This window comes from Rhincodon typus, chromosome 47, assembly GCF_021869965.1.
Source record: "Rhincodon typus isolate 14 chromosome 47, sRhiTyp1.1, whole genome shotgun sequence".
Classification (NCBI taxonomy): Eukaryota; Metazoa; Chordata; class Chondrichthyes; order Orectolobiformes; family Rhincodontidae; genus Rhincodon; species Rhincodon typus.
The window spans coordinates 4,244,469-4,316,557 of record NC_063378.1 but is presented as its reverse complement, the minus strand read 5'-3'; positions in this window follow the sequence as shown (position 1 = coordinate 4,316,557).

Genomic DNA, 72,089 nt, shown 5'->3' with positions numbered 1-72,089 from the left:
ACGAGCAGGCTGAAGAAACTAGCCTTGTACATGTGGCACTGCATTTTTTTCTCTTTTTTTGAATAGTGGAGTCCAACACTAGAGGGCATATGTTTAGAGTGAGAGGCGAAAGATTTCAAAAGGATCTGAGAGGCAACATTTTTCACACACAGGCTGGTGTCTGTATGGAATGACATGCCATAGGAATTGATGGAAGCTGGTACAATTATCACATGTAAAAAATATCTGGATGTATACATGAATAGGAAGGATTTCGAGGGATGTTGGCCAAATTCTGACAAATGCAACAAGATTAATTTAGGATATCTGGTTGACATGGACGATTTGAACTGAAAGGTCAGTTTCCATGCTGTTCCGCTCAATGATTTTATGGCATCACCAAACAACGCTGTGATCTAAATATGACATATTTTGTTTTAAGTGAAGACGAAGGAAGTGGCATTATGGTATTATTGCTGGATTATTAATTCAGCCTTCCGTCTGACATTCTGCATACAGAAATACATATTGAACTATGATGTTGAGCAATAGTCGTTCTTTTATTTAATGGAATAAAATGAACATCCAACGGTAAAGTTCTACTGATGGTTGTTAACAAAGAAAAACTGGTTCAGCAATTTCCTTTAGGAAACAATGTGTGACTTACTGTGAATTATAATATACAGAAGTGTAACACAGACTTGTGGAGTTATGGAATGGACTCTAAATGACGGCGGAGCCAACGCCACCCATGTCACACTACGATTTTAATTTTTGTTTAATGGTAATTACTCTTCTCCTAACTTTAGAAAAATGGACAATTTTCTGTCATTAACGTAAGGCATTTTTACCCCAGCTTCGCACCCTCGCTCATAAACTTGATGGGCTGTACTTTCTATCATATTTAGTTTCACATGATCAATTCTGCCCAGATATTTGCGAGAACACTTTGGAATTGTGTCTTACAACAAAACTTCTATGTGACAGTTAACATAACAAACAAGAAAGTCTGTTCCTTCTTCCACGCACAAGTCAAGTTTATAATGAAACTACAAAGCTTATCTAATTTCAGATATTTATCTATTGCACAATCAGGAGATATATCATATAAACTAACAAGATTTTACACTACCAAGGATTCAGACTGGTGCTGCCCGATAAAGCAAGGATTTGTTATTTCATTGCATTTTAGTATTTTTGCTTATTCTCATGTTACGAAATTAATACAGAACAAATGCTGTAAATATAATGCACTTCTTTACAAAAAAAAGACTCCGAATTTTGTAAAATTTATGATACTACTTCTGATTTGCAAACTCAATCTGATCTTGTTTTGGATTCAGTTCCACTGTTGTAAAAAAAAAATCAATTGCATATCATGAACCTTCCGTGCTCCATTTTGTGATGCTTGCTTATATGCGATGCTGACTGACTGATATAGACGTGCGATGCATAAACTGAAGTCGTTCAGAAAGCACTGCACTAAATTGTCGCAAATGTAATATTATTAAGCCCAATTATTAACCTACAACTAACAATAAACATTATTACATTTGAAATTTATTTCATTTTTTTCTAAATCAGTATAACCCATGAATTTTTACATGAGTGAATAAGAATCTAAGGCCTTACAAATATAGAGATCAATATATATAAGCGCATTCTGACTTATATGAAGACAGTTACTCATCAGTTCCATACAATATGTGTATAGAGTACTTAATCGCTGAAATGCTTACTCTTTTGTTATCTTCCTCCAGCATTTGGATATTATATTTGCAAATTGCTTATCGATCAGCTAAACATCTCGTTTTTTTTTTCTTAAAGCAATATGAGGAAACAAAGATAAATCGCTGGGAAAAAACCATCAGATCTTAGCTCAGGACAGAAATTCAATGTTAACGTTTACAGCCTGAAGGCTGCAGCACCTCCAAGCAGAAGATAAGCTGCAGATCCTGTTTTTATTTCAGATGTCCAACATCAATAGTTTTTTTTTGTTGAACTTCCAAGTCAATATTCTATGTCGCCAAATGCAGAATATTTGTGCTAGGTGAGAGGATTAAGAGATTGCGTGATTTAAAAAAAATAATATATATAATATCTTAAATAACCAACTTTGGCGTTCCAAAAAAGTAAATCTTTAAAGAAATGAGATTTTTAAAAGATCATGAAAGAAACTTAGCAAGGCATTTGAAAACCATAAAGGAAATTTTATGTAAGTATATTAAGTGAGCAGGAGAGCATCATGCCAGACAGTGAGAGGCAAAAAGATTATCGAGATAGACAGATATTACCGAGGTAACCTCTGAATTACTATATGCAGGTATGGTTTTCCACATTCAAGGAGCTATGAACAAGTGCTATGCACAACTAGGAGATAGATTACTCAGCTGAGAATTCACTTTGCGAATTGTAACATGAGGAACGTCCAAATAAGCCAGCGTTGTATTCTCTGGAGTGTGGAGGAGAAAGAGGAGATATTTATGAACAATATAACCGATTGACAGAGCTTGATATATCGGATATCGTCCCGATATTTTGCCTTCGGGCAATATGAAAGGAGAGAATAACAAAAAAACTGCAGGTGCTGGAAGTCAGAGTCGATGCAGTGTAAATTGTATCAGAGGAGCAGAAAAGTAGACATTTCGGTTTGGGACCCTTAAGCAGGACAGAACACCTTTTCACCCAAAGATTCACCGAAGTGCATCAGAGGCGAGTTGATTTGCATTTCATTCAGAATGTCGGATACTATTAACCCTGTTTCGCTCAGAAGACATGGACACAGAATATATAATCATTTGTTTTCTGTTATGGATAATTTATGGAAGCTTCTTAGTTGTACATCAGAAAGCAGAGTACAGAATATTATCAAATCAGCTTTAATCTTAATAAACGGGAATTCAGTGATGAGGCGGCATTTTCTTGTCGATAACTGATATGTCAAAATATTTAAAACATATCGGTGGAAACAGAGAGACTTGAAATAATTACTTGGTATCAGAGGTGGTCATGGGCATAATTAGTCAGTAGGATAAACAACAAATGATATCTAATGTGAGAATGGCTTTAATGCTGTTTGTAATAGGCTAGAAAAAGCATGGCACAAAAGCCAGTTGTGACGGGGGTGGCGGCGGGGGCGTGGTGGGGAATTCGGGATCAGATCTCAGAATGTCTTTGCAATATGTGACAGTATTTGTTTGTTTATGTCTCATTAGGCATGAGATCATGCTTCGCCGCATAAAGTCGTACACCAACTGACGTGAGGAAGTAAGAGAATTAGCAGGAAATGCATTCTGCCCTGGGACATTAGTCGGCAAAATTTGAATATGACTTTGCAGTGCCATTCAAAATGAATGCTGAAGTTTCTTTGGAAATATGTGAAGTACGATTCATGCATGTTTTCCACCTGTATTTCATTGAAGATTGTATCAATTGTAAACCTGGCAAAAAGAACCGCAGCAAGTGCATCAGGAGGATCTGTATCAGTGTGCAACAATATAAATATCCAAATAACAGATAAAAGAGAACGAAGTGAAGATGTATATTTTAAGACCACTGGATATAGACACAGATGCTTCCCAACATTCAGTGTTGCAAAGGTGGCATTCTGTGACACTGAGCATACTGAAAGACTTTGATTGACACATCATCAAAAAAAAAACACACATTTTGCGCCAGATTAATTTATGTCTTCTTCGATTGGCTAGCTGAATAGCAAACATATGCAGCACACATTAATATTAGCAATTACAATGACAGTTTAGTGAAGTAATTTTATTTTTTTTTTACAATCTACCAGGAAGATTCAAATTCTGTTCAGTTGTCATCCTATTTCAAAATCATCTTGCTCATGTTCTTGTCGAAGTTTTTCTTCAAACATTTCATTCTCTCTCTTCTCATTAATTCCATAGGAGGAATTCTGAATAATTTCCATATTATTCCATGCAGCAGCAAATAAATCAAAACATATTCGTAATTGGCATTATCTCAAAGTGCCTCAGTTTTGTGTACCACCCTCCTGCGTCCTATTCAGAACCAGGTCGCTAATCTAAAACAAAGTGTACCATATTCTACATTTCTAAAATCATTCTGGAAATTGAGCTTGTTTTTTTTTATCAAATATCATTGTACTTACGAGATCATTTTGAACACATAAGACCATAAGAAATGGGAAGAGGAGCAAACCAGACGAACCGTAGAGATTGGTCCACCATTCAATAGGATCATTGTTGATCTCACTGTCTTCACCTTCACAATTATGCCATTTTCTTATAATCATTGCCTTCCCTGTTGATCAGCTTTAATTATGTAAAAAGTCTCTGCCTCACGTCTCTTCGTGCCAATGAGTTCCAAAGTCCCATCACAGTCTCAGAGAAGAAACCCCTTGTCTCAGTCTCAAATTGGCACACCTTCATTCTGAAGCTATACTCTTTGATCCGAAAACATCCTGTCAGCACTGACCATTCTAAGTGGTAGAATAATCTAATATGTTTCCATGAGAGAACCTCTTACTCCCGCAAATTCCGAAGGAATAAATTCCCAAACTGACAACCTTTGCTCATCAGAAAATTTCTCCACGCTGGGGGTCATCCTAGTGAACATTCCCTGAACTGCCTCAAAATTTTCAAGATGAAACAAAGACCTTGCTGAGAATATAGGACTTAAGTTACAAGGACATGCTGAATAGGCTGGGAAGATTTTTTTTTACTGAAGCGTAGGAAGTTGACGTGGTGACCTTATAATGTTTTATCAAATTACGAGGTGTACAGATATTGTGAATGTCAGCTGATTTTACTCAGCGAGACTTCAAGAATAAGGGGAATATTTTTTATAGTGAGGGGATAAATATTAAAAAAAACACGAGGGGCTTTTTTCATTTGTTTATTGTCTGAGATTGATTAGTGTGTGGAATGAACTTCCAGAGGAATTGGTGGATGTGAATACAGTTACACAATTTTTAAAAAAGACTTATGGAAATGTACATGAATAAGAAAGGTATGGAGGAATATAGTGCAAGACCACTAAGGTAGGACTAGTTCAGTGTGGGATTATGGTCAGCATGGACTGGTTGCACCGAATGTTCAGTTTCCATATTGTGTGACTCATTGAAACTATGACTCTACGACAAAACTGTTCACATTACTCAAGATTTGTTCTCTACAGTCCCTTATACAGGTGAAGTAAAACCTCTCTACTTTTATAATCGAATACCAGAGCCAATTGCTTTTTTTTTTGGATACCTGTAGCAACTTTATGCCAACTTCCTGCATAATTATACACCAGGTCCGTTTGTGTTGCGGTTGTCTACATTTCATTCTCTAGTAATGAATAGTCTGTTCTTTTCTTCTCCATTCCAAAATGAACAACATCACGTTTTCCAACATTACACTGAATCTGCCAATGTTTTGTCCACTGACCTAAGTCACCAGTCTTTTTGTTTTTTTTTTGGCAAACTCTTCATACCCTTCGCTCACCTACGTTTCCACTACTTTTGTGCCATCTGCAATCTGGCTTAAAAAATACATTAATTTTATTCTTGCAAGGCATTTAAAAATCCGACTCAAGCAGAAAAAAAAAGAATATTTTTCCCCGATTGGCTATTTTCTGCATTTGGCAAGTTCTGTTCAGATGCAAAGGTACTATCTCCAACAGCGTGGGCTCTTATCTTCTGATGAAAAGATTTGTGAAATACGTTATCAAAGTCCTTCGGAAAGTCCAAATGCAACAGAACGACTGGTTTCTCTTTATAAAACCTAGTTACGACTTTCTTGTAAAACTCATAAATCAGTCACAAAGGACATCCCTTGCATGAATCTATGCAGACTTTACTTGATTACTTTCCGATTGCCCAAATGCTCTGCAATTAGTTTCTTTTTGTTTTTTTTTCCGTATTTACATACAATATTTTCCAACAATATACGCCAGATTAATTTGCATATTGTTACCCGCAATGGGCCTCCCTCGATATTTGGATTGCAATGGCACATTGCAATTTTTTTTTAACAATCGTCTGGTACTTCTTCAGAATCTGAGGTTTGGATTTTTTTTCTTTTTTTTCCGGTAATTTGAATAAATGTATCCATTATATCTGTCGCTACATTTAAAAAAAAAATTCAGGTTTTCGGGTTATGGTGACATATCAGCATGTAGCGCAATAAGTTCAATACTGCCTTTCCCGTGATGGTAATGACAGTTAATTCGTCCCTCGTATTTTTTCGTATGAATGGAATGTTCAAAGTGGTTTCACTGAAAAGAATGATGCAATATATCAGTTTGGCTCCTTTGCCTCTTTAATTGTTCCCCTTAGTCTGTCCAGGATAATTTTCGCAAATTCCATGTTCATTTTGACCTGGCTCTAACTTCATATATATTGTCAGTAAAATTCCTCGCCAGTTTGCCCTCATTGTTTTTTTTCTTCTTTGTCTGTTATACTGTACTCTTCCTTTTTCTAGATTTTGAAATGATTCAGAACTTCGAAGCTGTCGCTGTTCTTTGCCTTCTTACATGCTTTCTCCTTAAAATTTAATCTCATCTCAACTTCATTGGTTATCCATGATTTTGTTATCCTTCTTCTGAAATCCTTCCTCCTCAGTGGGATATATTTTGCTGATACTTAACTCTGTTTTTTTCTCGACGGATGCTACCAGGCATGCCGTGATTTTCCTGAAATTTCTGTTAATAGATCTATCGAATTAATTTTAGCTAATTCGATCTGTTGTCCGTTGTAACTCCCTTTACTTCGAGTTAAATGGGATTGTTCCTAATTGAGGTTTTTCACTTGTCAAATTGATTTTCTTTTTAAAATTTATGATCACTACTCACTTGGGATTTTTTATTTTTATTTTTTTCAGAGATGATTTATTGAAAAAAATCCTCTTTACCCATTATCACATGCAAAATTGACCCCGAAATACTGCTGTATTATTTTTACATGATTCTATTACTAGTTGATCTACAGATGTTGCTGAAGATTGGCTAATGTTGTGGCCGTCCAAACAATGACTTCGTTGCCTTACTATTTTCTTCATACGTTGTCCTGAAAAAAAAACTTACATCATCTGAAACAAAATCATGCCTCACATTTGTAGTCTATACCTGAATTACAGTGATGTCCATCATTGCATCCATTACACCTGGATTTCCAAAATTTGACATTTTCCTTTTACGTTCCCAGCTTTTATTGCTCTACAATCATAGTTTCGTTTTTTTTTCAGTCATGTCAAACAAGCTTCACTGGGTGATCAGCAGTCGTTGCTTGTCCCTCGCTCCACTTACTCTGAGTGGCTTGATACAGAATTGCAGAGGGCAGTTGAGAGTTAGTGATATTTCAATGGCTCAGAAGTTACTCTTTGGTCGGAAGGACATTTGTAGCCCAGATGTGTTTTTATTCCAACGATCAACAATGAGTTCTCATTTGTTTTAAAAGCTACTTGATTCCAGATTAAAGTAAATAAATAATATAATTTAAATAAACAAACAAACAAATACATACATACATACAAAAGTAGAACTCCACCACCTTTCGCAGTTGGATGCAAAACCGTGTGCCCATGTCTTCGGCTATTACTAAGGTATCGCCTCCCCTGAATGAAATCATATTCATTGACTTCGATTTATGCCATCAATTCATCCAATTTATTCTGAAAGTGTTGTGTATTCAGAAACATATGTCTGAATGTACTACACCTTATCTGCTTGATACATATATGCCTTTGGTAGAACAAGTAACTCTCAAATTCTTTTTGACAATAATATCACAAGAAATTGGAAAAGGAGCATTTATTTTGACTAAGTGAGCACACTCGGCTATTTAGCAAGTGAAAATTCAACGCTGCAGTTATCCAAATGCAAAATGTTGCAATGAAATTACCTCACTTTCGTACAAGCTTCAACGAGTGTTACCTCGAAATTTTAGCACTTGGTGATGGAATAGGTGACAAACATGGTGTCTGAAGTGTCAGCAGCTTTCCGTGACAGCTGAAGGGAGCCAGGTTCAATTCCCAGCCTCGGATGATTGTCTGTGTGGAGATTGCCTGTTGTCCCCACGTCTGTGTGGGTTTCTGTAGGCTGCTCTGTTCTCTTCCCACTGTCCAAAGATATGCAGGTGGATTGGCCATGCTAAATTGACCAATGATGTGCAGGCTATCTGGGCTGCCAATGGGGACACAGACAGTTGCAGGGATAGTGGAGTGGATCTGTGCGGGATACCCTTTTGCAGGGTCAATGTGGACTTGACCGTCTGAATGGCCTGGTTTCACACTGTAGGGGTCCTGTTTTTTCAAGAATAAAAATCAGCTGATCAATGCACTGCTTAGATTCGACAAGAATGCACCCTCCTGCATGCTGAAGCACAAAAACAATGTCCTTAAATCAAACCATCATCTCGATGATTGTGGCATCGAGGAAATCAGCACATCTGCACTTAATAGAAAGCAGTGTCCTGACCTGCAGAGATGACGTGATATGTAATAGAAAAACTGTTAATCAGATAGAGTTTACCCATCTCAGTCTCAGACGTAGATTCTTAATTTTCTGGGATGAACTTCATCCATAAATAAAATACCAATTTGAGTCCAATTCGGGAATTATCTTGACTCCAAGAAGTCAGTCAAACGTTGAGGTCTCGGTTGCTTGACATTCAAAAGGCCAATTCTGCAAGGAGTGGCAGAAGTAACCTGAAAGGGAACGCCGATTTTTTGGGGGGTGGTTATGGAGACCCATGACAGAAAAATATAACTCTTGATCACGATTCATTCTCGAATTAAGGGACAGCTACCAATCCAGTATCTACACGGCATAAATCATGAATGCAATGAGTTTTGCTGTGCTTTTTCTTACTTTTCTTTTTTTGTGAGGTATATCATTCGTTTTTCAAGGTCAGAAATGAAAACAGAAAGCCAGGAGCTTCCATTTTTGTTGTCTAATTGCATGGTAGAGGCTGGTTGTGGAAGGATTCAACTTAACCTCCGCTCAAACCGACTGTGCACATTGTTATTACCAGACGTTTGCTCCTTAATTTTCTTCTCTGTAGATGAAAATTAATATACAGCATTAAGCATTCAACATCCGCTAACAGACTGAAATATTGCTATCCAAATATATATTTATGTCAAATCCTAATGGGACAGAAAGAACAGTAAGTTTGCATTTACGGACAAAAAAGCTGAGTGAAAGTTTCGGATCCAGTGATCTTTGCTTACTTTTTAAGAGACTAATTTTAACCTGGAAAAGGTTAGTTAGCACGCTGAAAATGGGGTGTGGTTTGGGAGAGGAATAAACCATAGGCGGAAATAAAGCCGACAGGTAGCGATAAAATATTTAGGCAGACAAAAGCATTGGTAAAGATTGGCCTCGGACAATCAATAGCTGCTAATGACAACCAGAAGATGTTCAGATGTATTAAAATCTGTGTTGCCCCGTGGAAAACAAAAGGAGCACAAAACATCAATGTAGTATTTGTTCCATTCTACTGTGAAAGCATGCCGAGATTAACACTGGAACCTTAAGATTATAGTTTCGCATCGTGTATTTTTGTCTTACTAGCGTCCTTTAGTCCCACTAGCATTCGGAGGATTTCTGGCAAAAAAAAAAAAACAACAAAAAAGACAATATCCAATATTATGAAATGAATGAAACTATAAAACACAAGTTTTTTTTCTAGATTTTATGGTTGATCGCACAACAGTTATGTCTCAGAAAAGAAATTCAGGGCAATTTGTAACTGTAGCATTCACAACAAAGCAGAAGTGAAGAGAAAAACAAAATCGAATTACGGTGGGCTGGGTCGTTTCATTCCGAAGTCAGCCTCACTTGAGACATTCAATTGCTTGGCTACTCTGCAATTTTCGTGGAATATTATCGTAATGAAATTGATTTCCTGTGCCATGAAACATTGCATCCCTTTTCATTGTCTGGTACAATTTTAGCAGAAATGTTGACAAATTCCTCGTTTGTTTGTAGAATATTGAGGAAGTTATCTATATTTGAAACCGTTTTCAATCGTCTGATTGTACTCATTACATGATTAAATAATGATGCAGATCATAAAGCTCTAATATAATTCTATAATGTCTTGCCACAAGCAAAAACGCGAAGATGGTCATTTCACTTCAATTTTGTGCTGGCTCAAAGATATGTTATTATTTATATCTCACCAGTTGGTATGCAATATTCCTTCTTCCGGATTGTTATTGCAAAATCGTGAAACTCCATCGTAACTGAATTCTAAGTCTATCTGCAAGCAATTTAGTTCAGATTTACCACTGCTTTTCAGGGGCTAAAAGGAATGAACAACAAATGGCGGGGCAATCAGCGGCGGCTAGATCCCATAAATGAATGAATAATAACGAAATAAGTCAAAGGGAAACTTTCAATTCCTGTTTAAAATTGGAGGTAAACTCCTTGTTTTATATCATCGTAAATAAGCTGGAAGCAATTGAAATTCTGCAATTGATGTTCTCATCTAACATAAAACTAGATAGATTAGTTCCACTGAGACAAGGAAGGGATGGTAAGGTGAAGTAACCTTGGATAACAGGACATGTGGAACATCTAGTCAAGAGGAAGAAGAATGCTTACTTTTAGATTGAGGAAGCAAGGATCTGACAGGGTTCAAGAGGGCTACAAGATTGTCAGGAAGGAATTGAAGGATGGACTTAGGAGAGCTGGAACGGGGTATGAAAAAACCCTGGACGGTAGCATTAAAAAAAACCCAATGGCGTTCAGTACTTATGTGAGGAACAAGAGTATGACCAGAGTGAGGTTAGGGCCGATCAGCGATAGTGGAGGGATCTTGTTCACAGAGTCTGAGGAGGTAGGGAAGGTCCTTAATGAATACTTTGCTTCAGTATTCACCAGTGAGAGTTACTTGACGTTTGTGAGGGTAGCGTGAAACAGGCTGATATGCTCGAACAGGCTGATGTTAGGAAGGATGATGTGCTCGAAAATTTGAAAAAAAAAAGAAAATAGATATGTCCCCTGTTTCAGACAGGATATACCCAAGTTTGCTCCGGGGACCGAGGGAAGAGATTGTTGCGCCTGTGGCAATGATCTTTGCATCCTCACTGTCCACTGGAGTAGGACTAGATGATTGGACGGTGGCTAATGTTATTCCCCTGTTAAAGAAAGGGAATAGGGATAATCCTCGGATTTACAGACTGGTCAGTCTTCCTTTTGTTTTGGGCAAATTATTGGAGAGGAATCTTAGAGATAGTATTTACGATCAATTAGAAAAACGCAGTTTGATTGGAAATAGTCAGTATGATTTTGTGAGTGGAAGGTCATGCCTCACAAGACTTATTGAATTCTTTGAGAATATGGCAAAATATATTGATTGAGGTCGAGCAGTGGATGTGGTATGTATGGATTTTAACGAGGCATTTGACAAGGTTACCCATGGCAAGCTCATTCAGAAAGTAAGGAGACATGGTATTCGGGGAAATTTGGCTGTCTGGATACAGAATTGGCTGTCTAGTAGAGAACAGAGTGCTTTAGTGGATGGCAAGTATTTAGCCTGGAACACAGTGACCAGTGTTGTGCCGCAGGGATCTGTTCTGGGAATTCTGCTCTTTGTGATCTTCAAAAATGACTGGATGAGTTCATGGAAGGGTGGGTTCATAAGTTTGCCGATGACACGAAGGTTGATGGACTTGTGGATAGTGTGGAGGGCAGTTGTAGGCTGCAATGGGACATTGACAAGATGCAGAGCTGGGCAAAGATGTGGCGTATGGAATTCAATCAGGAAAAGTGAGAAGTGATTCATTTTGGAAGGTAGAACTTGAATGCAGAATACAGAGTTAATGGCGGGATTATTGGCAGTGTGGAGGAACAGAGGGATCTTGGGATCCACGTCCATAGATCCCTCAACGTGTCTAACCAAATTGAAAAGGATGTTTCGAAGGCATATGGTGCGTTGGCTTTCATTGGCAGGGGAATTGAGTTTAAGAGCCGCGAGGTTATGCTGCAGCTCTATAATACCCACGTTAGATGACACTTAGACTAATGTGTTCACTTCTGGCCACCTTATTATAGGGAGGATGTGGAAGATTTAGAGAAGGTGCAAAGGAGATCTACAGGATGCTGCCTGTAATGGAGGACAGCACTTCTGAGGAATGCTTTTTGGAACTCGAGTTTTTCTCATTGGAGCGAAGAAGGATGAGTGGTGACTTGATAGAGGTGTGCAAAGTGATGAGAGGCATACATAGAATGTATCCCCAGAGACTCTTTTTTTGCCCCAGTGCAGAAATGACTATTGCGAGGGGGCATAATTTTAAGGTGATTTGAGGAAGTAGACGGGAGATGTCAGAGAAAGATTCTTTACAGAGAGAGTGGTGGGTGCGTAGTATGCACTGCTGACAGTTGTAGTAGAGTCACAGACATTAGGGACATTTAAGCGACTCTTGGATAGGCACATGGATGAGAGAAAAATGTCGCCTATGTCGGGTAGTTCGATTTTACAGTCGGATAATAGGTCGGCACAACATTTTTGGCCGAAGGGCCTGTACTGTGTTGTATTGTTCTTTGTTCTATGTTCTTATCTTACAAGTCTGAGAAGTATACCCTATGCACAAATCCTTCCCTCTTTGATTCGTAAGGACAGAATCTAATATTTATTTAAGTGCCATGGTTAACTCTTAAACTTTTGTTATCAGGATGAAGGCCCTCACATTTATTCATTTACCATTTGACTTCCATAGGACAAATCTCAAGCTATACTTTCAATAAGTTATGTGCATAGTTCATTGGTTGAAGGGCAGCATGGAGATGCGTTTTGCATCAACAACAAATTTATCCTTCCAGTATAATTGAAAGCATGTCGAAAAAAACAAAAAACAAAGCAACCACCAAAACTATTACTATTTACCATTCTTGAAAACAACACAGGTACTGCTCTGCCCCAAACTACCGTTAGGTATTCAGCATTGTGCAATAATCATTTTTCTTAATATCTGGAAGATAATTGCAGACAAAGGGGATGTGACCTCTATTTGATTATAATATTGAAGTTTCTTCCGTGAAGCCTGTAGTAATATATTGTGAACTGAAGTTATTGGTTTGCTGAGCTGATTGGTTTTCATGCAAACGTTTCATTCCCTTCTCGATGACATCTTCAGTGCTGTCTAGCCTGCGTTGAAGCGCTGACGTTCTGTCCCTTTATGAAATTATGTGGTCTGGTCTGTCATGGAGGGTAGTACTGTTTCCCGTTTTGCTATGTAATGGTAATGTAGGTGGCTCTACTTCAACATTTTTTTATTGCACCAATGATTGAAAACCAGGCCTTCGGGAATTCTCGTGCTTATCTTTGTTTTGCTTGTTCTAGTACTGTTACACTGCTCCAGTTAAACTGATGTCCGTCTATGTTGGAATGTATTGAAACGAGGGATAGTTGGTCGTGCTAACACAGTGTGAAGCTGGAGGCACACAGCAGGGCATACAACATCAGAGGAGCAGGAAAGCTGACATTTCGGGTCGGGATCCTTCAATTTTTTTTTCTCTGACAGACGGGCAAGAAATTCGCCTCCAGGATATATGAACACCAACTTGCAGCAAAATAGAACAACCAACTCTCCCTTGTTTCAATACACTTCGACATAGAAGGATATTAGTTTAACTGGGAGAAAGCAACTTTATTCGAACAAGTGAAGCAAAGAGAAACACGAGAATTCCTGGAGGCCTAGTTTTCATTCACTGGTGTGATAAAGAAACATGTTGAAATAGACCCCATCTAGTTACAACTGCAATGCAAAACTGGAATCCAAAATACCCACCATGACAGACTTGGCCATATAAATTCAGAGCGGGAAACAACAACAGCGCTTCAACCGAGGCGAGCCAGCACTGAAGATGCCACCTAGAAGGGAAGTGAAACGTCTGCATAAAAACCAGTCGCCGAACCAACAAACAACTCCAATTGCAATCCGAGCTATAGATTTTTGATAAATTATTAAAAACTATGAACTGACTTTCAAAAGCTGTGTAAAAGAAACAAGCGATGGAAAAGACGAGTTTTACAATTGAATAAAATTTTAGAATAACACGGAATAACAACTAACTGCACGAGTAAGATGCAGAATCGTTATTTAAAACATATAACTCAGTATTAATGACCAAGAGTGAATAAATTTCAACATTGCTGCAATAAACTCAAAGTTCCGAGTGGAAACCAAGATAAGTTTATTAGTCAATGCGGTTTTCCAAAAGAAAAGAAAGTGAAATTAAAAAAAAACACGCCTCACCTTTCTCCAGATAAAGATTTTTTGCAACTAGAAGAAAAATAAAGTCTGAGAGTTAATAAAAAATTGATGAACGACTCCCAGAATTCTAATTTCAACAATTCGCAAGGATTTCTCCTCTAAAATCTGATATCTGGTTAGGACTCGTGTGCACAAAATGAGGCTTGAATATGAAGTGATTTCTCCTGTTTGTGGGATATACAGTTATAAATCCTCTGTCCCCAAAGCAACAGTATCACTGCTTCTCGAATGTCGCCTGGAAAAAAAAAGAACAATGACCTTGATTTTAAATATGTACTGACAGATGATAAAAGCAATCAGACAATATTGCAGTATTGGATGAAGTAATGGACTGAAATAAATATAAATGTATAGGTGTGATATTATATATGTATATATATACATATCGCGCATATACACATATATATATTTCAATCCATTACATCATGCAAGACTGTAATGATGTCTGATTACCTTTATCAACTCTGAGTACATACTTAAAAACAAGGTAATCTTTCTTTTATACATATATATATACAACAATAGTAGTTCCATGCGTAAACTATCACACAGAATATATAGCACTAACCAACGAAAAAAGACATTAAGTTCAATAGTAGGCTTGATAAGGTGGCAGAGGATACCTCAGATCTCAATGGATATTTAGTTGATTAGCCAGAGGAAATGACTAATAGATTAAATTCGAAGATGGTTCATTGTATCCGAAATAACATCTGTGAAATCATTCGACTCATTGAAATGAATCTCTGCTAACATTGAGATAGTCTGAGTTTATTAAAAGCAAAATATTGCGAATGTGGGAAAAAAAAACAACAAATGCGGAGAATCCTTGGAAACATGGGAGGTCGGACAGGATCTACCAAGAGAGAAATAGAGCATTTTCTCTTTTTGTTTTAGTCTGATTTTATGACCTAAATTCATTACAATATTTATGGTAGACTATGAAGTTTTTTTAAAATATAAAAATAATCTTGCATTGAACTTTAGATCATTACATGGTATATTCAGGTATATCTTCAAGTTCAGTCAGCAGAAATTAATCTCAATTTGACCCAGTCACAAAGCATCGAATATAGAACAGTCTATTGAGGGGTCTAAGTTGGCATAAGTGCTGATGTGTACAATATACAGTGAACCTAGAAATCATGGAAATTTGTTTATGAAGGCGCATTCTTTGAATTTTATGGCAGTGGGGCAGTCTCAGTATGTGGTACTGGGTCAATATTGGATGTGGTTATCGAGCGTGATTGATGAAATATGATTTATCTGGAATGTCAATCCTATACTGCTAATCGTTCCTGCTTTCAGTGCCTGACACTTTTGTGGACCAGACCAAACACGCTCAAAATAGATCAGGAAGCTAGTCCCAACCTTGCGGTTATCTTGAAAGGCATATATATATATATAAGTTAAGGACCACTGATTAGCTGTGCCAAGTTGTAAAATCCCATCCTCACCCCCTTGACAAAGGCAAATTGAGTAAAATAGATTGTCCCAAATGCAATGTTTCTCCAGCCCAGCAGGACAGAACATCAAGAGAAAATTTTAGGACAGAGGAAGAACTAGAGAATCATTTTCTGCCTCAGGGAGACATGTTTCACAGCTTCCGGATTATAAAAGCCACTGAACTTTGAACTAAAGTCTGGTTCTGTTGAAACTTGACTCCATCCATTCATGCCGATACTATTGTTCTAACTTTAAAGGAAAAGGTCCCGCAAGTTGTTTGCTTTATTGGCTGGGAACATACTGCTCTTCACTCTTTCCGGAACCACTCTACATTTCTTTTCAGAAAGCACATATGCACCGGTTAAAGCCATAGTGTCATTACCGAGAAACACAATGTTCCTTGGCCAACATTTATACCACAGGCCTGCTGAATGCTCCAGCATAGATCATTCTAAGTTGGAAAACAGCATTTTATTTTCTGGCACGTGGACTATGCAGCCTTCAGGACCGAATATCAAATTCAATATTTTGAGGTTATGATCATCTTCTCGCATGTTCTTCATTCATTCCCCCCAAAATAAATTCCTTTGCATTGCAGAAGGCGTGACCACTGTGCATTTACTTCCTTACTCGTCACTATCCCAGTCCCCAGACACATCTTCCAATGAAGATGATGATTTACGTCCACTTGACTCAATCAAGTCTAATGCAATCGCTGTTCACAATGTGCCCTGCTCGACAATGGAGACGACTTGTCTTATCTCCGCGAACAACAGACACATTTTCCTCTTTTCTGCCACTTCAACAAACCACTCAAATATACCCTGGCCAACATCTATGTCTCTTGTTAGAATTCTCCAGCGAATTTCAGGGGAATCTGTAAGAATATCGTCTAATTTCTTCACTTGGGAGACCTGCAGCCTTCAGTACTCGATATGGATTTCAATAACATTAGGATATGAGCAACATTTACCATGTCATCAGTTCAACAACCAAACACCAGGTAATGTTGCGCTGCCATAATCAAGCTATGGTCAGCTAACAATGGTTTACATTTGGAGCTATGAACTCCCAGAGGCTGCCATATTCTCAGTCTGCCAACATAAAGCTCTCTCTTTCTCTCTCCCTGGGTTCCAACGTCAACTAAGTTGAACCCCCGCTTCTACACCCGCATCTTTAGCACAGAGTCATAGAGTCATACAGCATGGAAACAGGCTCTTCAGCCCAAACTGTTCCACGCTGACTATGGTGCCCACTCAGCTAGTTCCAATTACCCCCATTTGGTGGGTGTCCCTCTAAACACTTCCCATCCATTTACATGTACAACTGTTTTTTAAAGATTTTCTATTTTGCCCGCCACACTCACATTCTCCGGCATTCCATTCCATAGACGCATCCCTCCCTGCGTGAAGAAGTTGCCCCTCAGGTCCTTCTTAATTTTATCAACCCTCACATGAAACCTATGCTCTCTAGTTCCCTATCCCAGGGAAAAGACTATATGCATTCATTCTATCTATGCCACTCATGATTTTATATATCTCAATAAAGTCATCCATCATTCTTATGTGTTCTAAAGAATAAAGTATTATCCTGGCCAAACTCTCCCTATAACTCAGGCCCACCAGTCCTGACAGCATCCTCATAATTCTTCATTTCACACTGTCCAGTTTAACTATGTCTTTACTATAACAGGTGACCAAAACTGTACAAAATACTCCAGGTTTGGCCTTACCAACGAGTTACACAATTGTAACATAACATCCAAACGCCTGTACTGAATGCATTAACTGATGACGGTCAGCATACTAAATACCTTCTTCATGACCCTGCTCACCAGTGACGCCACTTTCAACAAACTATGTAGTTGTCGTCCTTGGTCCCTCTGTTCCACAACACTCCTCAGGACCTTAACATTTACTGTATAAGTCCTACCTTGGTTTGAATTTCCAAATGCAATACCCCACACTTATCTCTATTGAATTTCATTTTCCAATCCTCAGCGCACTTCCCCATCTGATCAAGATCCTTCCGTAATTTTTGATAATCTCCTTAATTATCAACAATGCCTCCTAATTTTGTAATATCCACTAACTTTTTCATCATGCCTTGTACTTTCACATACAAATTATTTATGTAAATAATAAATAACAAAAGTCTCAACACTGATGCTTGTGGCACACCATTATTTACAGGCCTTCATTCCGAAAAACAAACTTGCACCATCATCATCTGTTTCCTACCATCGAGCCAATTTTGAATCTAATTAGTTAGCTTCCCCTGGATCACATGCGACCTAACTTTCATGTCTTGCCTGCCATGCGGGACCTTGCCAAATTTCTTACTAACATCCAATGCCCTACCCTCATCCATCCTGTTGGTTTCTTAAAGTTTTGTCAGACATAGCTTCCTGCACACAAATCCATGCTCACTATACCTAATCAAACCTTGATGATGGTTGATCCTATCCCTCAGTACCCTATCCAATAATTTGCCTGCCAGTGATATGAGGCTCACTGGCCGATAGTTCGCTGGCTTCTCTTTGGTAACTTTCTTAAACAACAGAAGAGCATGAGCCAACTTTCAGTCTTCAAGAGATTCACCAGTGGCTAACGATGTACCAAAAATCTGCAAGGGCCTCTGCAATTTCTTCTGTAGCCTTCCACAATGCCCGAGAGTGAACTTCATCAGGCCCAGGGTTTTTATCCAACTTAATGCACTTTAATGCTGCAAACATCTTCTCTCTGGTAATGTGTATGTGATCCAAAATATCCCCACTTGTTTGCCTTATTTCCTTAGCATCCATAATTCTCTCCTCAGTAAACAATGTGGACAAATATTAACTATAAATTTCCCTCATCTTCTGGGTCACCACACATAGACAGCATACTGATTTTTAAGGGAAACTTTTCTCCCCTAGCCACGCTTTTAATCTTGATACAGCTACAAAACCTTACCTGCCAGATCAATCCCATACCCTCTTTTTCCTCTTCTTATTTCCCTTTGAGTGTGCTCCTACACATTTTCTAGTCATCTAGGAATTCACCTGAGAAGGTTGCTTATACCTCATGTATGCATTCTTCTTTTTACTGAGTAGAGCCTAAATGTCCCTCGTCAGCAAGGGAGCCCTAAACCTGCCAGATTTTCCTTTCACCCTAAGAGAGACTACAGTCACTGGGCTCTTGGTAACACACTATTAAAAGCCTTTCATTTGCCAATCGTCCTCTTTCCTTCAAACAGACTCTCCCAATAGACCTCTGCTAGATCCTGTCTAATGGCTCAAAAATTGGCCCTGCTCCAGTTTAGTACCTGAACCTGTGAACCTGTCCTACCATTTCCATAACTATTTTAATCCTAAGAGAGTTATTATCACTGGACCCAAAGTCCTCTCCGACTGACATCATTTCCTAAGTGCAGGTCCAGTGTTGTATCCTCCCGAGTAGGGCTCTTTACATATAGATTTAGGAAACTTTCTTGGACACATTTGACAATTTCAACTCCGTCCAGGCCCTTTACACTCTGCGTGGCCCAGTCAATGCAGGGGAAATTAAAATCTCCAAACAATACGACTGTATTATTCCTAGAGGTATCTGCAATATCTCTAACCGTCTGCTTCTCTGGTACCCGATGTCTATTTGCTGTCTATTTGGGCGCCTGTAACACAGTCTCAACAGAGTGACCATTCTCTTCTTGTTTCGAAGTTCTAACCATAAGGCGTAATTTGATGACCCCTTAAGAATGCCCTGTCTTATCAAAAGTGCAACTCCCCCTTCGTCACTTACTTGTGCGTCTGTGTCGCCTGTAACTTCTGTATCCTGGAGCGTTGAGCTGCCAGTTCTGTCCTTCTCTCATCCTATATACTAACCTTTTCCGAGGCATAATCAGTTCAGAAGTAGCATCAGTGGACGCAACAAGTAAAGCCTGCATTCTCTCCACTGATGCTGTCAGACTACGTGAGGTTTATTGCTTTAAAGAAAATCTGTATTTGCCATCTATTTGATAGACGTGACATGGTCTCACTATTTTTTTCTGCTCTTTAGCATGATTGTGGTACATTCCAAACACGCAGGCATTCCCGGTCTGTCTTTTTAACAACTTTACACGTTTTTTTTTTTCCGTTAACATATACTGACAGTCATTCTGTTTAATAAACAATGTATGGATCTCGATGCCTAACCAGCTGATGACTTCTTCCTTAACTGAATTGACTGAGTTGAGTATTTTAATGAATCCCATTGTATATTTATAATCCTGAAAGTAAACCTAAGTATGCATTGCAAATTAGCCATTTCTTTTTTATCTTAGAGCTTTACCAATTACTGAAATGAAATTATCATTTTTGCTTGATTCATTAGCTAAAACCTAGAGCAGAATTAATTTGTATTAAACTCATAGTTTACCATCGATGTCTTAAGATGTGCTTTTCCATGTCAGTGCCGTAATGGGTACTATCAAATTTTGAAATAGTGTTCTGTCTATTCGCTCTCATAATAAGTAGTTCAGAGATAATACCTCAACAAAGAATTCTCTTAACATATTATTTGGCACAATACTTTCTAATTGCACTGTTTATTTTGATTTAGGAATCCAAGAGCTTACTAATCAATGTAAGTTTGATTCCAGAGAGGAAAAACAAATCTTACTTGTCATCTACAGTTTAGCCATACTTGCACATTTAACTATTGCAATTAACAAATCTAACTGGTAGTGATTATAACACGCAATCTTCTGAATCAGTAATCAATCAGAATACAACTATGATGCGAAATTTCTACAGATAATATACTACCGATATAATTTTCATAGATAGTAGGAACTGCAGATGCTGGAGAATCTGAGATAACAAGGTGTAGAGCTGGATGAACACAGCAGGCCAAGCAAAATCAGAGGAGCAGGAAGGCTGACGTTTCGGGTCTAGACTCTTCTTCAGAAAAAAAAATCATGATGACTTCCTTCCGTGTGCTTGAAATTGATCATATCTCTTTCCTAATCCTTTATCACTGTCATCTTCCAGTAACTTTCAGGGTAAATGAAACGTATTCTCACTGGAAATGCATGCAGCAGTTAGGGAAATCGACAGTCCTAAATTATGCATGCTATGTTTTACCTATTTCTAACTGAAGGTCCCTTGCTCCTGTTTGAGAGAAAAGGAGCAGGATTAATGTTATAAATACCAGTTATGCATTGAAGAGGCTGATGATTCATTGACAAACAACTTTGTTCTGCCAACTGCAACACCTCAAGCTCAAGATATATCAAAAATGGATCATAAATATATATATATATAAATGAGCTCAATGTGATTTTAGTTATTTCGTAATTGTCAGTAGGAACAAGATTGATTGAAAATAGAGTATATACAAATTCGACATTACATAGCTATTCACATATTTGTCGTCAGTTTAAAAAATCCCAAATATATTACAAGTTGTATTTTCAGATCTTACTGAATTTTTGTGTAGAAATTATATACAAAACAGGAGTAGGCTATCGAACCTCCTCCGCGATTCAATGAGATTCTGGTTGATCTTTTTTTTTTTGTGGATTCAGTTCCACTTAGCATTTTGCTCACCATTACACTTACTTTCTTCACTGTTCAAAAATCTATCTGTCTGTGACATAAAATCATTCAACGAGGTAGCCTCAACTGCTTCACTGGGCAGGGAATTCCACAGATGCACAACCGTTTCGGAGAAGAATTTCCTCCTCAACTCAGTCCTAAATCTGATTCTCCTTATTTTGAGGCTATTACCCCTGATTGAGTTTCACCCATCACTGGAAACAACCTTTCTGCTTCAATCGTATGTCTTCCCCTCATAATTTTTTATGTTGGCAAAAGACCACACGTCATTCCTCTAGATTTTGACGAGTAAATTCCCAGTCTACACAATCTCTCCTCTGAAGGCAACTCTCGTGATTCCAGAATCAACCTAGCGAATCTCCTCTGCACCTCCTCCGTTACATCCTTTCTCAAGTAAGGAGACGAAAGCTGTACAGAGTACTCCAGGTGTGTGTTCAGCATCATCCTACATATTTGTAGCAAAACGTCCCTATTTTATAAAATCCACCCTCTTGCAATGGAGGGCAATATTCCATTTCCCTTCTTAATTGCATACTGCAACTGCAATCTAACTTCCTATGATTCGTGGACAAGGATATCAAGGTCCCTCTGTTCAGCAGCATGCTACAATTATTCTCTTTTTGAATAATAGACTATTTGGTTTTAATTACTACCAAAATGGATGACCTCACTTTTACCAAAGTTGTCGTGCATCTGCTAGACCCTTGCCCATTGACTTAATCTATCCATATCCATCTACAGACTTGCAGTCTCTTCTGCACACTTTGCTTTACCACTCATTATGGTGTCATCTGCGAACTTTGACATAAATCACTTGATCCCCAACTGTAAGCCATCTGTGTACCTTGAAAACGATTGCGTGCCCAACACTGAGGCTCAACACTAGCCACTGATCGCCAAGCAGAAAAAAATGACACCCAAATAACCCACACTCTTTGCTTTCTGTTAGTTAACCAATCTTTTGCACATGCTGATAGATTTCGTAGAATTCCTGCAGTGTGTTGAAACAGGCCTTTCGAACCAACAAGTCTGCATCGACTCTTGGAGAACCACCCCCCACAACACCCGCACACCCCCACCCCAACCCCGCACCCCCAGACCCATTCCCCTATACTTCTCTTCCCTGAGCATTTGGGGCAAATTAGTCTGGCCAATCCACCCTAACCTGCACATTTTGGACTGTGGGAGGAAACTGGAGCAGCTTGGGGACACCAATGCAGACACCTACCATTCCCGCAATTCCTCCAAAGAATACCAGTAAATTAGTTAAACATGATCAAACATTCATCAAGCTGTGCTGTGGTTGCACCTCACGTAAAATTTTATTTGCTGGTGGTCGCTGGTCACTGGTTGTCAGGACTTTTGACAATGAATGTTTTTCAACAGTTATTTTCAAAATGTGGTTTGGAAAATTGTGGCAAATATGTAGTCACACTTAATGCAATAGCGTACGAGAATTAATGAAGGCAGATCTTGTGGTTTGGATTTCGTGAAATTGCAAGCTATTGCACTGGCTTGTGCAGTTCAGGAAATTATGCGTGTATTTTGTTGCTGTATTCTTCGAGGCAAATAAAATATCGCCCATCTCAAGCCTGATTTGTCTCTGATAATGTGTGATGAATTCTTTATTTTTGCAACTTGCATAATAGGTGATTGCCCCTTGTTGTGAAAGAAACAAAAACATCCGTGATTGTTTTCTGACTGTGGATTTTAGAATGACATATCATTAGCATTGAAGTGCCCTTCAGTGGATACCTATTGATTAAAAAAACAAGCGTTGGTAAGAAAAAGAAAAGTTTCCTTCTTTAAGGTTGCTCTGCCTTGTCGTTAAAGCTTTTTGAATTCATTCTATATATTGTGTGATGTAAAATACATGATCACTTTGAAACATATGTAGCAATCTTATCATATTCACTTCAGGCAAATACATTTCATAATCGTTGCCAAGCTCGCAGTAAAAGAAGCATTAGCGCTATTTTTGTGGTTGAACAAAGCCACCATTGATTTTAGGTACTTTTATTTTCAATTTATTCATTAGATTTGAATTATTTATTGCCCAACTTTATTGTGCAGAGGGAAATTAAGAATCTACCACATTGCTGTGAGTCGGCAGTCACATGTAGACCAGGGAAGTTAACGACGGCAGATTTCCATCCCTAATGGGAATGAATTAATAAACTGGATGTGTTTATGAAATTCACTCTTAATTCCACATTGTCATTGAATTCAAAGTCCACCATCTGCCGTGGTAGGACTTGAGTCTGTTCCCAGATCGTTAGCTAACTTTCCTGGACTAATATTCTGGTGATAATACCACTAGGCCATCATCGCCAAACAACGGCATGTGTATGTTTCACCTGTCACTATTTTCAATTCGACCTTGATTACCATTTTCAGTTGTACTTTGTGAAACACAGCTCGTGAATAATCTGAACAATTGCTTTGATCGGGAAGATCGGCAAAAGGAGAATGCGTTATTGTCATAACACAGTTCGAAGAATAATGTTCAGATGATGCTGAATTATGCATTCCTCGAATTAAATTGGACAATGAGGAAGTTATTTTTTAAAATGGTGAATTGTTGAGTTAACTTCCAGAGGGAAGTCGAAATGGCCTGAGAGAGTTATTACAAACTCACGTGTGTACATTTTTTTTAGAATAAGTGAATGGAGATCACAGACAGTAATGAATTGAATTAAACTAGCTTTATTGTCCATGCGCTCAGGTTATTTTTTCCCCTCACATGAGGAGTCCATGCCAGTGTGGTTAAGACATATCTAATCCAATTTGTTGCACTTCTGCTGTTACTGGTTCTCTTCCCTTTTTCAACAGCAATCTGGTCAAGCTGATTTTCACTCTCCATCCAACAAACACCCGCACCCAATTACTACAGACATTGGGATACCACCACCCGATAGGGACGCCCTTTTCCACATCTCCTCAACTCCCAATATCTCGCCACAGCCCGGGCACGTTCCCACGCAATGGCACGAAGTGTAACAACTGTCCCTTTTCTTCCATAGTTCTCACTAATGCTCGGACATACCTTCCAGATGAAGCCTGGATTTACTTGCAATTCTTTCACTTTAATTCATCGTATTTTCTGTTCACCATTTCATATCCTCTACACTGGGGAGATGAGCAGCACACTGGCGACCACATAGCAGAGCACTGCGATCTGCCTGCGAAAAAAAAATACCCTACATTCCAGTTGTCTGCCTCTTCGAAATACCATCGAGTTTCCTGGCCAACATTTTTTTTCTATCTTAGGCTTGCTCCGGTGCTCCAGCGAGACTGAGCACAAGCTGGATAACAGCAGCTCACTTATGCTGACGAACCCTACAGCCTTTCTATACCTTTATCGACCAAGGATTTCCTTTTCCATATTCTTTTCCCATCCCTATATCCTCGGGAGTGTTATCACATGCGTTCAGCACAGTCAAGTCACCTGCATCTACTTATATCATCATTAGCAGCTTTTCTTTCTCCCTGATCTAACTTTTTTGTTTGTGTGTGTTTCTAACTGTCTTTCACTCCTTCAGGGCTACATCTCCGTCTATTGCTTAATATTTCAATTTCTCAGTCAAATCCCTATATTGAGCAAATAAACCACACTTTCCGAGAGAAACGTTGTTCTGAAATTATGTTACTGGATCAGATTGTTTACCTCTTCCTTCCACAGATGCATGTTGACCCACTGAGTCTCTTCAGCAATTATGGCTTTTGTTCTTTGTCCCTATAGCTTTTTATGAGGTGGAAAATAACGATCGCAGCCATGTTACATGTGTGATATCCATAACTGCATCTAATTTCCAAGATGTTGCCTGAGCAGAAATTTCACATGTTTTGCCATTGTTTCCCTTAGTACATTTCCTGAAATATCATATCAGTGAATCTCAATTTTGCATGGAGTCTATCAATTCTTCTGTATGCACAGGATTTCTATTTATAGTTCTGAGGAAGGGTCACCGGACCCGAAACGTTAACTCTGTTTTCTCCTTCACAGATGCTGCCAGACCTGCTGAGCTTTTCCAGCAACTTTGTTTTGTTCCTATTTATAAAACTTTTGTTATTTTAATTTTTTTTATTACAGTGCATATGCATGGAAGTAACTATAGCACACATTTTGAGAAGGAAAATTAGCCAGGGAACTGGCTGGTGTGTTGAAGTTGCAAGCAAAGTGCAGAGTTCTGCGAAGCAGCCACCAGTCCATGTCTTGTCTGCCCATTGTTACTGCCCAAATATCAACATGGGGAGCATCCGAACATTTACTTTTTCTGCCACTTCCATGCTCTATTCAATATTGGCCAGTTCCATGATGTGCATATAAGTAAATGTTCATCTTTTACCTCAGTTGCCAAACTTCAGAATGTACCGTAGACTTGCACTTAACGTTATAAAGAAAACTAAAAATGGCATGTAATTAATGACAGAATCTTAACAGCTACACAATCAAAGTTATGTGTATTTTCTAAGAAATATAGTAATAAAGCGTGTAAATGCTGATATGTCAATTATGTTCAGCTGACATAATTTTAAGTAATCTTGCAATGCCATCTTGGATTGTATTCCGGTCAACATTACATAATATATATTGTATTTTGTTTTGCAGCCCTGTCCAAAATTTACGTTTTCGCAGTACTTTCAAAACTTATGTACATTTTATCTATAAGATGATGTATGGTTATCTCAAACAGTATATTGAGTAGACATAGGTTTCCATTTACGGAGATGCAGATCAGCAAAAAGCAAAGCACTAAATGCAATTAGATATGAACATGCTGATATGAATAAGTGCGCACCTGGCTTGTTTATAATGTACAAAAATCACCGAGAGTTGACAGAGGAAATTATAAACATTTATTTAGTGTTCATTCATTGGATTATTTTTTTAATAACTCGTCAGCAGATGACTCCTTTCCAATAAAACATTTGATATGTCAGTGTCTACCATAGATTTTCTAGCAGGTAATCTCAACTGTTGAGTCGATGATGAGATAATGTAACATTGCCAAAACTGACCGGGATCCGAGTCTTTCCATCTTTGAAATTCTGTGAAATAAATAGCAATTATAATTTAACTTTTTTTTTTGCATTTGTTTCTTTAAAAGATTTAATACAGCGACTTGACCTTTTTCTAGAAAATTTCAGGTCCATTTTTTTCGCTTGAGGTTCAGGTAAATTTTCAATTTAGAAAAGGCAAAAAGCGATTTTCAATACTTTTGATGAGGGAAACTGACAGTGAAAGTTGTTGATTTCGCTCATTAAACACTTTCAAGCAAGTCTTTTGTCCTGCAGTGTTTTCGTTGCATCGCTTGAGACTATGCTTCTCAAATTTCCTTGTAGATTTCTTTTTTTTCCCCTTACAATGACAGGCACGGAGTTTTATTTTAAATGCAGTTCCTTAACGGAAAGAAGATTTCTCTGGCTAGATCGGTACAAATTTCCCATTCTTAGCTCTCCCTGAGAGAGAGAGAGAGAGAGAGAGAGAGAGCATAATGATGTGATCTCTTATTTTCAGTCTGTCAGTCCATATGGTTTTAATAAACATGCAGAACTGCCCTGGAGCGCGTCTTAGGATTTTGAAACCAGCAAAACTGTCCAACTCACGATCGTAAGTGTCTTGGAGGAAAAGTTGCTTATTATGTTTTCTAAAGTATCAGACGTTCTTGAATATGTCAGGGATCTTAGGATCACCTGTCGGTCGCTCCATCATCAATTTCTCCTGACATTCATTTTTAACATGATACACATTTATGGCGTTGTGCGTTAATATCACTGTGTTCGACTGATTGATGATGTGGTGACATGTAAGTGGGCTGCATTCTAATGGATCTTATCAAGCTTCCTGATTGTCATTGCAACTGCAGTCATCCATGGAAAGGGGCAATATTCGAAATCGCACTTGATTTGCAGCTTCCATTTACGGAGGTGTACAGCCTTTCCAGATATGTTATTCACTCCAGAATTCCCAGCCTCTCCTATACGCAGTTAATCGTCAAATTTTAAATCCGGCTTTATTTGCATGCATCTGATAAATGCTAATCCCTCATACGTACAACATACTAACATTGAATGCTGTTATTGGCCAGACCACTCCCTTCAAAATGTATTAAGAAGATAGCCTAGTCCCAAAAAATGTTTATATATTATTTGTAAATGCAAGTGTAAGGCGTTGTGTTTCGAAAGCAGTTGGACAGCTGGTCAAACTACCAGCCTTGGAGCAAAACACACTTTGTTCTTATACTACAGCAGAAATACAAAGAAAACATAAAAGAATATGGCTTACTTAAGTTGACTTGAAAAAAAAAGTCAATGTAGTAACACACCGTAAACACATTTTTGGAAAATAAAACGAATACAGTATAATAGATTATTTCACTTATAATTCTAGAAGGAAAAGCGCAAGGTTTTAACTGGCTTAGAGAGAGGAATAACAACTTCCACATCCATTTTCAAGACCTCCAAAACCATTGGAAACTAAACTAAACCCTGGTCCTCTGGGAGTTTAATCTCACTCTTTAGTGTTGTTTCTATTGAATCAACAATACAAAAAAATCCTCACAAGCTGCTTACTTCAGTGGCTTGGAACAGGCAGTTCGCCACGTCTATCTCAAACACTCTACATAATAAGTAAAGGCAAAAATACACCATCTAATGCTGCATCATTGTCACATGTCCCGGTTAAAAAAAAAGAAAATCAACCATCAATACACAGTGAATTTAGGTGCATTTGGTGCATCCCTAATTGCGAAGAGTACAAATGGAATTCCTTTGTCCTGATCCGCTGGATAATCTTGCGTATAATCAATAAACATTTTCGCTAAAGTTTGATGCTATCGTTTTAATGCTCGCTGCTATGCTGAATGTCACGCAATGGGCTTGGATTATTTTATTCCGAACTCCCTTGAATAACATCAGTGTAAAATTTGATGTTTGATCCGATTGTATCTCTGCGTATCGTCTGTATCGAGTTAAAAACAAGTTACTTTTCTATATTCATTTTAGCCTTGATACTGCCGAATGGAATGGCCTCTTGAAATCTAGCAGACACAACAATTATTCTCCACAAGTTGTGATTCCCACTATTTTATTTTTATTTTGTTTTATTTAGGGGCCCTACACAATCAATTAAGACTGTTGCAAACGAATCCTCAAATACGAAGATGGATATTAAGGGTACATTTCTTTTATTGCTCCCTCAGTTTTTCCAATTACCTGATATCCCAATGCGATCCAGGCCAATTAAAGACAAAAAAAAAAGCTTGAGTCTTTTGACTTGACTTTTCCTTACTCCCAAACGACCCAATATTGGTAATTTATGTGCTATCTGCAACACCTCCTTTCTGTAACTGGACGGTAATGCAACTGCATAAACGTCTACTCATGTTGCATCTGCCTGAAGATGTGATGGTCTTCATTTTGTCCTAACAATACTTCATTTTTAAGATAGCAACATTGAGGGATACACTCAGCTTTTTTTCTTCTGTGGTTGCTGTTTTATAGAATTGCTTTAGTTTCTCATATTTCTTACCTAATTCATCTCTCTTCTCTGAACTAAAGGAGCATAAACTTTGTCCTTAACTTTTTCTTGTTTCCCCCCAACTGTTTGATCAAACATAGATTCTGTTAGCTGACTTTCAAGTTCACTATCTTTTATGCTTGATTTCTCCTCTAGTTTCAAGCTTTGACTTTGTGAACTTGTTACTACACTGGAAAATATCCCAGAATAAAGTTTCTTTAATACCTCAATTGTCCGATTTAGCACTGGCTTTTCAATCACAGTAAGCATTACTCCCATCTCTGATCCGATTATATCATTCCCAAGGATAAACTGCATTTCCAGCATAGGGAATTTCCTTATTACTCCAATCAACAATTCGCCACTTTTCACTGGACTTTCCAACTCACTTTATACAATGCAACATTGCTCTTCTCACCGTGATTTCCACAAAGTATAACGTTTTCATGATTTTTTTCTTGTGACTTATAAACGCCCATATCGCTCACCATTAAAAATTGACTTGCTCCCAGATACCTTAAATTTTAATTACTTCACCTGCTCCTCGTGGCATACATGGAAAAATCCTACCCACGCAAATAAATTATTAAAGAGTTCTGGCGCTTTCTTCTCAACCAATCCCTGATCAGGTTGTACATGCTTTTGTAGCTCACTGATTTCCACTGTACTTTCTTTTACCGGTTCAACGAAATTTACCGGGTTTTTCTGTTTTCTCACATTGATGTTCATTTTCTTTCTCGAAACCATCAACACATGCCTTTATTTATTAGTGAAAACAACTGAACATTTTAACTTATCTTTCTCCCTCATTTGTTTCTTTTCTACCCTGTTGGAAACGGTCTTTACTATTTCAAATTAGATCTCTTATCCCCTCATAACCTGAGGAATTCTCTTTTCCCCAATTTCTATTCCTTACAATTTGTAATTGATGTCGGGAGCTGAATTTCGTTTCATGACCTAATTCAGTGACATCTGCCATTTCCATTGTTTTTCTGCCAGTCTAAACACTGCATTGTTCCTCTCTGCGCTCACTACCACAAGAAGCGATTTTCTTTTCACTTCTACAAAATATTTGACTGTCCTGTAGCATCATATGTTTGATCTAATTTCAATGCTCATATCCAACTGTCAAACTTACATTGAGTAATCATTTGAAACTGTATGAACTTCTGGCCAGATTCCCTCGTGAAATTCCTAAAACATTTTCTGTAGGCTTCAGGCACCTGTTCATATCAATTTAATATATTTTTGTTTCATCTCGTCATACTCCCCAGATATCTCTTCTGATCGTGATCCAAATACCTTACTAGCTCTACCTACCAACTTTGAATGGATCACCAATTGCCACATGGTCATCAGTCATTTGATTTGTTTAGACACCTTCTCAAATTAGATGAAAACATCTTCTATGTCCTACATGTCTAACTTAAGCAATGCGTGGACATATTTAAACTGATCCCAATCAGATCTTTGCCTACAATGTGATTGTTCTGCATCAATGTCCTCATCACTGCTCCTACCTTTCAATAGAATCTCCGCAATTTTAAGTCGGGTATGAGTTTTCAGTTCAAAACTCAGAAGTTTAAAAACACTCTCGTTGTCCCTTTCTTCTGCTAAGTCCTTCTGTTCCTTTCATTTTTCCTCTGCTAGAGTTATACCCTATTTTTTCTTTGTTTATCTTCTGCTTTCAATCGCAGTTCAATTGTCCTATTTCCTTTTTTTTTTGCGTCTAGTTCAAGATGCTTTATTTGCAATTGAATATTCGTCATGTCCAAAGAATAGATGGCATTTCTGACAGTCATAATTGTCGAGCTATTGCTGCAATTAGCTTCCTTTATCATGCAGGTTGAAAAAAGTATCCCCAACTCAAGCTGGTCTCCCATTCCCAATACCTTTGCATTTCTCATTGTTTACAAAGAAAGGAAAATACATCTGAAGGGACTTCACTCCACTCCACTCCAATAAACTTGTAATAGCTGATGGAGCCACTACTACACAGGACACACCCTAATTAAACCAACCAAGTGCAACACCAAAACGTGAACACAAAGGTTCACAATTCAGTGCATTTCTTTTTATCCATTCATGGAATGACGGTGTCACAAGTGATGCCGAATTTGTTTCCCATCCCTAATTGCACAGAGGACAGTTAAGAGTCAGAACATCACTGTGGGGCTGGAACCATCTGTAGGCCAGACCAGGTAAGAATGGTAGGCTCCTTCCTGAAACAGCATTATTAAACCAAATAGGTTTTTCGAAAATGGATTCATTGTCATCATCAGACTCCTAATTCCAGAGTTATTATCTGGAATTCAAATTCTACAGTCTGCCATAGCGGGATTAGAACCCGACTCCCCGGATATTTAACTGTGTCTCTGGATGAACAGTCCAGTAATACAGGGGAGAAGATGACCTCGTGGTATCATACTTGGACTGTTCATCCAGAGACCCAGATAATATTCTTGCCTTGGCAGCTGGTGGAATTTGAATTTAATAAATATCTATATTTACATGTCTAATGATGACCAGTAACCAATTGTAGGGGAAAACTATTCTGGTTCACTTAATGTCCTTTGCGGAAGGAAACTGCCATCTTTATCTGGTTTGACCTACGTGTGACCTCAAACCCACTGTAATGTGGTTGACTCTTAACTGCCCGCTGGGCAATTAAGGATGGACAGCAAATACTGCCTGGACAGCGACGTCCTCATCCCAAGAATGAATAAAGAGGGAAAAATAAAATAAGACATTGATTTCCCAATTTGAGTTCAAAATTCCGAAACCCAACATGGAATTAAAGATATAGATACTGGCAAGACCCGCCAATGTCATATGGGCCAGACCAAACCTCCTCAAAATGTTTTTAAAAGATAGCTTAGACTGCAACTTTTTTTCTCATTAAGACAAGTGGGAGGCTTTGAATTTCAGATACATTTCGACTGGTCAAGCTACCAGACTCGAAGCAAAACACACTTTATTCTAACACTATCGTTAAAATGCAAACAAATAAAAGGCCCATCGGAATAACTTAACTCCATTAGAAAACTTAACAGAATAATAAATTATTTAGTCACTACACAGCAACAGTTCGAATTTAACACAGGGGTAGGAATGACTGTTGGATGTACCGGGGTATAGATGTTTTAAAAGAAATAGGGAGGGAGGTAAAAGAGGTGTGGGACTGGCATTGATAATCAGGGGTAGTATCACAGCTGCAGAAAGGGACGTCGTGGAGGAGGGTTTCTCCACTGAGTCAGTATGGGTGTAAGTCAGAAACAGGAAAGAGCAGTCAGTTTATTGGGAGCTTCCAGTAGACTCTCAATAGGAATAGAGATACTGATTAACTGATTCGGAGACAGATTTTGGAAAGTTGCAGAAGTAATAGCGTTGTTGTCCTGGGCGACTTCAACTTCCCTAATATAGACTGGTACCTCCTAAGTGCAAATAGTTTGGATGGAGCAGATTTTGTCAGGTGTGTCTTGGAAGGATTTCTGACTCAATATGTAGATAGGCTGAGTAGAGGGGAGGCCATATTGGATTTGGTGCTCGGCAAGGAACCAGGTCAGGTGTCAGATCTCTCGGTGTGAGAGCATTTCGGTGATAGTGAATACAACTCCCTGACTTTTGCTATAGTCATGGAGAAGGATAGGAGCAGGTGGTATGGGAAAGTATTCAGTTGGGGGAGGGAGAATTACAATGCTACTGGCAAGAACTACGGAGCACCAATTGGGATCAGATGTTCTCAGGGAAATACACGATAGAAATATGCAGGTTGATTTGGGAGCAGTTGGTACAGGTACTGGATAGGTTTGTCCCACTGAGGCAAGGAAGGGATGGTAAGATGAAGGACAATCACTTTGGATGACAAGACGTGTTGAACACCTAGTCAAGGGGAAGAAGGAAGCTCACTTATGGTTGAGGAAGCAAGGATCTGACAGGGCTCTAGGGGTCTAAAATGTAGCCAGGAAGGAACTGAAGAATGGACTTAGGAGAGCTAGAAGGATGTATGAGAAAACTTTGGCGGGAAGGATAAAGGAAAACCTCAAAGCTTTCTATACTTCTGTGAGGTACAAGAGAATGGCCAGAATGAGGTTGCGGTCAATCAGGGATATTCAAAAGAACTTGTATGCGGATTCAATGAAGGTAGGGGAGGTCCTTATTGATTAGTTCGCTTCAGCATTCACCAGTGAGAGGGACCATGATGTTTGTGAGGACAGCATGAAACAGGCAGATATGCTTGAACTAGTTATTGTTAGGAAGGAGGATGTGCAAGAAATTTTGAAAAAAAAAAAAACAGAACATGAGGATAGATAAGTTCCTTGAGCCAGATGGGATATAGCCAAGGTTGCTACGGGAAGCGAGGGAAGAGATTGCTGCCCCTTTGGCAATGATCTTTGCGTCCTCACTGTCCACTGGAGTATTTTCAGAAGATTGGAGTGTGGCAAATGCCATTCCCTTGTTAAGAAAGGGAATAGGGATAATCCTGGAAATTACAGACCAGTCAGTCTTGCTTCTGGTGGGCAAATTATTGGAGAGTATTCTGAGATATAGTATTTATGGTTATTTGGAAAAGCACAGTTTGATTAGAAATAGTCAGCATGGCTTTGTGAGATGCAAGTCATGCCTCAAAAGGTTTATTGAATTCTTTGAGGATGTGACGAAACACATCGATGAAGGTAGAACGGTGGATGTAGTCTATATAGATTTTAGCAAGGCATTTGATAAGGTTCCACATGGTAGGCTCATTCAAAAAATAAGGAGGCATGGGATTCAGGAAAATTTGGCTGTCTGGATACAAAACTGGCTGCCCAATAGAAGACAAAGGGTGGCAGTAGATGGAAAGTATTCAGCCTGGAACTCGGTGATCAGTGGTGTGCTGCAGGGATCTGTTCTAGGGCATTTGCTCTTTGTGATCTTTATAAATGACTTGGATGAGAAAGTGAAAGGGTGGGTTAGTAAGTTTCACGATGACACGAAGTTTGGTGGAGTTGTGGACAGCGTGGAAGGCTGTTGTAGGTTGCAACGGGACATTGAAAGGATGCAGAGCTGGGCAAAGAATTGGCAGATGGAATTCAACGCAGAAAAAATGTGAAGTGATTCATTTTGGAAGGTCGAATTTGAATGCACAATACAGGGTTAATGGCGGGATTATCGGTAGTGTGGAGGAACCGATGGATCTTGGGGTCCACGTCCATAGATCCCACAAAGTTGCGATCCAAGTTGATAGCGTTGTAAAGAAGGCATGTTGCTTTCATTGGCAGGGGAATTGTGTTTAAGAGCCGTGATGTTATGCTGCAGCTCTATAAACCTCTGGTTAGACCACACTTGGAGCATTGTGTTCAGGTCTGCTCACCTCATTACAGGAAAAATGTCGAAGCTTTGGAGAGGGTGCAGAGGAGATTTACCAGGACGGTGCCTGTGCTGGAGGACAGGTCTTATGAGGAAATGTTGGGGGAGCTAGGGCTTTTTTTTTATTGGAGCGAAGGAGGATGAGAGGTGACTTGATAGAGGTGTACAAGATGATGAGAGGCATAGACAGAGTGGATAGTCAGAGACATTATTTTTCCCAGGGCAGAAATGACTATTACAAGGTGGCATAATTTTAAGATGATTGTAGGAAGGGGTAGGGGAGATGCCAGAGGTAGGTTCGTCACACAGAGAGTGGTGATTATGTGAAATGCGCTGCCGGCAGTGATAGTGGAGTCAGATACTTTATAGACTTTTAAACGGCTCTTGGATAGGCACATGGATGATAGTAAAGTGTAGGGTATGCAGGGTAGATTGAGCTTAGTAGGATAATAGTTCAGCACAACATCGTGGGCCAAAGGGATGGTACTGAGCTGAACTTTTCTATGCTCTATGTTCTATGTTTAATCGCGTCGCACAAGCGGACAATCAGCAAAAGCAATTTCAATAAAATTAATTGTCTCTCGTGCAATTTTCAAGCAGGAAGATAACTCAAGCTTTTGGCTGCAACAAGGAGTGCAATAAGAGCATCCGCAACCAACTTCATGGCTACAGCAACTATTGGATTGTAAATGTCATTGGGAGATTGCTAGATCCGTTGTTCTTCGAATTGTCATTCCCTGACACATTCATGGTGCAAGTATCACTTGCCATTTTTCAAACCAAGCTTGGGTATTTTCAATAAAGTGTGGCCTTTTTCCGATGAATGGTTTAGTAGCTGAATGCTCACGAATCATGCTGAACATTGTGCAATTATCAGTGAGCAACAAGACCTCTGACCATTTGTTGTAGAGTATGTCATTCACGAAAGAATAGAAGATGTCGAACCTTACAGAATTAACCTGTAATTTTCTGTATTTCCTGTCTCTGAGATTAAGTTTTCGACCTAATTTCCACTGAATCTACGTTTTACATTGCAAACACAGTCAAATGCAACACATATTTAAATGCCAGATCACTGTGTCTTGCTTTCAGCCAATGTTGGATTTCGTGAGCAGGATATGGCTCAGCCGCTCGTCCTTGATAGTACTGATCTTTTGCACTCTTCATTGAAGCGGAGTTTGATCCATTGCCTGGATGAATTGATTGTATGAAAGTTATGTCAGTCTATGGACGTTTCAGATTACGAAGATCGATAATTCTGCTGCTGCTGATGACTAACACCGCCACAATGTTAACAGTTTCGCCAAGGTCTGTTCAATTTATTTTTTCAAACATTGCATGTTCGTAACGACACACAAGTTGATGGCTGGTATCGTCAATTGAATTCTGCGAAGTTTTCTCCAAAATTATAGTTTGGTGATTATTCATATAGTTACCGACACAGGCAGATAGATGTGATCATGGCAGAGCAATGAATATAAGATCAGTGTTTTAATTTAAAAACATTCTGATTATTTCCTCCAGCTTTTTTCTTCTTCACTGATCGCTACAAACACAGAAAACCCCATTTCTTATTATGTATTCAACTCATGCCGTCAGTTGTGAAAATTCTGATTGATGCATTGTGATTGAAATTCAAGTCCACCACGCTCGAATAACCTTTGCATGCTTGTCACACTTAGTGATGCCACCCACTGTTGGTTACCATGACGGATTGCTGATTCCTAGGAAAGTGATGAAAGCTATGATGCTGTGAAATGTCGTTGGGTCTACAATAATAACCATGCAGGTTATCTCCATCCGAGCGACATATGAACACGCTTCTACCTCTGTTGTTCACATGAATCACTTCAATCAAAACTGCAATTGAACTTAGCAATGTTGATGGAAATGATTTGAGGACAGCATGTAATAGATTAATTAATATATTCATCAATATATTAATAAGAATCACTTTGAAACGCTGAACAGAGATGCAGTGATTGAACTGTTTGTTGCTACAAAGTGTTGTATTTATTGACTTAAATAGCAGGTATACGTGGATTATATTGGTGCCGGATGGGAATCACATGAAACATAGAACAAGTACATATGACAGAACTTCTGTCCAGTGTCTTTTTGTTGCAGATTATTTGGGTTAATTCACCTAAAAAAAAAGGCTGCGATATGACCATCAACAGGGCTCCAATTCGTCGTTTCTTTTAAAGAGAGATAGAAATACGACTATCTGAACGGGCGGTCTTCAGCCCTGGTCCTCAAAGTTTTACTTGTGCATTTCGCTTATTAGCACAGTGGTAAGACGATATTTCAGTTACGAAAATCATGCCAAATGCTTTGTTTATTTATGTCACATTAGTAGGGCATAGAAGCAATGTGTGCACTTGCGAATATGAATCACATCAATCAAAACTGCAATTGAGCTTAGCAATGTTGATGGAAATGATTTGAGGACAGCATGTAATAGATTAATCAATTTCAAACAATGTTGAGGTCTGGCCAGACATGTGTTGCATTGCATAATCATTTTGCAACAGATGCAGGACGAAAACCACCTATCAATAAATTGTGAATTATTAGCATGTCTTTGTAAAATGAAATCATGTACCTGCCATGGTGTCGGACAAGAGTGTCTCTGGAAGAGAAATTCAAATTGTCTTTATCTCTGAATGCTATGTCACAGCCCGACAATATTGCTAAAGTAAGGCTAACATTTCACTCTCATGCTCCTTTCAAGATGCAATTGAATCGTCTCTGCTACAATCAATGTGATGCATGTATAATGGCCAAAACAAACAAAAGAAAATACCATTGCAACAATACATTTGTTAGGTTTTACATGGTCATGTCAAGAAACTGATATTTCATGGGCTTGAAAGCTAATTCGCATACTGAATGGAGACAAAGGACTTGACTTGTTATCACTGGACTCTTTATCCCTATACCCAGGTGATGCTTTTGGAACCAGGATTCGAATGCCGCCATGGCAGTTGGTGAAATGTAAACTAAGCAAAATATTTGTAATTAAGAACCTAATGATGAATACAAATCTACTCCGATAGTCGGGGGTGAAACTAAAACCATGTCAGATTCGCTGATATCTTTTATGGAAGAAGACTTTCACCCTCACCTGGCCGAGCATACATATTACTCTGGAACGACAGCAAACTCTTAACTGCCCTTCATTCAACGAGGGAAGGGCAATATATACTGGCCTAGCCAGTGATACTCTTTTCTCATAAGTGAATAAAAATCACAAATGAATATTCCTTAACTGATAGGACACGAGGAAGTAAAAGTGTTTAGAGGAATATTATAGAAGGATAGCAGTGTTCAAAACAGAATGAAGCCATTTGACCCATCGTGCCTGTACGGGCTCCCAAAGGAACTACCCAGCTATCTCCATTTTTGTTGCCCATAAAGATGAATTCAACTCTCTTTTTAAATCTCATATGGAAATATTCTTTGCCACTCTCCCAGGAAGCACATTCCAAATCCTATGAAAAACCTCTCTGAGTAAATCCCTTTATCCTTATCCAACTCCTAGTTCTCTTCTGGTATCCTGAGAGTAAATATCCTAACATCATTGATGGAAAAGTGAAAGGTCCATAAGCTGGTTAAAAAGGAATCTAGTGTTGTTCATTGAACACAAAGGTTGGGACATTGTGTTTGAGATGTATGAGATGTTATTCATAACTATGATACGATGTACAATTCTGTTAGCTGCAACATAATAACATGTGATTGCATTATGGTTGGTGCAGAGAAGATTTATTGTGATATTTGCTGGGCTGTATAGCTTCAGTTATGAAGAGTGAATAGAGAGTCTAGACTTCCTTTCTTTTGAACAGACAAAGCTAAGTTTATGACTGAGATGTAAAAATCAAGGAGAGACATATAGAACGTCGATAAGAATTAATATTTATGCTCAGTAGAGTAATGAATAAGCAGTGGGCATCAAAAATGTGAAAGGCAGCAAGATTAGAACTGATGTAAATTAGATTTCTTTTGGCCTAAAGAATGGTAGGTTTCTGGAATTCATCACCGCAGTGTGTCATAAAGGTGGGAAACATCACAACATTCAATAAATATTCAGATGAACACTTGGAACGCCTAATACACATTACTATGCAAAGTTGCTGGAATATGGGACTAGAGTATGCAAATGTATCATTACTGGCACAGGCATTATTGGCCGAAGGTTATCTATTGTCGCTGCATGATTTTATCACATTAACATCACTTTTAAAAACTTCTTTAATTGGGCTTGGACATTGCTGGCTGGCGAGGTATTTTAATGACCGTTCCTAGTTGCCCTTGAGAAGGTGGTGGTGAGCTGCCACATCGAACACTGGTAGTCCCTATGCTCCAGATGACTTACAATGCCCTTCTGGAGGAATTTCCAGTATATTGCCCCTGCGACAGTGAAGGAATGGCGATATATTTCCAAGTCTGGTTTGTGAGTGGCTTGGAGGGGAGCTAGAAGCTGGCGTTGTTCCCATGTATCTGCTGCCTTTGTTCACTACTTAACTTTCACATGTCTACATCGGTTTCGAAACTCAGCACATTTCCAATCATTCATGGTATTAACTGGATTTTGAAATTGTCTGAAGAGTTTATGCACCAAAGGATGTTAATTCATTCGTGCCACGGAAATATGCAGTAAGCACTTGATCACAAGTGACTTACATCTGTTACCATGTCCAAAATTTCCTTTAAATTTTAAATTTGCATCATCCCGATATCCTAACAATGGAAACTTCAAACCTGACTGGCTCAACCTTGGTTTTGTTCACTTAGCCCAAATTTAAATGTTTACACTTCAGTTAACCTGAACATGAGAACTAATATCTCTAGCATACGTTACCAACAAAACTTTAACATTTAAAACTTAATGAGATGTTTTCGAGAGTTATTCTGTTTAGCACAATTCAAGTCTCCCACTGGATTGCAGAAGAAACATATTAATGTTTTGAAGTTAAGAATGAATATTGTTCGAAGATATAAAACGCATCACTAAAATTAACAGTGAATTTATATTTCCCCATCCTAGTGGTATAACCACAAGGTCCTCCTTACTTATGTTATAAATTTATGCAATACTTGAAGGTGGAATTCAGAGACTTCATCGATTTGCTAAATTATTGAATGGATGCAAGGGTGTATATGTATTCTGCACAACATCCTTAATTTTCATTGAAAGTGTACTGTTTAAAAAATATATATACATCTGGAAAACGATAAAGTAATACTACATCTGCATGCTAACTGTTACTAATGCCCTGTGTACTGGTCACATACGCGTTTTCTTTAGTTCTGTTGCACATTTCGTTCTTTCTGAAATCAAAAGTAATCGAATAAATTTAATAGTGCCAAAGGACGGTAGTCCCTTTTAGACAGAAATTATAAGCAGTTAGCCAGTCCACCACCGTTATTCTTCATAAAATGACACTGTTCTACTTTAGGTTTAATGTCTTTCAAAGGCAATTAGGACTGTAAAACAAATAGTTATTGAATTAGGTCTGGGTTAGATCTTTCTCTTCTGAAAATGGAGGCACTCAAGTTTGAAAGGCAAAAAGACAGAGAATTGTCTGTGGTTACACATGATAACTGCGAAAAACTAAATAAGACTGGTTAGCAACAGGAGATTGTTATGAACTGTCAGCCTCGTGAACACACTTTTGCACAAGAGAAAATTGGACGTATGATAAAACCAATAAAACATAAAAAATGCTTTGGTCCAAAACACACAATAGTTAATCACAATCAATCTTTGAAATAAAATGCATTAACCTGTTCAAAATGAAATTCCATAGTTATTTGAAGGAAGTCAGCCTGCCGGGTACGGAACTTAAACCAGAATCAATATTATAAATTACTCTGTACGGAGTGCTTTATCAATCAGTGACACAAGTTTAGCCCCAGGTATCATTGCATTTGTTACATTTATAATTTAACGAATAGATGGATAGATATATGGATAGATCGAAAGATATACAGACAGACAAATAGGAACACAGGTAGATATACCGCAAGGCTTTTATTAACGCTTTTGAAAAGGTACCACTTGGAAGGCTTGTACAGAAAGTAAGAGCCCCAGGTACTCAAGGCGTATTGACAAACTGGATCCAAAACTGGCTCATAAAAAAGGAGGCAAGGAGTATTGGTGGAGCATTACTTTTGTACATCGAAGCCTTTGAACAGCAATTAACTATAAGCGTCCGTGCTGCAATACTTGCTGTTTGACACTTTCATGAACGACTTGGATATGAACGTTAAACGTATCATTCGTACATTTGCAGATGACAAGAAAAATGTTGGTGTTGTTGATACTGATTTGGATGGTCTCGGGTTACATTCTGATAACGATCAGTTCGTTAATTGGAGGAAGCAACGGCAATTTGAGTTTAATCCTGACGTGCGAGGTGATGAATTCTGGGAATTAAAATAAAGGAAACAATTAAGCAACGGTCGCCATTTCCCTGAAGTTAAAGCACAGGTGGAAAGGATGGTGAGAAATGCATACAAATTCCTTGCCGTCATTAGCTAGGACGTAGAATATAGGAGCAAGGAGAGGTTTTTTTTTTGCAATTTCAGAAGCATCTCTTAATCTACTGTTGGAACGCTGCACGCCATTCTCCATGCAGATCATCAAACCAGCGGCAGGACATGTGCACTGGAGAAGATGCAGAGGGTATCTACTGGGATATTGCTCAGATGAAAATTCTTAGCTATGAAGAGAGCCTGGACCGGCTGTGTTTCTTTTCCTTAGAGCAGAGGAGACTGGTGTGGGATTCTGACTGAAGTAATCAAAATGACGACAATGACAGAGTGGATGGTAAGGATAATTTCCCTGTCGCAGACATGTCTCAGAACAGTAGCGACTGTTTGCTGAATTGTAGATCACTTAATCCTTGCTAGATAACGACCTATGGGTGTCTAACTCACAGGATACTCTTTCAAATGGCATTTCATAATTAGTAGACATAGACACTGCATTGTCCATCATTTAAACTAGCTCAAACGTTAAAATGTACTGAGACCTCAACAATTATACTTGGTGCACTCCACTGACAAAGATCATCCAACTTTACAAAGTCTAGTATAAGACTCCTGACACAATGTAACGAGTCTCACAAAACGCTTTGCAAAACGATTAAAAAAAACTCAACTCAATAACCTTTGAAGATTAGCAAGCATTCACTGTATCATTTTTTTTAAAATAAGCGAGTCCATATTATTCCAAAACTTGAATGCGCACTTCATTCAACTATGTGCCCAGTAATACTTACAGGAATACAACAGCAAGTCTATGCAATATTTTTAAGTGGACCTGCAATATATACCATGCTGACTGAACGGCGGATTCCTCTATATTTATCATCATATTAGACTTAAACAACTGGAGCAAATCGTGCCAATTTTTACAGTCTATTAGTAAAGAATTACATAACAACATTAATTTTACATCATGATTAGTCACTGCCACTTCTTCGAGTTTGTTTTGAGCTTTTAGTATCATTATCGAGATCTATTGATCAACAAAGATTATGCAATATCTCAGCAATTTGGAAATAATGTTTTACAAGAGACCCATTACAGTTAAGCTGATGACTTCCTGTTATTATTTGATTCCGAATTAATTACATCTAAATAAATATCAAAAGCTTCATTAAGAACCTTTATTAAAACCCTTTTTGTTTGGAAACTTATTAATTCTGATTCTGATTCGGTTCTAAGTGTTTACGAAATGTCTGTAATATACACCCATGTCTAATTCGACCTTTCAATTCCACACACATTTTATATGTATTGACAGACCTACCCATTCCTTCAGTAAACTGTTCCAAAAATTTCCTCTACTAATCTTCCCATTAGTAATCTCAATACTCGTGAATGACGAACAAGTGGCGTTCAGTTCGAGTTTGTAACATTGGCTATTCTTAAACTCATCAATACTGACTGTGAATTCTGATGTTCTGTGCCATTTTATGTTTCTCAACACCGATTTTGTGGTATCCTTTACAATGGACCTCCAACTCCTCTCGTTGTAATATGCCGTTACTTCAAGATAATTATTTTCCTATTGAGTTCATCTTCTAATAACGTTCCAGCGGTGGCGATTTGAATAACATTGGTTTCATTTATAGAAGCTAATTATTGAACTATCTCGTTGCAGGCATTTTATAAATCCATATGTTTTTTTTTGTGCTTACCCTGATATAGGTGGAATGTGTTACATTTGCAATGCTATTGTTATGAATTCAAATTCTTTCGGTTTTCACCATATCATTCATGCACACACATTTCCGACTTCTTTTTATTTTGTTTCCTCGATGGCAAAAGTTTCAATTTAATTTTCGTCATTCCATTCATCATTATCGCAATGCCATCACATTCTTTTTGGACAGCTAAAAGCTGTATTTATTAAAATATTCTTAAATATCAACATCAGGAATTAATGCATTCGATATCGTTGGCCTACTGCAATGTACAGGATATGATGCCTGATTTTTCTGTTTCTCTCATCTGCTGCATTTTTCTGCCTCGTCGCCTTTGCCAGTTACAAAGTTTTTGTCAAGAAATTGACGAGCTCAGCGTTAAACCATTCAACCCACAATCACGAATGCTGTCTGACAATAGGAAATTCCAAAAACACAACAGGATGCACGATTAGGTTGCACAGAAGGGAAACAGTGACATAATCTGACTATCAAAAACATGCTTGAAGTTTAGGAAAATAATTCACTTCTTCTCCTGCACAAATGGTAAAATGATAAGTCTGTCCCTTGTCGAGTTCTATGTGATTCCTTTAGTTTTATAGAACGTGTCACTTAATTCGGTGAACTTGAATGAAGACAAGAACTGAACTTTATATTACTCCGAAAGATAAAGCTCCTCAGCAATCTAGCAAGTATGAGCTGAGTGAATGTTACCAAGGAATCCTAGCAGGCATAACTCTGGATATTCGACTCGACTTCACATGTCTCAGCACATTAAATTGGAAACAATTAACTCCTTTATTCTACAATTGTGAAGACAGTGGAAGACAACACTAACATACTTGAAATTCAAGAGACCGTGGTTAATTGTTAGTGTGGTCTCCGTAAACAAGGAGAAGACACCGGGAAAAATGAAATGTTTGAAATTCGATATATTACCCAGACCTGGACGGACCACACACCAGAGTTCTGAAGAAGATAGCTGAGCACATTGGGGAAACATTTGTGGTGATCTTGCAGGGATCACTGGAGTCATGGATGGTTCTAAAGGAATAGAATGTGGCTAATATAACAGCCTTGTTAAAAACAAAGGGAGACAGAAAGCAGAAATTTGTGGGCCGAATAGCCTCACGTTGGTTGTTGTAAGATAGTAGAGCCTATTATTAAGGATGGCATTGTAGGGCATTTGGAGAAATGTGGTGTAATATAGCTGAGTAGAGCTTTGCCAATGGGTGGTAATTCCGGAAAAAGAAAGTCTATCAGAATGTTGTCAAGAGGTAATAATCACATGAAACAAAGGGCAGCCAGTGAACCTGTGTTCCTTGGATTTACAACTTGACTAGATGTCACATAGGTGATTGCTAAGTACCATAGAGCCCCATTGTTCTCGAGCGAGGTACTGGCATGAATAGAGAATTGGCTAACTGGCAGAAGGCAATGATTGCAGATAAAAGCGTGGTTTTCGGTTTGACAGTGTTAAGCAATGGCGTCTGGAAAGGGACAATACTGTCACCATAACTATATAATTTATAAAACTCAGATCTGGACGAAGAAACGAAAGGTGTTGTTGCTAAGTTTACAGCTGACATGCAGATAGACGGAGTGTCCGGTATTAGCGAGGCAAGTATGCTGCAGAACCCTTCAGAAAGAATATACAGAATATTGAACACATGCACCAACATATTCAAGATCAGCTTCATCGCCGCTCTTACTAGAGTGCTGAATGGATCTCTCTAATGTTGATGTTGTTTTTGTGCATCTCCTGTGAAGCTGTAACCTTGTATGACATGTTGTGTCAAAACACCCTATGTTCTGTATCTTCTTGCATGTTATGATCTGCCAGTACTGCTCGCAAAACAAAACTGCTCACTGTACTTAGAAAATGAGACGGTAATAAATCAAATCAGAACACAATTTGCACAGTCTCGGAGAGTGGACAAAGAAGTGGCAGGTGGAATCCTATATCTGTGAGAGAGTTATCTCTTTGATCAGAAGACTAGAGGCATAGGCTATTTTATAAATAGGAAAGGTTTCACAAATTGGAAGCACAAGCGATTTAGGAATTCGAATTAGTGTATTTTTATAAAATTAACATGCAGGCTGACTTGGCAATCAGGAATACAAAATTGCAACCTTAGCATTCATATTGAGAGAGACAGAATACAAGAGCTGAGATGAGCTGAGAGGGCAGCAGGATGTCCTGGTCATACCACCTTTGCAATAAGGGGCTGAGTGCGTTTAGAAGAATGATCTCATGGATAAAGGGTTTGTCATATGATGAGCGACTGAGGACTTTCGGTCCATACTCGATGGCGTTTAGAAGAGTGAGGCGTGCCCTCAGCGAATATTATCTAACATTGAGAGACCTTCATAGAGTTTACACGGAGTAATTATTTTCCATTGAAAAGAGAGACTGGGAGAAGAATGCACAAACTCAGATGAAGTCACGATCTTTTATAACTGAAATGAGGAGAAAATTGTGGAAGTATTTATCACAGTAGCCTGTGGGGGTGAATCGACTGAGTGTATTGTAGGCGTAGGCATTTGATTATTGATGGGGTCAAATATTTTGGGCAGACGGCAAGAGAACAGGTTTGAGAAACATTTCAGCCATATTAGAAAGACAGAGAAGACTCTAGCAGCCAAGTAACCTGATTCAGCCACGGTTTGATATAATGTGGTGGTTTCTGAAACTGCTCCATCAGAGTAACCCTCTCACAGCTTTGGAGAGTCATATTATGGTTATGAGTCCAAGATACGTTAGCATAGTACATTATTCAAACTTCTATGTGATTCAAATAACATTACATAAGTTATCATTATCATAAAATACGTTTTCCATATTGATTTTGAATCTAGACCTAAAGATTTCACCATTCCATTAAATTTATTTTTTTCGATGTATGGCTGAATTTTTGACAAGGAACAGAAAAACGTTTTGCTCCTTATCAGAGATAGTAGGAACTGCAGATGCTGGAGAATCTGAGATAACAAGGTGTAGACCTGGATGAACACAGCAGGCCAAGCAGCATCAGAGGAGCAGGAAGTCTGAAATTCGGGAGTAGACCCTTCTGCTGAAGAAGGGTCTAGGCCCGAAACGTCAGCCTTCCTGCTCCTCTGATGCTGCTTGGCCTGCTGTGTTCATCCAGCTCTACACCTTGTTATCTCTTGCTCCTTATCAGCTCTTTTTGCCTCATGAAGCCTTTTTTAGCCACATGGCACCCTGTCTAGGCTAAAAGCATTTGATACAGAATTAACAACGACAATTAACTTGACATGCATCCTATCTATTTTCGTTAATAGCATTTCTAACTGCTTAGTGATGCACGTGGCGATGCCATTCTACATCTCTTCCCTTTGTACATGATGTATCCAGAGTAGACATGAAGCAAGTGAAACCCGCACATTTCCCATTTAGGCAGTTTACAGAAATGTGGCTTCTTAACTCTTTACACACTTGTTGCGGAAACATTCCTTTTATTCATGCAAAGAGATCATACCTGTAGGAAGGATAGATTTTACTTCTGAGCACTGTCCACCGAGCATGACTTAAGGTGTTTTTGAGTACCATTATATAAGAAAGGATTTTGTTTATCACTACAATTGCACAAAGTCATTTTTGTTGCAGAATGATTTTCTTTTCCAGTTTTTTTTTCCAACTTTTAGATTCTTTGTGATTCAGTCTGTCTCTGGTAAGAGCATTCATTTGCTACTTTAAATGCAAGAGCAAAAGAAATGTTTCATTCATATGCCATTTATATGTTTTCAATGAGACTTCAACTTGTTTATGTTTCGAAGGTGTCAACGTCTGCTTTATGTACTCTCTTGTATTTGTGAAGAAAAATACATAAAACATTTACTTATATTTAAGAGAGGCTAAATAGTTTACAAATCTTATGTTTTCGATTTGTTGAAACTTCATGCGCCTTGACTTATTAAACAGTCTTATCTTTAACTTTGTGATTGATGCAGAAATGAGTCAGAAGCATGGCAGACAGTTGAGGGTTTTATTGTAACTGGGACAGGAATTTCGACTTCAAAGAAAGTGACGGTTTCTTTTTCCATAATTCATACAATGTACTATGGGACATACTGTGGTTTCATTTTGACGTGATATTGAATAGAAGTTCCCAACTGCAGTATAGCATTTAAACCTGTGCTATTATTCATTGATTATTAGAACGGCGTGGCAGTCTTATCAGAATTGCATGTATCATGATGCTGTAGCACATATTTAACTTTTCAAAAGTAAGTTATGTAGAAAATCAACGTCACACAATATTGTTGCTTTTTACGAGAATCAACTGCATGACAGGCGTATTGTATATTCAGTAACCAAGACTAACTTGGAAAAAGTAAATACGATGTCTGCCTGCTGATCATTTTGCGCTTGGCTCTTACCTTTCTCTTTGGTTACGACAACATGTTCTGTGAACAATCAAACAGGGATATATCAAACAGAATTAAAAACAAAATCCATTTTGATTCTGTTCCAATATTGATCCTTCTTTGAGACAAATCTAAAATAATGGCAAATGGTGTTGCACTTGTTTTCTTCGAATGATCACAGCCCTCAGAATTTAAATAGCATGCTCTTGTATGTTTCACTCAGTTGAGCTAACAAATTAATTTTTAAATATCTGCGAAGAAATTGTTTTTCTTTTCTGAGATACGATCCAAAATTGCCTATTTAAATAAAAATGCATTAAACATCGAAATAACAGTTGTGATATATTTGACGTTTGGTAGTAACTTAGATAGCCAAATATGAAAGCAAATGTATCTTTCCAGAAATTGAAATTGTACGACCCATTGCAACTTTACAATTTATTTCTTTCTGTTTGTTTTTAAATCAGACATTGTGGACCTACACTCTCTGACAAAGAAAATAAAACAGAAGGATCACCTGGAATTGATCATTAAAGTCAGAAACACAAGGGCACAGACAAGGCTCCTTTGAGACGAATAAGATTGCTTAAGGGCATCAGGGGTCTTGTATTCAAATTCAATTAGCTGTCTAACAGTCAAGGCAAGAATGAACTTGATTAGAATTTATCATGGAAGATTCATCAAAAAAAATTCACAAACTCTTCATAATAAAAATGTTTTCAAAAATACGATACCGAGAGTCCAAGCATCCTCCTATTAGTATGAAGATGAAAACTTGAAGATGCAGGGAATGTGGGATAACTAGAGAAAGTGAGGGTATGATCAAGTAAAATAAAGAGCCAAACGGCAAATATAGACCGATGTACTCAAGGCCATCTATGTGTAGAAAGGCTGGGAGTATTTCGCACAATATTTAGTGTGGGAGAAGGTATGGAAGGCAGAGAACCTGGAGATATAAACTGTGATATCTTATAAAGTGTCTGTGTTAGAGACGAGGACGTTAAAGTTTTGGGGTAGATTTGTGGGACGTGCAGGACGTTTTAGTCACATAATCGTGGATAGATCCTATGACATGATCACATGTATCTCAGAATTTTGCACGAAGCCAAGGAAGTCATTGCTGTCTCCTTTGCTGAGATATGATAGCCACTGGAGAGGTCCCGCAAGACTGGAGTGTACTTAATGTGTTGCCTTTGTTTAAGATAGATGTTAAGGACAATCCAAGAACTATTGCAAATGAGCTGGGCATCAGTGGTGACTACGTTTTTGGAGGGCATTCTAAGGGAAAGGATTTACATGTATCTGTAAATACAAGGGCTGATTTGGGATAGTCAACATTGCTCTGTGCGTGAGAAATCTCATGTCACTAATTTGGTTGAGTTTATTGAAGCAGTGCCAACGAAAATTGATGAAGACAGATGAAGGACGTTGTCTGTATAGATTTCAGTGAAGCGGTCAACCAGCTTCTGCCTGGTAGACTGGTTGGCAAGTATAGATCACGTGGACTCCAACTTGTGATTTCTATACAAAATTGACTTGACTATAGGAGAAACGGGATGGTTGTGGAGGGTTGTTTTTCAGACTAGAGGACTGTGACCAGAGGTGTGGAAGAAGGATCAGTGCCGGATGCACTTTTCTTTTGTCATTTATGTAAACGATCTGCATGTGAATACAGGAGCAATTGTTAGTAAGTGTGCAGATGATACAAAAATGTTTGCTCTAGTGGACAGTGAAGAAGGTTGTGGTAAAGTATAACCGGTGCTGGGTCACATTGATCAGATGGGTCAATGAACAGAGGAGTGATACATGGCGTTTAATATAGATAAATGTCAGGTGTTTCATTTTGATAAGGAAAATCAAGACTGTGCATATAACACAATGTTACGGTCCTTGAGAGCATTGTCAAAAAAGAGGTCTTGGGATGCCATGTCCTGGAAAGGGAAGTCGCAGGTAGACAAGGTAGTGAAGAAGACGTTTGGTATTCTTGTATTTATTGGTCAGCGAATTGAATAAAGTGTTTGGAATGCCACGTTATGGGTGTCCAGGATATTGTTCTGGCCAATTTTGGAATACTGCGTTAAGATTTATCTTCCCTTTATAGGAAACACGTTGTCAAACTTGAAAGTGTGCAGAGAAGATTTAAAAGAATGCTGCTGAATTTGGAGAGTTTTAGATTTAACAGCGGCTGAAATAGACTGGGGCTATTTTCTATGGATCGCTGGAGACTGAGGAATGTTTTATTGACGTTTATATAATCAAATCGAGGCTTTGAATTTTCCTTCCAAACAAGACAGTGGATTCAGCACCTTTAAGTACTTGTATTTTTTTAAAGTCAGAGATAGATACATTAATGATTACTAAAGCGGGTATATAGGCATGTAATCCGAGCAGTAATCAATTCTTCTTGAATGGTGGAGTATCCTTTAAGAACTGAATGCCCTACTCTTGTTATTTTGTGTATGTCTTTGTTCTCAAGAAATATTATAACAGACTGGATGCTGGTAATGGTGTCGATCCCAAAATTTGTATTTATAACCTTCGCTCAATCACCGTATGCAACTGAATCCGAGTTTCATTCGACCTGCAATGTTGTCAACTGACTTACAGTCTGGAAAACTTCTCATGCATGTAGTTGCCAACTAAAAAAAGAGCAGCACACAGTTGCCACGTGGACAATTAATTGCTTTTCAGTCATCAAATAGTGGCAATGCTTTATCCACAGTGCTGTCAAACTTCACGTACACAATACTAATAAATTCGTTAATATTCAGTTAAAATATGTGCAGTCCATCACAGAATTCTATCACAACATATCCTATTATTCAAAATCATGATTAAAGTGAAGAGCTGCAAAGAACAATGCGGTCTCAGTTCCATACACAATGGTACATTTGATCGAAATTGACATCAAGATTGCCAGCAATGCTCTAGTTAACGAGAATCTTCGAGGTAAGAAAATAAAACATCGTTTAAACGGAGTTGTACTAAATACAACGTTGCTGTTGTTTGACTTCACTTGCATAACGAACGATCACATCACTGAAAGGCTGTGCCTGTTGACTGCTGTGCACAAGCATGTCATGCTGTTTTAAATGCGTTCATGCATATTCATCAATAGAGCCATGAACGTTGGGTTGATTATCTGGCCAGGAACTGACGGTGGCAGTCCAGAGTCCGGCTGTAGGGGGAGCAGGGTCAGGCAGGGATTCTGTTAGAGTGTGACAGGTAAAGTAAGTGTGGCTGCCAGTAAGGGATAAAAATGCGGGAACGAAGGGAAAGGAAAAGAAAACGGGTGGCCATGAAGGGAAAGAAATAGGTAATTTGTTAGGAGTAATTAGCGATGGATAGGGAGGGAGTGGAGTGTGTCCAAGGAATAGGGAGTAAAATGGGAGTAGGCAGTGAGGCAACGAGAGATGGAATTGACAGGGAAAGAGAAACGCGAAAGCTGGCAATTAGAAGACGTGTGCTGTCTGTGAATGAGAATGGGGAGTATAAAGGGAGAGCAGTTGACTGCACAAAAGGACAAACATTCAGAAAGCAAGGGTCCAGGTGAAGGGGGACAGTAGGGTCTCCAGGAAGGGGCAGAGCAGCGGCGGTCGTATTGACGGAGAAATGGAAGAGCAACAAGGGAGCGAAAAGACACAGGAAGGGAAAGGAGGGTATTCGAGGAGGGTGGAGGGAAGAATGAGGGAACATTGTGAGGGGGAAGTGAATCAGGTGGGCAGCCGGGGGCGTGGAGAATAAGAGCTGCCAAAGAGGGGTGGCAAAGGAGGGGGGCAGCTGGTAAAGAAGTTAAGTTGATAAAGGAGGCGGGGAATAAGTTTGGAAGACAGTTTGGAGTGTAGGCGAGATGTGGTGAGAGAGACGGCGGGCCAGTGAGCACTGGGTTGACGTGGGACTAGTCGTGGAGGAGGGGAAAGTGGATAGGTAATAATGGACACAGTGGCCACGGAGGAGATGGAGGTGGATGGGCAAAGACGATGAGTAGAAAGAAGGGAAATTCGAGGGAGGGAGACAAGTGGTGGTATGATGGAGGGGGGTCTTTGGAGCTGGCGTCGTAATGCAGATATGTAAGAACAGCCTATGAGCAGGTGAAAGATCGGAATGTGTGCTGAGACAAGGAGTTCTAAGGGGGCAGAGAGAAGAAAGATTACGTTGGTCAGTGAAGGGAAACGTACTGATCTTATAGCGTCAGAATCATGAGTTTTAAAATTTATTGGAAAGTGAAGTAGGAAACTGTCTAAATGATGGAACTGCTAGAGCAAGTCAGATGCTTGAACGCCGCCAGCAAGAGGTGTGCCAACACCTCAAAGGCTCCTTTACAAAGCACAAGCTTAGTATTTGATTGTTTAGTCGCTTGGATTGTTCGAGTTGCAATAATCAACAAGTTACTCAATGTCATCCAGGACGAGAGGCAGACTTCTTTTATAACTCATGTCAAAACGTGAGTAATACCTTTTCCCATCCTTTGATACAAATAGGCAACAAGGTGCATCACCGGCAACTTGCAATATAAAGCGCTCCCAGCATCTTAAACAACTTGTCCAAGGTTTATCAATCGAGAATTTAGAAGCACCTTCTACATGTTCGACTGTAATCTGAAACTGGGTCAGAACTGTATAGTCGTTCTTTGCTATTGGGTCTAATGTTTGGGCATTCCCCTAAACCAGCCCCCATCAACGACATTGTTGCTACCACTGTGACACAAGAATTGCAGACGTACAATAAAACAACTGACCAATATTTGCGAGAGATAACTCGGAATTGGCAATAAATGATTGTTATCATGCGTTATCTGCATTTGGTAATTGAAAAGAAAAACAACTCTGTGAAACTTAGGTATAAAATCAAATTATTCAATATAAGATCAATCAGCCTGATCATAGTAGATACATGCCATACAATGTATGTAATAAAAAAGAGACGATGTGAGAAAATATCTGCATTGCATTGCGAATTTCATGCTCAATTTAACGCATATTACCGCAATATTTTGAAAAATAACTGAAAACGAGGAACACTTACACTATCCCTCTTTAACGTCGTAACCCTCAACACATTTGAATTTGCTGCGATTCAACACAATGCCTTTATTGTTTGTCTTTTTTTACGAGCAATTGCTTCTCTTATTCTCAAAATTTTCACGAACAGTTATTTTTTTGCGAAAATTTCTAGCAGTGGTAAGAAGAAAAGCAGCAAAGAAAACATCCTGAAAATAATTAAAGTGTAGCAAATAGTTCAAATCGTAACATGTGTATTTTCTGACCTAATTTCTTTAACTGGTTCAAACATTTTGTGAGATCTGAAAGAAAACACATATTATCCCAATTATGCAAGCAACATGATTTACGTTTAGGCTTGACTTTCCATTAATTCGTACATCAATTTCAGGTGGCAGATACATGCACATTATTGTTCTTGAATATAGTTTCAGTTCTTATTTCAACCAGAATTGACTGCCAACTTATTGGATTTCAGTTCAGCATTATTGGAAGTATTACATTTTCAATACTACAATTTATGCTTCGAGATTTGTGTTTGTTTTCATAATTGCGAATGTCCATATGAGAACGTAAAGAGCTAAATGCAAAAATAAAAGGACTATCTGTCGAAATGGCTCATGCACTATTTGTATTTTAACGCCATCACTCTGTCAACCCAACTCATTATAGTCATGCGTAACTTGTACGTCACAATTGCATTATTCAATGTAAATTTTTCTCCCTGAAATATAGGCTCCATTGTAGTTGGGTTTTTTTGAAACCATCAATTAGTTTGAAACATTAAGTTTGCACTGCTGCTTGTTGATATTTTTAATTTCATGTATCCAACTATGATTTCCATGGCATAATTCTTTACCTAAATCAATGGAGGGAAATATCAAGGAATGACATGACATGTTTAACTGCGTATGGTATGTTTAGCAATCAGTATAAAGTTCAGAAATACAGATGCATGAATATTTGTAGTGTCTGCTTCCTGCCCCCTCAATTTTGTGCATACTTCGTTCTTGAGTCTCAAACTCATTTGTTCACAAAGTATTATATCTCTTCCTTTGTTCATATCGAATGCATTCCAATTATTCTGACAATGAATACTATATTGCTAAATAATACTGTTGCCTCATTTACTGACCATTGACAGCACTATTTTCCTTGCCAATAAAGCTTCTAAGCTCAGTTAACCAAGGAGACAGAATGTAGACTTGTCCACCATTGACACTGACACGTCTCAAATGGTTTATTTAAAGTAAAAGACACAGTTTTCACAGGAAAATTTCAACAAAAATATGGATCATCTTCTACCTTTATACCGTTTACCAGGCCTTTTCCTCTAGCCTCATCAACCATCGTCTGTTTTAACATTTCTCTGCATTCAGGAGATGAATCCCTAAAATGTTCTATGCTGAAGAAAGCCAATGTGTGACTGCACTGTATGAATCGCTGCTAATATTGATTCCAGATAGCCTATCCATTATTTTGGTAGATAGTGTCTGGTATGAATCATCCAGCCGTTTTTGTCAATATTTGCATCGATCCTGTATTGACCCTGTTGCTAGGTTAAACGAGTTCAGCACTTATTTCTGAGTTAGCTCCAGAAATCAAGTATTATGCTTGTCAGCAAACTTACAATTGTTACAACGGACTACCATTTCAAATCGTAGTTATCCATTGTGTGTAACTGTGACCCGGCTATTTTCAAGGATCACAGTTCAAAATACATTCGAGTTGAGTAGTAATGTTATGTTCTGAGACGCTTTTGTTTGTCTGCAATCAAGTTATCAATACATGCTACAACATTGCAATAAATCCATATCTAGTTAAATTTTGATTACTAACTGGCTTTGTTGAAATCACAGAATGCCATTTTTTAAACCATATGCAGCATGTGCACCGTCAGCCTGACACTGTCCAACCATTAGGCATCTCCACACTGGAACTTCGTTCCATGAATCCCTTTCTTAGTCATGCATATTGTCTAGACGGTTGCACGCAAAAAAGAAAACATTTAATTCATTGTTTCGCCTTTTTTTCTTAATAACTAGAGGTTACTTTCAGATCTTTGTAATGTGAAACTGAAGTTTCCTGTTTTATTCTATCATGTTTGAACAAAATGAATATTACACAAATGCACCTCAATAAATAGAAAATTTATTTGCTTAAATTATTTATTATATATACTTTGGAGCTAATTATAAGCTTTACTACTTAGATATATTGGAACTAATGAATAGATTAAAATGCTTAGAAGTATTTAAACGACTGAATTTCACATTCTTTCACTTGTCTGGAATTATTGAACCACTGAATGAAGTCTAACACTTCCAGAATTTTTATGATGTGTCTTTTAAAAAAATGAAACAGTGGGCTACTGCCCACCATCCACATCTTCACTTTCACATGTCTATTTGCCGCCGCGTGGAGGAGATCCCCAGTTGAGAGCCCTTTGTGCGGTAATACTCCTTCTTTTCCTTGGGGATATGGGGTGCAGGGTGCTGCATGCAGTGATCCCATGCAAATGCAGATCGTTGTTGTTCTTGCACTCACAACGCAACTGATTTTTTTTTTCTTTTTTATGGCGTTGTGGAGTCCATGTACCATGGATATATCTGATGTGGGTGCTCGTACACATTTTTTTTTTTAGTTAACTGAAGGACCTTAATTCGTGTTTTTGACTGCATGCGAAACATACTCCTGATTTTTGGGAACCCAGTGCAGAAGCAGCAGGTTAGATCGAAGGATCACCTCGTGCGTCTCCTCCTGACCAAGCAGGAGATTAACAGGTCCAGTCAGCGGGCCATAGAGGGGGTCATTACAGCAGACTGCTTGCCCCTCTTCTGTGTTATGTTGAGCCCGTCCGTCCCTGGAGGAGCACGTGGTGTCCATCAAAACTCTTGATGCCTTCAGGGAGAAATGGGCAACGCGGGGAGTGGAGTGTTTTTTTTCACCTTCCAAGTCAATTTTGATTTGATGTCTACCATCCCCTTGACCTTCAATTTCACATTGGTATTGTCCCTGGGAACTCTGCTTGTCACTGGTTCTTTTGCCACATGGATGTTTTTCCTGGTGGTGGAAATGTTAATAAAGCTATTTACACATCTGGTGTTTTCACTGTGTCTTGCATTTACACAGACACGCAGCATGAGTCCTGGAGAAAGTAAACACCGCTGTTATATGGCATAAGTGTAGGAGTAACAAAGGAAAAAAAAAAGAAACAAACAGGAGATGAGAATCTCCTCTGCTGAGCCCTGACTCTGAGCTGGCTGGTCATGGCCAGTGTACGGTGGAAAAGGAATTTTGGTGTTGGACTGATCTTTCGGCTGTGCTCTCATTCTGACTGTGTAAGCCATCTGTAAATTAAAATGAAGGCTGGCACTTGGAACGTGATAAGAATGTCTACAACACTTGTCGGGAACACAGTCCGATGGTGAAGTCCAACGAACTGTAAAAAAGCCTCGATTTTAATAGTATACTGGATTTGATGTTCCATTTTAAATTGCCCGTTCTGCGTAATTTTCCAAAACATTTCCCTTCCAAAAAACACAAGAGCATGTCACCGCAAAATGGCACTGTCCCAAGTACGTTTCTACTCTCCATCAATTGTTTGTTATTATGTCCAATTAATTTTTAATTATCTAGACTATCCATGCGAAGTTTTGGGATCATGTACTAAATTCCAACTTGATGTCTCCAAAATACAGGATTATAACCTTATAAACGTACGAATTTATCACTCAACAGCTTCAAGCTGATTGTATATGCGTTGACAAGCTACTACACAGATGAAAGAAAACAAAAAGCAAAGGAATAGCAATAATCCAATAACTGGGTGCCACATGAGCGAAAAGACTGCAGAAGCATTGAATAACCACTCCTTCAATACGTTCCAACAATGATGCATGTTCAGATACCCCACGTTTGAGACATGAATTCATTGATCATAGCCATTTGTCATGGATGTTAGTCATTCAAGTTTCTTTCTGCAAGAAGGTACGGTGCACTGCTGCCAAATGCGAGATATGTTATGTTGTGCAAGGAAAGTCTGCAGTTTTCTCTTAAACACCACTTGGAACTTCATCCACTTAATTGGAAACTGCTGCATCACACGTTCTTCATCTTTCATTAATTCTGTAGATTTATTTCTAATTACATCAGCGATAATATAAATTTTGTTCTTCCTCAAGTTGTATAATCCCTCGCTCTTATCACTAAGATCAAAAGCATTAGTGCCAACATTGTGACGCTTATGTCATTTCATGGTAACTTTTACCATCTGCAATGCGCATCCTTCACAGACAGGGACATATGGAAACTGCCAACTAAGCCTTCTAGCCATTATTCATAATCATTCTGTTGGTTGGTTTGGCTGTTATCATCAAACAGTTCACCCTAAAATGAACAGGTGTTCATAACATGTCTACAAACAGATGGGGTAGAGTAATGTATTGTTAGCATATTTGCTGCTGAGTGCCATGGCAAATCGAAAAGGTAGAGTTAGGCATGATGACATTGAAATTAGTTTGTAATAAACTGGATATCAAAGTTAAGTTAGAATCATTGACTTTACATACTCGTTTGCAAGTCAACCGATATACAGATGACAATGATATGGTTAGTTTATACCACTGTGTCAAAACATACAGCTGTAAAAAATTAAAATGTTGTCGATTAGCTTCGGCATTAATAACCGTCTGAGTGTGATGTGTTTCCGAGATAATGCTATTAGCAAACGTTCATGCCGGTGAGGAAGCAGTTTGCAATTATTTATGTGCTAATTCTTTGGTCCATAAAACAGCTAATTTAGTAGCTGAGATAGTAGGAACTGCAGATGCTGGAGAATCCGAGACAACAAGGTGCAGGGCTGGATGAACACAGCAGGCCAAGCAGCATCATATTTAGGAGCTGACTTGGTTAGTTTCCCAACATTTCCAAGCTTACATTGTAGGGTCCCAATATTCAAAAAAATTAATGCACCTCTCCCAGAGTTATAAACGATCTGTAGAGTAACGTGTGTTTCCACAATGGACAATACACAGACAGAATTACCAGATCGCAAGAGAAAGCTACAAATATTGTTGCATGTGTAGGACAGATGCAAAAACATGCAGCTCACACTTGATGGACAGTTAAATCATGAGTTCTATTTCTAACGCTAGAGCACCATTCTCCAAATGTACCTCACAAGCTGAACGTACTTAAGTAATGGGAGATGTCAGGTCACATAAGGCAGAGGGAAACGGTGATATAATAACATTTGAGATCACATCATTTAGTTGCAACAAACAAAAAAAGTTCATAATTGCATATTGAAACAACATACTATATTCAGGTTTAGCCAAAAAACTTCCTTTTTAAAAGTCTATTTTTAATTCTATCTGGACGCACCATGATATTGTTATTCTGTAGTAAAATCAAACAAATATCTCAGTGTCTAACACACCTTTACAGACAATTGGCTTATTGGGCTAATGTCGCCCTAACGTACCCACTTTCAAAAAAGAACTCTTTCGCCCCCTCGTTGTCATCTAATAACTTTACTCTGGTATAGCCTATCATTTTGTTTAAGGAGTAACCCAGATTACCATTGACAATCTAAGTCAAATTCTACCTGGGATAAGACCTGTAAACACATTTTGAGTGTGTCTGAAGTTGTCAAACGTTTGATATGTTGCCTAATACGTGCTTTCATATGGTCCATTAACCCTACTGCCTTTTGGTAATGGGAAGGTTCGTATACCCATTGGATTCATTTATCAAATGTTCATCGTTGATCTGAAGGTACTGCAAAATGCAGTTTATCATCAGTTTGCATTTCGATTGGTTTCCCATCCTGTAAACTCAGGGTCTGTAATAATATTATTGCGCTGGTTTGGTTTGCTTTCACACAGAGGTGTGTGATGACTAAGACCAAACAGCTATCCATAACAGTCAAAATATATTGACAGCGTTGTTGCAAGGGCACGTCCCTATATAGAACCATTGCAAAATCTAGCAAGCCTTATGTTTCTACAAGTTGATACTTAGTGCCTCTTCTGCATGTGGGTTTGTTTCACGTTTTGACAAGTGGTCGTGGAATTTGTCGCACCACAGCCCATTGTTTCGTCCCTGACATGTCTGAATTTCCAACCTCAGTATGTATCCATATGATGAAATGCTTGAGCTCTTCTTTCATCGGTAGATAGCTGAGCAGCACATATCAATTTAATGATATAAACTACACCATTAGCAACGGGCATCTCAACGGTATTCTCAGTATGGACATCCATATGATAATGAGCAATACTGTGGTGTTGCGAATCCTGTCATATATCCCCCATAATAGTTACCTCTGTCAAGTTAGTTCAAGTCAAATAGATTTCATTTGGCAGGTTTGCTTGATATGACAGAGTTGTTACGTGAGGAATGTCAAACATCTTTCGAACATAGTTGATAAAACGTTGAATTGTATAACGTGTAAGCGAAAAAAAAAGTTTGTGTGCATGTAGTATTTATTGAGAAAATGGATATCACCGAAGTTGCAATCCAACAGTGCTGACTGCATTTTAAAGACATTTTACCTGCTTTTGGCTGTTTAGCAGTCTTGCCCTCTTGCGTGGGTCTTTGAGAATAGTAGTTGGGATTTCAAGTTGAATTTCAATAGTTGGTGAGGCATCTGCTGGAGTATTCGTCCAGTTCTGTCGCTGTGTTATAGGAAGGGTATTATTAAGCTGGAGAGGAGACTGAAAGACCTACCAGGTTGTTGCCTGGAATCAAGGGTTTGATTTATAAGGAGAAGCTCGGTAGGCGTGGGCTTCTTTTACTGGAGCGTTCGAGGTTGAGGGATGACGTAATAGAGCTTTAGAAGATCATGAGGCGTATAGATAAGGTGAATGTCAGATGTCTTTTTCGCTAGGCTCTGGGATTCCAAAACGAGGAAGAAAATTTTCAACGTTACTGGGAATAGTTTTTAAAAAGACCTGTGGTGTAACTTTTCTTCACAGAGAGTGGTTTTTGTGTGTGGATTGAACTTTCAGAGGAAGTGGTGAATGCGGATATGGTTTGAACATCTCAAAGAATTTTAAATTAGTACATAATAAGAAATGTTTAGAGGGATATGGACCAAACGCATGCATGTGTCACAACTTTCGTTTGGAGTCATGATCAGTTGAACTGGAGGATCTTTTTGTGCTGTATGAGTCCATGACTCTTTGACACAGATGTTAGTGCCAACCAATAGATACATTATCTGAAAGGGAGGTTAGCCCTTGAAATATTTGTATTTTTTCAATAACGAGTACTGAAAGCATATATCGACTGAGATTAATCGTTTTCTGTCTTTACCCACAGAGGACCAAAAAGGTGCACAATTAATGTCATATGGAAAACAGGAATGTGCAACTCCTTTATCTCCAATAAAATTATGGAAATTGAATTTATGTCAAATCTATTGGATATAACATTACAGCACAGACATTCTCCTCCAATTTAATAAACCTTACAACGATATTTTGGCTGATGCTGTTTTTTTTTGCTGAATACAGAATAACAAGTACTGCTCGAAATGAATGCTGTTTACGAATAAAAATGTGAGTTTTTGCAGTTAAGATTAATAAAAAAGACAGCTGTGGAGATGTAGAACGTGCTGTCCGAAAGTTGAAACCATTAAATTTCGATTACAATCACAGTTAGATTGTAATGTAACAAAATTCCAATAAGGGTCCGACAAAGATGCTGGTTTAACAAGATGGATTTATTTTCCATAAGGTAGTTAGGAGTCAACCATGCTGCTGTGGGTCTCGAATCATGTATACGGCAGAGTGGTCAAGGACAACCACTTCCTGGAGGACATTGGCGGTCTTTGAACATGGGTCATCAGTATAGCGTCCTGGGATTAATAGCTTAATGATAACACTACTACTACTACTACTACTGCTAATAATAATATTATTACTATTATTATGACTAGTAGCAACAGAATATTTGATATTAGTAGTGGGAAATTTCTCAAAGTACTTTGATGTTATTATTTTTATTTTATTATTGAAATTAGTATTAGTATTAGAAATAATGTCAAGATTAGTATTGACGTCAGAATTAATATTGGTATTATTGTTACTGGTGAAATGAATGCTGGAAATACCTATATATACGACTTAAATGAAAACGTTCTGTGATAGAAAGTAAATATATACTGATAAGATTTATCTCTGCAGGACTATGGGGTGCATGTTGATTGAGACAAATGGAAAATACTTTTCCACGTTAACTTATAAAGACTTCTAGTAATTATGTTTGAAGCGCTAGGTGGTAATTCATTTAACCAACAATCAAGAAACATTATGGAGCATTACTCTTCACGGAATAGATAAAGTTTTGCATTTATTTATGGAGTAAGAACAGTGTGACCGAGAAAAAACATGCTGCCCTTGATCTATGCATTCCAGTAACCACAACCAAACAATCTGCAAATGCGAGACTATAAAAGAAAATGTCAAGTTCATTCAAGTTTTCAATTTCCTTTTTTTTGGAAAAAAAAAGTACAGCCACGTGACGTTGTCAATCTGTAAAACATGATTGTGCAAATACTTTACCTTTTGTCTTATTTGACAACAACGTCTCTGTGAAGACACACAAATATTTGGTGCTTGGTTTAATGAAGATTAATTAATATTCCCAAGAAACATGTTTCAATACCTCAACACCAATGAAAGTAAAAACATCTGCTCTGCTGGTTTCAGCCATCTCTGTATTCCTGAGTAACTTGTACTTCATTTTGTATCATGCCTCTTTACGAATCATTAAACTACAGACCAGTCACTTATTGATAGTTTTATACACAACTTGCTCACAAGTGGTGAGATCAAAGTACATAACATTTGAATAGGAACATGTTAAACAAAAACGCAAGCTGAAACTCGTCCATATGACTGACAGACAATTTGATTCATAACAAAGTGTGTCAGCCATTCTTCCATGTCTTTCATTGCACTTACCTAATAAAAAAAAGGTGAACTGTGATTCAAAAGGCATTAATAATCTAGGCTCTGTGGTTTCTGCAGAAGAACTTCACATTTTCAGTAATCCATTGCTTATGCCCAAAAAAGGAGACTGACATCAGCATCACTGAAAGAGTGGCATTACTTTAACTGCAGTGATATCTACATTCTTGATTTTTAATGATCTAAATATTCAGCCACTTTTGAAATCATAGTAAAAAAACAAAATGTCTGGTAATGGCAATTCAGACCTCGCCCATAAGTAAATTATGTGCAAGAATGTTGCAAAAATAAAGCAATAATTAAATTTCATAATTTAAAATAAAGTTTTGAGCGGATCAGCATTATCACATCCGACAAATTCATTGTTCTTTTTTAAAGTACTAAAGTGGAGATTAGACAACTGCTGGTCTTATTATACCATATCAGAAAAATGCAGTCAGTATTGCACAACTGATATAGTGGGCAGAAAAGAAAGGAATAATATTCTGTTGCTTCATAAACAGCGTTAGTTTTGATCCAAGCTGTTTTCAATACAAAGTCCTGGAAAGACGGATGTGCGTCACGGTTGTGATAAATATCATCATCAAGAAATAATAGAAATATGTCATTGCCCAAGAGAGAAAGCTAGCGTGAATTTAAATTTTGCTACTTTGGTTCACATGTTTCACTTAAGCTTCTTGGAGGCAAAAACAAGAAGAATATTGGGACGATGCATTTTATTGTGTGCTTGCACTCCAGACAGTCGTATTCAAATAACCCAAGTCCAATCGTTGTTTCTTGTCCCACTACATTGTTTTCATTTGTATGCCTTTATCAAGTTCATTTGCAAGCTGGGTGTGGAATTGTTTGTTAACTCTCCAGACACAAGTTTGCTCTCGGCAAAAAAAAAATGCTTCATTGCATAATCATTAAGAAAAAAACAAATTAAAAGAAAATGACACGCATGTCCGAGAGAGGTCCAGTTAATGATCTCTAATATCTGTCATTGCTACCCCTAGAAGAATCATTGCCATCGACTCGAAATAAGACTTGATACTTTGCACACGTGGTTATAAATGTACTTTTTTTCTGATATTACTGGCAGGAATAATGGGTGGTTCGAAATGGATAAATATTTCTCTTCAATCAGAGTTTCTATTCTTGCAAAACAACAAAGATTCTCAGTGAAATTATAAAACTTCAACATTTCAATGAATATTGTCCCAAGTTTGTGAATGCTTCTTCTCGTTCTGGCTGAGATGGTGTAAACTGCCATAGCTGTGTCATAAAAATAAACGGTAGTCCTCCAACGCATTGTTTACATTCGTGCTCTTTTATGCTTACCCACTTCTTTCAGGTTTTTGTGTACATTGGCGAGATCTGAAACACAGATCAACTACTTTAGGTGATTAATGTGAAAACTTTGCATGAGGTATCCAAAGCAGCACGTTTCGCAACAATGTTTTATGTTCAATGAGTATCCGTTTGCTAAACATTGGAGCTATGTGGGAGATCCAAGGAAATGTTCTCAGCGAAAGCGTAAATGCTTGATAACTTCAGCAGATATGGCAGCAATTAATGGCTAAGTATTGAGATAAATATTTTATAGCGTACTAAATATAGTATGATACCACACTCAAAATGGTACCTTTGTTTCTCTCTCCTTAAATGTGACAAGATCTGCTGGGTTTATTCAATATTTGCTATGTCTATTTCAGATTTCTAACTTCCTAGTATTTTGCTTTCACTCGATATATCCTTACTTAACACCTGTGACTTCCATGACTCATCATGGACACTTCAGTGTGAACGGCATTTTCGGGAATTCCTGTGTTCAGAATGTCTTACTAAAGTTGATGACTGAATGTGGATTTAAATTTGAACAAAAAAAAAGGTGAACAAAAACGTCCTGGCGTGGAATAAGAAAAAAAATAGCGAAAGCAATGCATTTTTCTTTTATTAGTGTGACATGTAGAGTTCCGTGTTTCATATGGAAACAAACATTTCACATTGATTTCCTGCTTCGGTTTATACAAGTTCGGCATCGCCATTTTGAATTCTTAATAACTTGAATTTCAATCCGCATGTAATTAGTTGCACATACAATTATATATCATTGAATTGTGGTTTAGACTGTATGACACGCTGGCGAAAATATTGCACAATGTGAAGCACCCGATAGTCATGGGTGAAAGAATAATGATTACTGGAGATAATGTTCAATGGAGTTTGTCTGAAATGTTTCTTGGTATGCAGAGACGGTCCTACAGCGAAATATTCAGCAGTTTGCCTTTTATTTTCTCCTCCAATTATAAACAGCAAAAGCTGATATAATTTAAATCTAAGCAGTATTCAATTTTTAGTTGTTATTAACAAAATCTGATACTTTATGTGTGGAACTGGTACATTATTTGAAAGAACAAGAGCATTTTCATCACAAAAACTGTCCTTCTAAAAGTGAGGTAAAATGTGATTTTTTTTTCTTCTTCTCTCCTGAGTGTGTAATGAAGCTTTGCAATTCTCTGGCACAATGATTTTCACGTGCTCATCTGTGTTGTGTTTGAACGTAATATTAATAGCATACTGCATATTTAAAAATATATATAAAAAAGAGAAAAACGTATATTAAGAAGATCAGTATTGATAATCTGACAAATGATGTGAACTCAAAATGTTGACTGGACTTCTGCTGCTTTTATTTTTTGTGTTCTTACGCACCAAATTTGTTTTTCTTTCTTTTTGGACGTACAACATGTAAACTGAGACTGTACACATAACAATGGGGAAAAAACGTTGTGCTGTGCACCAATACAAGAAACAAAAACATTGTTATTGTATACACCCACCGTACTTTTTTTTCTCCCGCTTACCATAAGAATAATGAAAACCCGAATTATTCTGGCAGAAAACTGATCGATTCCCATACTGTCCCAGAGATGTCTCGCCAGAGGAGGAGGTAAGATAAAACTCTTAATGCAAAATCTTTCACATTGATGACAGAACAGTCAATTCAATTACAAACACTGCTTCGTTTTTGTTTCCCACAAAGGAGAATTGCAATAATTTGTTTGGAAATACATACTATCTTGCAAAGTTGATGATCTAACGTCATGTAGACATAGCCAGCATTCAGATCAAACAAATTAATTCTCTGTTTCTTTCAATTCAGATTGCCTTTGGCATTGCAAAACTCTTAAGTTAGGATGGTACAATGGGCAGACCGTGATTGAAAGATGGAAAAGTAAAATAATTTTTGCGCTATGAATTTTGTTTATATCCTTCATTGAATAATAGATCACCCGTGCTTATTTTTGAGAAGTGTGTCGAAAATATTAACTGAAGTTTTATTTTAAGTAAACTGCCAATACGTCAATACAGGGAAATTTGAGGTTGTGGTGGCCCATTTTACTAATCTGGCAAACACATTAAATAAGCTTAAAATTGAATAAGAATAAAAATAATTAAGATAGCACAGGCTAAAACTGTAAATTATATATTTGAAACCGCTACTTATTCTCCAGAACACATGGTGATTCATCTAATTTTCCATCTAAAGTTCAGCGTGATAAATTAAAAAGCGAAAGAACTGCTCACGCTGTAAATCAGAAACAGAAACAAATGTTGATGGAAAAGCTCAGCAGGTCTGGCAGCATCTGCGATGAAAAATCAAAGTTAACTTTTCAGGTTCAGTGACACTTCCTCAGAACTGATGGCAGCTAGGAAAACGTGGGGGTTTGTACAGGCCTTAGAGTGGGAGAGGGGGTAATTAGTAATTGATGGGTGGGGATACAGCACAAAAAGAGAGAAAATTAGTTGGACAGACAAAGAAATGAATAACGATTTAGCTAGGAGAGTGAATAGCAGTTAAAAGAGACTTAGTGGCTAACAGTGTGTTTTGAGTAATATCAGGCTTTGTGATTACAAGGGTTTTATTGTGTTGGGTGGGCTACGTCATAGTCGAGTTCGGACCCTAAAGTGATAACTTAACTTGGAATGTAATTCATTTATCAGAAAGAACGAGGCAGGCTAGCAAATATGAAAATTGGGATTGATTCTAAAGCGCTGTAATACGATTTGTGTTGCTGTGAGATTATAATTCTTATTCAATTTTCTTATCGGTAACTCTTCGAAGAAAAAAAATATAAATACTCGGAAATATTTCAAAATGTTGGCAAGGAAACAATCAGATTTGCCTAAAGCCTTATACAAATTTAAGGTTATATATTCAAGGGAAGAACTCAACTTACACTGATCAGAAAAACAAAAATAGAGTGAACAGTGATATGTGGTACTTGGTGCCAAAGGAAATTAAATCTTTTTTTATGCCTTTTTCGCTGCATTTTAATAATGCAGTTCTTAATGTAAACCATCAAACCTGCTCCAGGAACGGCAGTTACCTTACTAACGTTTGGTTCAGAGATTTAAGAGTTTATGCAGGAGACGAGGCATGCTCCAAAATCTCAGACTGCCATGAAATTCAAATAATTTGACACGTATCAATCACGTATATTTTCATTCATGTCTGATGCCAAATTGGTCAATATAAAACGATGTTAGTTGTTTAATGCGTAATGCTGTATTTTTAGAATAATTCTAACAATAATAATTTACCATCATTCAAAATCGTCAGAGGAAAATGATTTTACTCCGGTTTTTCTTTGTTTTTCAGAGACGAAAGTGTGCTGATACCATCGTTTCGAAAATTCTCATTTGAACCAGATAGTGAATAAAAAAATAAAATTATAAATAGACGAATAGAGAAGGAAATTTACTCCAGGTTTGGAGAAAATTAAGTTTGCACAGATGGTTCAGTGTCAGCACTGTTGCGTCACAAGGCCAGAGACCTGGATTTACTTCCAAGCGCGGCCAAGTGAGTGTGTGAAGTTTCTACGTTCTACCCAAGTCTGCATGGGTTTCTTTTGTGTGATCCAATTTCTCCCCACATTGCAACAATATGCCAGTTCGGTAGATTGGTGATGGGAAATGCAAGGTTACAGCGTTAGCAGGTGGCTCTGGGTGGGATGCTCTTCGGTAGATCGGTGTTGCCTTAATGGGAAATTCATCTGTTTCCATACTTTCGTGATTTTAAGAAATTGATATTGAAACTGAAAATTAGCTCTGGCTCTGCATCTATGTGCTGTTTTTGGTGTACAACATTGGAATTTAGTTTGATTCTTGTTGTGGTGGACCAGGGAATTTAAAAAAAAAATCTTGTGATAAAGAGAAGTCTTTCACTCTAATCCAGACAGAATTTATGAAAGTCTGTCTTTTTTTTTCTTGCACTGCATTGTTCATAATCAACAAAACTAACGTCATTGTTTTTGCTTAGCTCATGTTGTTTCTAGTTTTAATTATGTTTTTGATATACAAAATCATAGTGTCTGCTTTGTTTGACATTTGCGTTGTTTAAAAAAAAGTTTTGGAGCTGACAACAACTTGCCTAAATTCATTGAGTAAATTGTAGCCATTGAGTGATCCATCCTTATTGTAGACGTTGTGTGATCCATCCTTTCTTCCGAAATAATAATTATTGCCTATTGTAAGATCAGAGAGATCTGGCATCTTAACTTCCTCCATAAGCTTAAATAAACACAACGACCTTTGCAAATTCTACCTTCATGTTCTGTAGAACATAGTCCTGATGAAATGGTTGCCATTTTTATTTCGTCTTCTCAAGTACATTCACAAGCTGACATTTGGAAGCGGCCATTGCATTTTCGACTCAGCATTAACCGAATGACACCGAGTTTCAAGACATTCCAAAATAATAATAAGGATGATAATAATACTTTTTAAAAATGGTCTTAAAATAGATTCTTCACATTTGCAGTGAATTTAGACGAAAACTGTGTTCCAGTTGTTTGGACATGTTCTTTTCAAGCTTTTTTTTTGCATAAGACCGACCATGTATATTCTTTTTGTTTCACTCTATGTGGTTCTAAAGAAATGGACATATTCAGAATTTTCTGAATTCGGATCAATTGGTCATATGTCGTGAATGTCAACTATTTGGAGTGTTCAGTTGAGTGGTGTAGATTTAAAGACCAAACAAAAGAGAAGCTTTTCGATTATAAAAGTCTTACTTCGCGTGACTGCGGCCTTTCAGTTGTTTCAGCGGCGGGAGTCCGGGAGGAAGCGCGAGGGCAGCCTGGGAAGGTAAGCTTCCATCTAATAAATTTGGGAGCGGGTCGGAAGGCAAAGCCAGAGTCTGTTTAAGTATTTAACGGAGTAAAATTACTGGTGCAGCGAACACTGTGAAACTAAAAAAAAACTAATTAATTTTAAATAATTAACTAAGTAGAGATGGCAGTCCAGTTGATGTGTTGTATGACGTGGGAGCGAGCTGATTCCGTTGAGAACAGCATTGACCACATCTGCAGCATGTGTTGGCTGCTTGAGGAGATCCGGCTCAAAATTGATGAGCTGGAATCCGAACTCCAAACACTGTGGCACATCCGGGAGGGGGAGAAATACCTGGATGCTGTGTTCCAGGAGGCAGTCACACCTCGTAGATTAACTAATGTTAATTCGATCGGCGGGCAGGGACAGCAGTGTGTGACTGCGAGTGAGGCAGGCAGAGGGACCCTGCAGACAGGAACACAGGAGCCGCAGCCCTTGACATTGTCCCACAGGTATGAGGCATTTGCTCCCTGCGTGGATGAGGAACAGGGCTGCAGGAAGGATGAGTCAACTGACCATGGCATCATGGTCCAGGAGGCCATTCAAGAAGGGGGAGCAAAAAGACAGATTGTAGTTGTAGGGGATTCCATCATCAGGGAGATTGACAGTATCCTTTGCGAGCAGGATAGAGAATTCCGCATGGTGTGTTGCCTGCCCGGTGCCAGGGTGCGAGACATCTCTGACCGGCTTGAGAGGATACTAGAGAGGGAGGGGGAGCATCCAGTTGTTGTGGTCCATGTAGGTACCAACAACATAGGCAGGACTAGGAACAAAAGACCTGTTTCGGGATTATGAAAAGTTGGAACAAAATTTAAAAAACAGGTCTTCAAGGGTCATAATCTTTGGATTGCTGCCAGAGCCACGTGCAAATTGGCATAGGGAGGCGAGGATCAGGGAAGTAAACACGTGACTAAAAGAGTGGTGTGGGAAAGATGGTTTCCTTTTCATGGGGCACTGGCATCAGTTCTGGGACAGGAGGAATCTATAAAACTGGGATGGACTCCACCTGAATAGGACCGGGTCCAGTGTTCTGACGAAAAGGGTAAATAGGGTGGTTAATAGGACTTTAAACTAGTAATTAGGGTGGAAGGGAGAAGTGAGCGTATATGGAGAATAACAATTAATGTAAGGCAAAGCAGCAGGTTAGCAGGTGGCGAGGAAGCTTCAACTCCATGGAAAATCAGGAAAAAAGTTAAAGGGAAGGACCACTCAAGAGCTGTTAGTAATGGAGGTAATAGGACCCAAAAATAAGGTGCAAAAACTGGCATAAAGGCACTTTATCTGAATGCTTGGAGCATTCGAAACAAGGTGGATGAGTTGACGGTGCAAATCATGGCAAACGGGTATGATTTAGTGGCCATTACAGAGACATGGTTACAGGATGGTCATGACTGGGAGTTAAATATCCAGGGGTATCAAACTGTTCGGAAGGACAGACAGGAAGGTAAGAGAGGTGGTGTTGCTCCAATTTTTAAGGATGACATCAGGGCAGTAGTGAGAGACGATATAGGTTCTACTGAACAAAATGTTGAATCCATTTGGGTCGAAATTAAGAATAGCAGGGAGAAGAAGTCACTGATAGGTGTGGTCTATAGGCCACCAAGTAACGACATCGTGGTGGGGCGGGCAATAAACATAGAAAGAGCTAATGCATGTAAAAATGGTACAGCAAAAATCATGGGGGATTGTAATCTACATATCGATTGGTCAAACCAGGTCGGTCATGGCAGCCTTGAGGAGGGGTTCATAGAATGCATCTGCGATAATTTCCTTGAACGATATGTATTGGAACCTATGAGGGAGCAAACTATCCTAGATCTAGTCCTGTTTAATGAGACAGGAATAATTAATGATCTCACAGTGAGGGATCCTCTGGGAAGGAGCGATCACAGTACAGTCGAATGTAACATACAGATGGAGCGTGAGAAGGTTAAATCCAGTGCCTATGTCCTGTGCTTAAACAGAGGGGACTATGAAGGAGTGAGGAAGGAGTTAGCTAAGGTAGAATGGGAGCAAATACTTTATGGTGGGTCAAGTGAGGAACAGTGGAGGACATTCAAAATAATTTTTCACAGTGCTCAGCAGAAGTATATTCCAGTGATAAGGAAGAACTGTAGGAAAAGAGAGAGCCAGCCATGGATGTCTAAGGAAATAAAGGAAGGTACCAGATTGAAAAAAAAAACACATACAAAAAAGCAAACAGTTGTGGGAAGCTAGTAGATTGGGAAATCTTTAAAGGCCAACTGAAAGCCACAAAAAAAGTTGTAAAGAAAAGTAAGATAGATTATGAGAGTAAACTCGATCAGAATATAAAAATAGACAGCGAAAGTTGCTATAAATATGTAAATCGCAAAAGAGTGGTGAAGGTAAACATTGGTTCTTTCGAGGATGAGAAGACCAATTTCACAACTCGGAATGTGGAAATAGCCAAGACATTAAACAGTTAATTCGTGTCGGTCTTCACAGTGGAAGACACAAATAACATGCCGAAAATGAATGGCAAGAAGGTTATAGCAGGCGAGGACCTAGAAACTATCATTATCACTAAAGAGGCAGTGCTGGGCAAGTTAATGGGGCTAAAGGTAGACAAGTCTCCTGGCCCTGATGAAATGCATTCCAGGGTACTAAAAGAGATGATGGGGGAAAGAGCAAATGCACCAGTAATTATTTACCAAAATTCACTGGACTCTGGGGTGGTTCCCGCAGATTGGAAAACAGCCAATGTGACGCCACTGTTTAAAAAAAGGAAGTAGACAAAAAGCAGGTAACTATAGGCAAGTTAGCTTAACTTCAGTAGTGGGGAAAATGATTGAATCTATCATTAAGGAAGAAATAGCAAGACATCTGGATATAAACTGTCCCATTGGGAACACCCAGCATGGGTTCATGAAGGGTAGGTCATGTTTAACTAATTTGGTGGAATTCTTTGAGGACATACTTGCATGGTGGACAATGGGGAACCTGTGGATATGGTGTATCTGGATTTCCAGAAGACATTTGACAAGGTGCGACACCAAAGGCTGCTACATAAGATAAAGTTGCACGGTATTACAGGTAATGTATTGACATGGATAGAGGATTTGTTGACCAGTAGAAAGCAAAGAGTAGGGGTAAATGGGTGTTTTTTTCTGGTTGGCCGTCAGTGGCTAGTGATGTGCCTCAGGGATCAGTGTTGGGACCTCAATTGTTTACAATTTACATAGATGATTTGGAGTTGGGGACTAAGTGTGGTGTGTCAAAATTTGCAGATGACACTAAGGTGAGTGGTAGTGCAAAGTGTGCAGAAGACACTGAAAGTCTGCAGAGGGATATAGATAATGTAAGTGAGTGGGCAAAGGTCTGGCAGATGGAGTACAATGTTGATAAGTGTGATGTCATCCATTTTGGTCGGAATAACAGCAAAATGGACTATGTTTTAAATGGTAAAAATTTGCAGCACGCTGCTGTGCAAAGGGACTTGGGTGTCCTTGTGCATGAATCACTGAAGGTGGGATTGCAGGTGCAGCAAGTGATTAAAAAGGCAAATGGAATTTTGTCTGCCATTTACGAGGGATGGAGTTTAAAAACAGGGAGGCTATGCTGCAGCTGTATAGGGTCCTGGTGAGGCCACACCTGGAGTACTGTGTGCAGTTTTGGTCTCCTTACTTGAGAAGAGATATACTAGCACTGGAGAGGGTGCAGAGGAGATTCACTCGGTTGATTCCAGATTTGAGAGGGTTGGATTATGAGGAGAGACTGAGTAGACTGGGATTATACTCATCGGAATTCAGAAGAATGAGGGGAGATCTTATAGAAACATATAAGATTATGAAGGGAATAGATAAAGTGGAGGCAGGGAGGTTGTTTCCGCTAGCAGGTGAAACTAGGACGAGAGGGCATAGCCTCAAAATAAAGGGAAGCAGATGTAGGACTGAGGTCAGGAGGAACTTCTTCACCCAAAGGGTTGTGAATCTGTGGAATTCCCTGCCCAGTGAAGCGGTTGAAGCTACCTCATTGAAACTTTTTAAGGCAAGGCTCGATAAATTTTTGAAAGGTAAAGGAATTAAGGGTTATGCTGAGTGGGCGGGTAAGTGGAGCTGAGTCTCAAAGATCAGCCATGATCCTATTAAATGGCGGGGCAGGATCGAAGGGCCAGATGGCCTACTCCTGCTCCTCGTTCTTATGTTCTTAAGTACAGCACAGGAACAGGCCCTCTGGCCTTCCAAACCTGTGCTGATCATCATGCCCTACCTAAATTAAAAAAAAGACTTCAGCCGTTATTTTATCCGTCTCCCTTTCTTCCCTCCGTTTTCAGGTAACCATTCAGATGTCTCTTAAATGTCTCCGTTGTGCCTGATTTCATCACCTCGTCTCGCAGCGCATTCAAAGCTCTTCCCACTCGCTGTATGAAAAAAATCCCTTGCATATCTCTCTAGATCTGTCCCCCTTCACCCTTAATCCGTGCCTTCTTGTTATTGAAACTTCAACCTTGTGATAAAGCCTCTGACTATTCACCATATCCGTGCCTCTCATAACTTTGTAGACCTTTATCCGGTTTCCTCTGAGATGCCATCTTTCCAGTGAAAACAATCCTAGTCTTTTTAACGTTTACTCACAGCCAGTACCCTCGGGACCGGGCAACATACTTGTGAAACTTCTCTGCACTCTCCGCAATGCCTCTGCATCCTTCTGGCACTGAGGGATCCAAAACTGCGGACAATAGTCCAAATGCGGCTGAAAAATGGTTTTATATAGCTGCAACATGGTTTGCCAGTTCTTGTATCCATATCCTGGGTGATGAAGGCAAGCATGCCATATGCCTTCTTAATCTCCTTGGCCACTTTTTTTTTTGTGGAAACAGGCCCTTCGGCCCAATAACTCCACACTGACCTTCAGAGCATCCCACCCAGACCCATTTCCCTACAACCGACCGATTCTACACATCCCTGACCACTATGGGCAAATTAGCATGGCCAATTCACCTAACTGGCACATCTTTGGACTGTGGGAGGAAATCGGAGCAACAGGAGGAAACCCACGCAGTCATGGGTAGAATGTGCAAACCCCACACAGACAGTCGCTCGAGGGTGGAATTGAATTCTGGTCCCTGGCGCTGTGAGGCAACAGTGCTAACCACCGAGCCACCGTGTTGCCACTTTTAGGGAACTGTACGCCCAACTCCATCTGTATGTTAATGCTGGCAGGAGTTCTGCGATTTACAATATAATTCGTACCTAAA